The sequence below is a fragment of the Balaenoptera ricei genome, chromosome 3 (assembly GCF_028023285.1).
Source record: "Balaenoptera ricei isolate mBalRic1 chromosome 3, mBalRic1.hap2, whole genome shotgun sequence".
NCBI classification, from domain to species: Eukaryota; Metazoa; Chordata; class Mammalia; order Artiodactyla; family Balaenopteridae; genus Balaenoptera; species Balaenoptera ricei.
Genome location: NC_082641.1, coordinates 97,978,717 through 98,050,805, shown reverse-complemented (window position 1 = coordinate 98,050,805; position 72,089 = coordinate 97,978,717).

Here is a 72,089-nt window from a genome sequence, read left to right as displayed (position 1 = left end):
TGCTTTTAAGCATCTCAGAAACAGATGGGTAAAATTTGCAATGAATACAAAACAGTATAATTTGGGTATTTTTAGGAAAAAGAAGAGGTTCAGAATTATATTAGAGTCTCTGTGTTCTCCTCTAAACCAAGAACAGACTGTTGTCCTACTTCTACAGGCTGTAACTCAAGATGTTGTATTGCCTCATGCAGCGGTGCTGTGCAAATTTGAAGGTTGCGGGGCATTTCCCAATTCCACTGGCTATTACAGTGACATGGATGGCTTTGAGTGGGAGCTGGACTGTACCTCTAAATTCTTCAGCTTTCCATTGCCAGTGGGCAGTGATTACTTTTCTCTACCTCATGTCTTTTCCATGTTGCCAGTTCCATCAGGAAAGATGAAGTTATGCTACAATAATAAAACCCCAACATCTCACAGGCTTATTTTTTACTCACATAAAATCTGCTGAAGGTCAAGGCATCTCTTTGGGAGCAGTTGTCTTCTGTGTGTTGGTGGAATGATGTTCGGACTTATTTCTTTGAATATTGCTAAAACTCTATACTTTGTTCACTATTTTTGTGAGGAGACAACAAAATGACACCACTTCTTCCTTTCTGTTTCTTTTTATTCCTTTTATCTAATAGCACCTCCACATCAACATGTGCTTCCACAAACACTTTGGCAGTGGATGAGAAAGCATGGAGAATGGTGCACCAGCTCCTTAATGCTTTCATGTGGAAGCGGTGGGTGTCCTTTTGTTACTGAATCCAGTCCGATGCTCGCCGCTTACAAAATCAATACTCACAAATGGTAGAAAGGAAAGATGCCTTTAATCAGAATCCTGGAAATCTAGGGAGACGGTAGACTCAGAGCCCCCAGATTCTGCTTGGCCGTGAAAGTTTTAAAGGGAAGAAGGGAAGTAATCTCAGTTAATCATTGAGATGGGGGTGTGGTCAGAGTCGTTTCCATCCCTCACCGTGTGCAGGCTTATCGACTTCTTGTGATCCTCCTCTAGATGTTATCTTTTTTTTTTTTTTTAACATCTTTATTGGAGTATAATTGCTTTACAATGGTGTGTTAGTTTCTGCTTTATAAGAAAGTGAATCAGTTATACATATACATATGTTCTTGTTCACACAGTTTGGTCACACAGTTTGTTTGGGAGATGACTGAAGGGGAAACTAGGGAGGAGATCTGGTCGTCTGTTAATTAGTTATTCTTCATTTCTGCTTCTTTAATTTACAGAAAGAACCAGCAAGTTAGGCAAGGTATTGTGTGATTAAAAGATTTGAAAGGTGCGTTGGGCTGGAGAAGAGTAGAACATGGGGGTACCAGCCTTAAGGTTAGTGACAAGACAAAGGGGTGTCTCCTGCAGAGAACTCTTTCCTGCAAAAATCTTTTTCCTGCCAAAAGCTGCTTACACTTTCCACTCACATTTTATTGGCTAAAGCAAGTCACCCAGCCAGGCTCAAGTTTAAGGGGGCAAGGACGTGCAATCCCTCCATGTAACCAGAATGAGAGAAAATTGGAAGTCCTGGTGGGCCTCACATATGTCTATCACACTAGTTATATTCTGAAATTATTTCTTTAAATATTGCTAAAACTCTATACTTAATGTTCACCATGTTGGTGAGGAGACAAAATAAGACACCAGTTTTTTTCTTTTCTTTTTTTTTTTTTTTAATTTCTCTTAACCACAAACAGTTTTTATTTTTCCCTATACTTTGTGTATTACCACAAATATTTTGACTGCTTTAGATCAGCATTTCTCAAGTTTTAATGTGCATCCAAATCATCCAGTATCTCGTTTAAGCGCAGATTTTTGTTCAGTAGGTCATGGGTGGAGCCCCAGGTTCTGCATTTTTAATGAGCTCCTAGGTAATGCTGCTGCTGGCCTGCGGAGCACGCTTTGTATAGCAAGGCTTTGGTCTGTCACTCTACTTGGAGAGGGAGAGCCATCGTGATTTTAGTTGGATTCAAACAGAAATTTAGGCCATTAGTTTTTGTCTCTCCCCTACATCTGAATTAAGGGCAGTGTCTCATGGTGATTGTTGTCAAACGTGGGAAGACTGTCAGTGCAACTCAAAAGCCTACTTCTGAAAGATAATTGGTTTTGTGTTCATTCATATTAAAACAGGACTGCAAGGAAGAAGGGAGACCTAATTGAATGCTCAGAGCATCCCACTAAAAGGCAGCGTCTAATTATGGTGGGGCCCACACAGCAGGGACACTGAAGGGAAGAGGAGATACTAAAAACACCTTTATACTCTTTTGCTTTGAAGAGCCCTTCCTGAGATCAAATGCAATTTGAGCTAAGGAGGCAGCGACTGACAAGCTTTCCCGCCAGCAAGCATCTCAGAGGCAGGCGTTCAGAGCGTTTGTCATCATGCTTCGATTTTGCCTAATTATTAATAGAACACTTCTTTGTTTCCCCCTGATCCTTTACTGATTAAGATTCTTGCATGTTTTAAAGCATTTTACTTATCCCTCAGGATTCCAGATGAGTTGCCATTTGGCTCCACGATGCATACTGGCTTCAGAGGGCTGCATTAGAATCCTGTGGATGTGCACTTGGGTAGGAATGAGGCTGGACTGGATAAGAGCACTCATGGGCACTGCACAGTTTACCCAGAACCTGTTTTTTTCCTTTGCTCATTTGTAATGCCAGCCCATGGTGGTGGAATTGGTGTATTGCTATATATTAACAGCCATATCTCATACTTCTTATTCTGGAGGTGTAATTCAAAGAACTGTCACAAGGAATAGCAAAGCTACATATTCTTCTTTATAGTAATCGCCATAAAAAAAAAAATCCCAATTACTTTAAATTACCACAAAATGACTTCAAAATCAACCCCAGCCCTGCTGCCCTTGATTTTCTTGCAATTAGTTCAAAGGGCAAGAGATGGAGCAGTAAGTTTTGGGGTATATAATATAGCAGCTACATTTTTCATGATCAAGGAACTTTTAGTTTATAGCTTCTTTCCTTTGAACTAATTCATTGAAGGGGACAATAATTCTAGGTCCATTCCCTTATTCTGCTGACACTCAATTTCTGGGGCTTGGACATATTTCACTTCTCTTTTTATCATTAAAATATTTACAGCTCTAAAGCCTTCGCAAATGCTTGGTTTTTATGTGATAAACTGTAACTCACTGGTATTAGCCCAAGGGATTCAGCAGTGCCCAAATCCTGCCTTGGCAAAGCCACTCCTCTTCAGGTCATCCCGATGAAGATGGACTCCCATACTGGACAATTACAAAGGCAAATACTCTTTGGGTCCATGTGTCCGATCTCCCAATGCAGGAATCTTTGTTAAACCAGGCTGTAACAGAAGGCTTCTACTGGAGGATTGAGAACATTTTTCCTTAACCCTAAAATTGAACCCTAATTTTACCATCAACAAATGAGCATAGGAGGAGCACCCAAAGGAATCAGAGCATCCACCCATGTTTAGATAAATGAAGTGAGTGATGTGTCAGTGACCGCCCCAATGGGAAAGGCTCTGGCACACTTAGTCCCTACACAGAGTGGAGTGGGCGGCTCCCATGGGTTTAGGCACCTTGGAAGGTTGAATTAATTTCAATGCAATGCTTCTTCCCATTTGCTAATTGCACATAGAGATATCAAGTTCTAGTACAACTTCAGAAACTCTTTCCAGGGATCCATCTATTCTTCCACTGATCCAATGGTCCCTCCCTCCATCCATCCATCCAATCTATCAAGATAAAAAAAGTGGGAAGTGATGGTGTCTGTTTATCCTTCTCTGACTATAATAGGTGTTCTGGTGTCTTTTCCACTGTTTCCCCCAAAAGCAGTCATGTACAGCAATTGCCTTAGAAATTACAAATATATTTTTGAAAAATGTATTTTAATGGGAGGCAGAATGGATGGTGTGGTGCAAAGAGTACTAGATCAAATAAATTTACCCAAAGGCATTGTATGCCCCAACTCCAAATCACTTGATTTTCCCCTATATTTGGAGTGTCAGACATATCCATGGATGCAGTTTTTAATAGTTACTTTCATTCTTTTTTACTCTAGACCAATATGAAAAGCATATGGAAATGGTCTATCAGTTTAAGGTATTTTTCTCCCCTTAATGGAACAATTTTAGAAAATTTCAATGGATGTTTCTCCTTAGATGTTATGAAACATCTAATCTGATGCAAGTTTGTCCCAGGATAGGTGCTTTTGGCCATTTTCTAGGTACTTCCTTGGTCCTTCTGTCCACCCCTATATTTTGATGCCCCAAATCTGCTAAAAACTCCTGCTGAGAGTGTTTCTAACACTGCCATTACTTAGAGTTGACTTGCGTCAGGAAACTTTCACATTTGATTATCTCGTATCTCTGTTGCATAGCCAGCCTCTTCGTGTCAGCTGAATGCTTCTCTTTGGTCTGTATCCTGGTCTCTTGACCCCTCCCTCATTCCTGTCCAGCCACCATACTATTTTTCTTTTCCACTAGCCTATATACAGTGTCTCCTTTTCCGCACTTAACATTTAACCAGATACCCAATTTAATGTGACTCTGATCCCATTGCTTCACTGAAACAGCTCTTTCTAAAGTCACTAAGAATTTTTACATTGCTAACCCAAAGGCTGTTTTTTGGTTTTGTCATATATAACTTTTGAATTTTATTCAACACTGTTGGTCCATGCTGTCTTGAAACAATCTCTTAACTTGCTTTCCATGATATTATTTACACCTGTGCTTCTGTGTGTGTGAGTGTGTGTTTGTGTGTGTCTGTCTGTCTCCTTTTCAGGCTCCTTCTCCATGATGCTTTTCTGTGATTACAGAGCTTCTTTAAGCTTGGTCCTGGGTCTGCTCACCATCTTACTTGCTAAGCCTCTCCCTTGGCAATAGCATTTATACTTAAGGGTTCAATCGCTTCCTATAAATAAGTGACTCACAAATTTATATCTGTAAGTAAGACCTCTTCTCCTGGCTCCAGGTTATCCACTCTCCCTGCATTCTTGACCTGTCTTGTGGATAAGTTACAGATATTTCAAAATCAGTGAGATTAAAACTAAACTCTAACACTCTTACCCAGAGCCTGGCCTTCTTCTCTGGGGTTCTAGTTCTGCATGGCACCGCCATTCATCTAAGATATGCCATCTAGAATCTCAGGAATCATCCTTAACATCTCAGTTTCATCATCTTTTTATAAACTCATTCAACATTTATTCCACAAATATGTATGAAATGCTATTATGTGCCAGGCACTGTTTTTAGTGCGAGATATACATTATCAAATAAGTCCATATCCAATCCATCACCCAGTCCTGTCAGTTTTACCTCTTACGTATAACCTACTGCCTCCATTTCATCCCTTCTACTCCAAGTGGTCACCACCTCTCAGAACAGACTTTCCAAAGGCCGACCATATCACCCTAGCCTACCTCTACTTCCTGTTCTTGCTTAAATCCCCCAGTGCTCTTGGAATTAAAAAAAAAAAGTCATGAGTGTGACTTGCTGGCCATGACTGCTTCCACTTGCTCCTCCTACTCCAGCCACTTTCCATCTCTTTTGCCACACATTCTTTGAATATTGTTCCCTCCATTTTTTGTATAATTTCATAGCTCAGCACCACCCTCACTGGTATAGAGACACTTCCCCTGCCTCCCTAGACTAAATCTAATGCCATTACTCTACACTCTCGTGGAGCAAGGCCATGTCTTTATTTTCTCCCCATAGCATCTGCAATGCTTAGTACAGTGCCTGGCACATATTCGGTATTCATTAATATTTATAAATGAACAAATAATAGCTTCTTACCTCATTTTTATGAAAATAAATTACCCAGACCTTTTGCCCATTTGCTCATCATAATGGAATTCTTTGGATTGCCGGGGCCTTTGCTGACACTTTTCTTAGGCTCTACCTAGACTATTTGTCCTGAAGTGACCTTTTAACCAGTTATATGTAGGCACTGTCATATCTGATTATTTAAGATGCAGCAGAGAACATCAGACTATTAACACTAAAGCAAAGATAATCATTGGGGGATATGTAAATTAACATCAATTACTTGCATTTATCAAAATTTTCATTTAAACCCATAGTTGAGATGTACACAGTTGCATAAATTATTTTAAAAAGCGATATTCATAGGAGAAAACCTTGTAATTATGCTGGAGGTGGAAAGATGACTGACAGAGAAGAAGATGGAACTATTTATGTTTCTTAAAGTAATTTAGAAAAGTGCCCATGCAGTTTGGTTGTGGTCTTGTGACTCTGCCAAAGTCAGATGCTAAAACTTGACATGTTTGAATTCATATTTTGTCTCCTCTTCCTTATCCTGCCTGCTTCCTGCAGTGCCTTTGAGAAGTAAAGTGGAGAAAAAAGTGGGTCAAGCAAGAGTGTGGAACCTGGATAAGCCACCAAATTAAAAATGAATTCAAAGATTAATAAAAGTTAAAAAAACTCACCTGCTGTGATTATCCATAGGTGACATGCATTGGCCACATGATCTTGAGAAGACCTCTTTACTTCTTAATAAAATGGGATCAGTAATATATGGCAGGACTGTTCACAATAGCTAAAACATGGAGACAACCTAAATGTCCATCGACAGACGAATGGACAAAGAAGATGTGAAATGTATATATATACATAGGTACATATATATAATGGAATATTACTCAACCATAAAAAAGAATGAAATAATGCCATTTGCAGCAGCATGGATGAACCTAGAGATTATCATACTAAGTGAAGTAAGTCAAAAAGAGAAAGACAGATATATCACTTATATGTAGAATCTAAAAAAATGATACAAATGAACTTATTTACAAAACAGAAATAGACTCACAGACATAGGAAACAAATTTATGGTTACCAAAGTGAAAAGGGGGAGAGGGATAACTTAGAAGTTTAGGATTAACATATACACACTACTATATATAAAATAGATAACCAACAAGGACCTACTGTATAGCACAGGAACTATATACAATATCTTAAACTGTAATGGAAAAGAATCTGAAAAAGTATATGTGTGTGTATATACATATATATATATATATACACATATATATAAATGAATCACTTTGCTATACACCTGAAACATTGTAAATCAACTATACTTCAATAGAAAAATAATAATATATGGCAGGAAGGATTAAACGAGGTAATATATGTGAACGCTCTGTTGAACCTTATACCACACAGTTAGCTCATATGAAAAATGTTTTTATTATTGTAATTAACCTGGCCTCCTGACTTCTTGGGATTCCTTATGTCTAAGACTTTTTGAAATGGCCAACAGTTTTTAATGAGTTCTGTGTGCTAAACACAATTACAAGTACCTTATAAATATTAATTCATTTAATCCTTGTGTCAACTTTATCATGAAATAAATAATATTATATAACCCTCATTTATAGATTAAGAAACTGAGGTAAAAGGAAGTTAAACATCTTGCCAGAGATTAAAATCTCATAACTAGGAAGCAGTGGCTTATATTTGGAAAATAATGGCCTCATTCTAGAAAATTCCACGTCTTAGCTAAAACTCCACCTCTCTAACTTACCCTTCACCCATAAGGCATGTACTCCATGTCTGAGGTTTAACTGCTAGGAAGAAAAATTCTTTTCTCCATTTTCCATTTGAGTGTCCCACTGGTTTCACTTTGTATCTCAGGTCAGTGCTGTGATACAGGTTCTTACTTCAAGATAGGATTTACTGTTCTACTTTATTTTCCTTTCAGGATACCATGCAAGAGTGCTTTTGAAATTTTGTTATTCTCTGCATCAATGATTTGTCCTTTGAAATAGAGAAATAACATTTGTCATCCTGACATTTGGAAATCTGGATTATGCCATTTGTTCCTTTTTAGCCTTGTTTTAGGTAGTAAATCAGGCAAGCTATGGAGCTACCTTGCTTAGAGATGAGATGTTATCCCTAATAAGAGTCTCTTGGTGTTGGCATACTGTACATAGAAGATTTTTTTTCCAGAACATTCTACCTCATGCAGAAATGTTTTCCTTTTCATAGATTTTTTTTTTTCTGCCTTCTTCTTTCTTCTTACATATGACAAGGGATTCAGTTTAGCTGTTGAGACCTTAGATAGCTCTTCTGACATAATAGCCAGAGTATATTTATTAATCTCCATTATTTCCCTAAGGTGATTTTGAGGATACAAGTCTCAGAACTAATGATTTGAGCTGACTTTTAGGATGACAAGATTAAATTACCTCTGAATAATCTTTGCTGTATAGGCCAGGGAGTTGTTTCATATATATATGTGTGTCTATTTCAAATTTAGCAAATAGTTTTAAGAATTTCTCAGCCTAAATTTGAGTAGATTTTGAGTCTCAAAGCAAAATCCTACAGATGTGGTTAATAGAATGGTAAATTTTTTTTCAATGCTGATTTTGAACTATTGTAATAATCATATTTTTAGTTAAGTAGAAAAAATGTTTAAGAATGGGAAATGTTCAACTTTGTCAAATTTTCTAATTCTCTCTTGTGCTTTGGATACTCTTGAATTATGCTGTATTTGACCTGATTAAGCTGAATATAATAGAAGGTAATTCTTTCATGTTTTATATATAAAATCAGTGGGAAGCAATGAGAGGTAAATAATATCTTGCTCTTTTAGACTTTCTGAGGATGTAAACTGGGATTACCAAATAAATATAGGACACCTAGTTACATTTGAATTTCAGGTAAGCAATGAATATTTTGAAAACTATAAGTATGTACCAAATATCACATGGGATGTTTATACTTTAAAAAATGTTATTATATAGCAGGGTGCCCTGTATTTTTATTTGCTAAATTTGGCAAACCTGCCCTAGTTCCACCCTAGTTCTATTTAGAGCGAAGAATTTTATCATTTCTAAAAGTCAAATTGACCCCAAAATGGGATTTAAAGCTATTGTGAAAATAATCAGATAAATAAATACATAAAAGAGGCCCATCCAAAGGTTGTGATTAATTTAATTTTGTCCACTTAAGACCCATAAGGAAGAACAATAAAAGTCACCCCTCCCCCCCATGCTAAATCTGTTCTGGAGACAGGCTAGCGGGCTGGGAGCGGAGGCCCCTAAGCCTTATCATAGAAGCACAGCTACCCCACCAGCCCAGTTCTGCCGCTCTCAGACTGGATCAGCCTTCTTTATTGATAGCCCTGTTACACAGGATGTGAAAGCAGCCCAGACACCATATTGCTGCTGGAAAATTCTGTATCCAGTGCACTTCCTTCCCCTTGCTCCCCTGCTTTCTTCCTGTTCTGCCTTTTGTCCGTCCTTGCCCTATACAGGTAGACTCTGCAACAGCCATCAAACACTGTGGAGGAACCATGCTTACATAATCCACTCCTCAAACTCATCCCCAATACTTAGCACAATGTTTTGGAACTTGTAGATATTAAAAAATTATTACACAAATCAAAATGCTGTAATCCTATCACAGCAAGTGCCGAAAAAGTGTTTAGATTCTGTTTGGGACGTTAGATTAAAATATATATATATATAGTTGAGAAAATCCTATTTGAAAAATGTTGTTGATTGGGTTTATCATGGTATTTTCTGTAATTGCATTGACCTCTCATGGGAATGGGTCTTTGCTACGAACCCTAAATTGCCAAGCCAATCCCTTTCTAATTTATGTAAACAATAGTATTATTTTTTTTTTAATTAATTTATTTATTTATTTATTTTTGGCTGTGTTGGGTCTTCGTTTCTGTGCGAGGGCTTTCTCCAGTTGTGGCGAGCGGGGGCCTCTCTTCATCGCGGTGCGCGGGCCTCTCACTGTCGTGGCCTCTCCCGTTGCGGAGCATGAGCTCCAGACGCGCAAGCTCAGTAGTTGTGGCTCACGGGCTTAGTTGCTCCGCGGCATGTGGGACCTTCCCAGGCCAGGGCTTGAACCCGTGTCCTCTGCATTGGCAGGCAGACTCCCAACCACTGCGCCACCAGGGAAGCCCAACAATAGTATTATTAAAACCATGATAAATACACCCTTTCCCTCTTAAATACAGATTAATGAGAGTGAAAGTCCCTTCATCAGGGATAAGAATTAAGGTGAAGTCTATTTAATTTAACTATTGTTTGTTTGTTTGTTTGTTTAAATAGGATACTTTTACAAATTTTCCAAGCTTTTTCAGTTTCTCCAGTTTTGGCCTAATCTATTGAAAAAATAAACTAAAAGTAGTCTTGATATTAAAAAAAAGTATAATTTCATTTGGTGGATCTTATTTCACTCACTTTTTTGGTGATTCATAGTGTGCATCTTTCTGTGGCTAAAACGAAGTGTTGTTTGTCTGAGCTTTGATCCAGAAATGCAAATAGAGCACATAAGATGAGCACACAGACAAACACACACATACATTCTTTTCCATTATAGGTTATTACAAGCTATTTAAGATTCTTTTCCATTATAGGTTATTACAAGATATTGAATATAGTCCCCATGCTATACAATAGGTCCCTGTTGTTTATTTTATACATAGTAATGTGTGTCTGTTAATCCCAAATTCCTAATTTATCCCAATCCCCCCTTTCCCCTTTGGTAACCATAAATTTGGTTTCTATGTCTGTGAGTCTACTTCTGTTTTGTAAATAAGTTCATTTGTATCATTTTTTTAGATTCCACATATAAGAGATATCATATGATATTTGTCTTTCTCTTTCTGACCAAACTTCAGTACTCTTAATTCCATCTAGGGGGCTGGTTACCAGGCAGGCTTTTTTCTCCTGCCTTACATACTTCCCATCAAGAATATCATTGATCGAGATACTGAAATCATCTATAACTCTATGTTGAAAAATAAAACATTGTTGATGGAAGAAGAAACTTCTTAGAAAACTGAGTCTCCTTTTTGGCTCCAGAAATGGCTAACCACTTACTGAGAAAACTCGAACTAAGAAAAATATATTCAGAACACTGACAGTTCAGTCAGGGTTGTTATTCTAACAGAAAAATATTTGACCTCTAGGCAAGGGCTTTGACCCTGTGCCCTTTCCTCCAAACAGGCTGTCTGGCTGTCACTCAGATAACTTTTTCCATCCTGTGACAGCTTCTACACTGGAAGTGACAGTCTGCCTACAGTGGGACAACATGTGGCCTCTTGGTGGCGTGTAGCAGAGGGGAGACATCACTGGTTCTTTAAGGCTCTCATATGTGACTGGTTCAGTTAATAGTGAGAGTAGGGTATATACAGGCACTCCTGAGGGACCAGACAGTTCATGACCGCACACTTTTGTTCAAATCAGCCGAGGTAATGGCAAGCAGAGTATTCTTCGATTTTAGTTATTCTCAAATTCCTTCTCACAAGGTTACCTTATGCTGGACACCTGGGTGAGTAACGTTTCCATCTCATTTCCTCACATATCGAAGACCTAGGAGGTCTTCTTAATCTAGCAAGGTGAGGGAAGTAGAGGTGAGTAGCTGAAAGAAAGAGCCATTATCATGGCCAGTAGTCTATTGATTTCATCTTTGGACAGAAGTGTACCGCCATTCAAATGTTTTTGGATCCTTTCCTTCTTTAGGAAAGTATATGAATCTTTTTGCCTGGAATCATCATCCTTCTCGACATATTTATTTGAGTGATTATTTTGTGCAAACCACAATGTTAGTTCTAACCTGAATTTTCCAATTTTTACTGGCACCATCCTTAGGAAGTCCACATTCAAGCTTACCAGCTGAGTTGCCTTGCAATTGTGAGGTACAGCACAGTAAAGGACGGAACATTCACGACTGGAGACTGGGTTTCTTGTGGTAGTGCTGCCACACATTTACTCTTTATCCCTGAAGAAACTTAACTCTGAAATTTGTCATCATTAACAGACAAGAGGAGTCAACTCAATGTTCCTTAAAGGGTCCTCCAAACCAACAACTGAGAGATGTCAGGTGACCTTTTCGTCAAAGGGCTTCTCATGATCATGAGAGTTAAGTGACCTTCCCTTCAGGCCCTTGTTTTGGTTTTGCCTTGTTCTATAGGGATTGTGCTGTGTCTGCACAACATTCACTTTCAAAAGATACACTCATATAGGCCATTTTTCAGTTGAGTCTAGAGGCAGTACCTTCCAAGCATGATATCTGTGGCACTCTGTCAAGCTCTGAAGTGTCATATTACTCAGAATGGTCCACTTATAAATAGGTGGGTTCAAAACACAGACTTTTTTTTTAAGTAAGCTAAGCCTGTCTGTGGTTTCAGGCTGCTCTCAAGTGTTTGTCCATTGACTATTTTTTCCCTAGAGAATGACCTTACTCTCTTTGTCTCTGCTTTGGATAAGAACAACAATAACAAATTGATGAGAGCTTCATTTGTAAAGGGAAGGAGGGGGCAGAGAGAAGGCTAAGGATGTGTGTGGGTGTGTTTGTGTGTGTGTGGGTGTGTTTGTGTGTGCGTGGGGAGCTTCAGGGAGGAAAAGCATTTGCAAGATGTTTTCCTGGAGGAGCAGTTTCGGATTTGTTTTGGTGTAAATTGAGCCAGAAGTTTGAAAATAAGCAACTTCATAAATGCTCGCTCCCTGTATAAACACCTTGTTAAATCAATGCAGCATTTGGACCAATTTTGTTTTTCTAATTCCATGGTACACTTGGGAAAGCAGAAGGCGTTTTGCATTATGCAGAATCTGGTATTTGGTTATTTGGAGAAGGCTGCTTTACCTACTAGGTCACAGTAAATGACTACAGATGCTGAGAATATGTTGATGGTGTCAATGGTGAAATCTTTGCCACACAGACTGTGAAAAATTACAGGAGGGCAGGAAATAATTTATTTTGCTAACAGTCTATTTCCCATCTGCAGTTTGTACCTGTTGAAGCTGGAAGTCCTTGCCTCCCTCCTCAAAGTCCGTCACCTTTATTTGACAGACGTGCAACCCTTGAAGCCTTCAGCATTATTAACAGCAACGTTTAGAGTTCACCGGGGATTAATTTAATTTTTTTGGTGTGTGTTTTTACAATAGTTTCAAGATGCTGGAATGCAGATATAGTTCTTATTAAAAAAATAGTTTAGACAGGTTGATTCATTTAGCTACCCAGCGGGATCTGATTGCTTTTTCTAAACTTAAATTCTGAAGAAGAAAATCTAACAGACAACCCCATCCACATACACAAGCACATACCACACAAATATGTATACACAGTGTGGTAGTGACGTCCAGACCAAACAAGAGGTGCTTTCTTACATGGAAATTGATTGGGTTTTAATTAATTAATCATTTATTTATTTATGGCTGCATTGGGTCTTCGTTGCTGCTCCTGGGCTTTCTCTAGTTGCAGTGAGCAGTGGCTACTCTTCGTTGTGGTGCGCGGGCTTCTCATTGTGGTGGCTTCTCTTGTTGCAGAGCAAGGGCTCTGGGCGCTTGGGCTCAGGAGTTGTGGCTCGCGGGCTCTAGGGCGCAGGCTCAGTAGTTGTGGTGCACGGGTTTATTTGCTCCGTGGCATGTGGGATCTTCCCGGACCAAGGATCGAACCTGTCTCTCCTGCACTGGCAGGCGGATTCTTAACCACTGCACCACCAGGGAAATCCTAATTAATTTTTAAAAGTATATCTTAAACTTTGGTCCATTTTCACCTTGGATGAGCTATGATATGTTAAATAGATATTTCTATGACTTTGTTCTTACTGACCCTTTATTTCTCAATAATTGAACCCTCCAGATTCTAATGGAAATTAAGAGGTTGTTTATACGTTGAGGGTGGGCAGGTGTTACATTTTATTTTACATGTTGATTTGTAGCTGACACAGTTAGAAAAACCCTTTGTCCTGTTTTTTCAAGCTGCATGGGAACTCCCATTTCAATGCTGAAGAGATAGGTAGAGTTATAAGCTATATGTGTTGTAGATATGCTAATAACAAGTTATTCTTTTCTTATAGCTTTTCCAAGAAATCATTCTGGAGGAGAGGCAGCAGGAAGTCTGTCTTGCTGTTCTTGGAGCACACAGAGAGTGACATACTCAGGAAAAAATGAAAATGTTTAATTCTTATACTTTCACCTCAGTTTGAAATACAGATGAAAGTTGCATTTTTATTTATGGCTTGAAGGATAGCAAGGCCTGATAACAAATCATAAAGAAAGATGGAAGCCTCAATAGCAAATTTTATGTTGAAAATTTCATCATTTGTCACATATCAGTGGCTAAAAAAAGGAGAAAAACCTTGAATTTGTGCAATACTCCAAACTTTAAACATAGCTGAAATTGCGCTGTGCGGTGGGCCATTCAAAGAGCACATGCAAAGGCCTGGGCTCTTCTCTGGTTCAGCAATTGTTCTGTGTACACTCTGGAAGCCTAGAAACCATTCTGTGTGAGAGTTAGCTTTCCAAATGGCCTCCCTCTTTCCTGACATTGCAGTCTTAAAAGTGCCGGTGTTGTCGCAATCTTTGTAAGACATAGACAAGGAGAGACTTTGATTAGAAAGACTATTGCGATAGGGAGGTTTCTCTGATCTCAGAAATCTGCAAGCATGTCAAACTTATACAGAAAAATGTTTTTATCTGTTACAAAGTTTTTCCCTAATACCCTGTGCCTCTGGTCATGTGAGGGACCACACTTTGCACAGAAAGGCGGGGGTCAAAAAGAGAGCTAGGGATATTGAATTAGTGCGTTTGGTGGTATGGAGGTTAGAGGGTAAGCAGCGTCAAGATTTCTCACGGTCACCTAACAGCATTAATGCCCTGTAAAAATAACTCAATTTTGAGCAGCTAGACTCCAGGCATATAATGAAGTAGGGACCTTTATATGGAGCATTCCATTTTTTTTTAATATATGAAAATTTATTTATATGCATAAAAAAAGAATCTTCAAGTCTGTGTCTTTTCCTCCTTTCCTCTCAGAAATAGCATTTACTCAATAGGTGCTCTTCGCTACTTAGAAGTTTGATGTTATTTATTTATTTATTTACTTATTTTTTAACTTTTTATTTTATATTGGGTACAGTTGCTTAACAACGTTGTGTTAGTTTCAGGTGTACAGCAGCGTTGGGCCCGGTTAGTACTTGGATGGGAGCATTCCATTTTAATTCCTCATGGCTATTTTTTTTTTCCTTCCTCCAACCTCCAAATACTGTGTACATTTACCTGCCATCTGCAACACACAGAAACACAAGAAGACAGCCCTCAACCCCTATTTCTGTTTGCAGTTGGAGATCTCACCAAATTTGCTAGCTGCTGTTCATTACCTCCCTTCTCTAAAATGTTACCTGATGATAGTTAGATGTGTGACCCATTTCTCAGGGCGGCTGCCTTACACAAGCTTGTATGTCACATAAAGATGTAATAGACACTGGAGAAAATATTCTGGGCTGGGGGTCCTTTCAAATATTGTCATAAACAGGGTTATTTTCTCTATTTGAAGGAATGGCAATATTAGACAATCAAAGATGGTTAGAGATTAAAAGAAGGACACAGGATAAATAAAACATGGCTGCTTCTTAAAACAAAGAGAGACCCGAATGATTAAAAGTAAATGAAAATATTGGGTTGGCCAAAAAGTTCATTCGGGTTTTTCCGTAATATCTTATGGAAAAACCCAAATGAACTTTTTGGCCAACCCAATATTTTCAATGTTAATTTTTGTGGCTATGATGTAGTAAACTGAGAAACAGTATCTAAACATAGACATTGGAATCAGATGACCTGGGCGTTTACCCAGTCCTATCTTTTATTTGCTGGGGGATCTTGGGCAAGTCATCCAGTCTCTTTGAACGTTACCTTCTTTGATTTATAATTTAGGAATGGTTATCAGAGGATCCTAATGAGATGATGCAAGTCTATATAAACATAGAAGGTACATAAGAGTGTTGGATATCATTTATAATAGGTAGTGTCCAACCTTTTTTTGGAAACATTGCCTGCTTGCAAGTTAATTAAGAACCTATTAGCTATGATATGTGTAGCGGAAAAAAGAGTGAACAGGGAGTGGCAAAGCAGACTACTAAAAGATTGGGACAATTATGTAAATAGCTTGAATTTATTGATTTAATGCTAATTATTTTTAGCTTGAGTGAGTTTGTCAGACATATAATGGTTATATTAATATACCTTTGCTAGTTGGATTGGTTTAATTTTCCATGGAATGTTCAAGGCTGCATTGAACAGCCAATAGCTATCATATGGGATATTAGAGAACATTGCCGTTACTTTACACTAAAGAGTTGTCATTTGGGACAATGGTTTTAGAGAAAAGTGTAGCAATAAATGCACTGTTAGATTTATATTTATCCATTCCATTGGAAGAGCTTCAAAAGGAAAGAAAAGAAAATGCACGTCAACAACCCTAATGAAGTCAGTTTCATTTCAATGATTTACACATAAAACTTTCATTCTTCATACTATAATGAAGAGAGAATGGTAGTGACTCATTCTGCTAAAGAAGACTGTTGAAACTCCCTTGGTTGGAAACGGAAAAGCCACTCATCATTTATAAGGCTAGTGACCCAAATATCTTTGACCAGTATTCACGGAAACTAGTGACCAAAATTCATTGCTGGAATATGTGAATTATTAATAAACCTTCTGGAAATCTCCAGGTTTCAGGGAAGCATATGTGGCCAAGGAGAAATAAGGAGATATACAAGTAAATTATTTCTGTGACTCTTTATAAGGGGAGTTTTTAGAGAAGCCCACGGAAGGCTATAATTCATTCCGAGACACCAAGTAAGGGCACCCGGGAAATTGCTCTAGTGACCTCCAAGGAGCCGTGTTTATCTTTCTGCAGCTCCCAGTTATGTGCAATGGCATGTGGCTGGATGCTGTAGGAGAAGGTGAAAGGAGCGTTCCTTTAGTTCACAATCACAAAGTGCTAGAAATCTGAGGGCCTTTGACAACATCTGGTTTAAACTTCTCTCTTGGTGGATGAGGTGAATGAAATCAAAGTATTTGTCTGAATTCCACAAATACTTACTGCCCCAAGGAAACAGGTGGGGGTAATTAACAATTATTATATACTTGTTATTTTTCAGTATATTCTATACCACAAAGCTACATTTGGGTATTATATCTATTTCACAGATGAGAAAATTGAGGTTCAATAAAAATAAGAAACTTTCATAAAATTCACTGGCTGATAATTTGCAGAAACTGAACCCAGAATGACCTCACCTTTCCACTATGTGAGAGTATCTCCTCAGGAGCAGAATTAATTGTGATGAAGAAATTCACCTTGATTCTAAAGCATTGGTTTCCTTCTCTTTTGTACTATGATTTGCTGTGAAACTGTTGAATATGATTAGATGAGGTGGAAGAAATAATCCAAGAAGGGAGACAGGAAGAAAAAATTCTATGAAGATGAAGTAATATCAGTGCTAGGATGAAGAAACTGGTAAGTGCATGAATGTGATAAAGCAGAGTAAGAGAAGGAAAGTAAATTCACTACTTTGGGAGCTATGTAAAGATCTGAGAGCCTAGAAAATTAAGCTGTACCTTTACTGGAAAATACAGAAAACTAGACTACGTGAAATCCTGATGATGCAAGAAGCACATAGAACTACAACTCTTAAGAGTTACTAGTGGTTAGTATCTTTCAGCCGAGGACCCCAGAAAAAAGTAAATTGACATGCCTCCCCAGGTACTGAGGTATAAATCGAAGCCATAAATGAGACCTGCTTAGACTCATTGTAACCACTAAGCAATTAACTCCAGCTGGGATTGAAGGAACAAACAAAACATTTGTTTCTAAACTGTTCCAAAGGAAACTTCAATAAGAAGGGAAGAGAGGCTTTGTGCTGAAATAAGCTTAGGCAATATACTCAGTGGAATTCCCTGGTGGTCCGGTGGGTAAGATTCCACACTCCCAATTCAGAGGGTCTGGGTTCAATCCCTGGTTGGGGAGCTAGATCCCGCATGCATACTACAACTAAGAGTCCACATGCTGCAACTAAAGAGCCTGCATCAGTGGTTCCCAAACCTTCCTCTTTCATGGAAGACGATTTTTCCACGGACGGGGGGTGGGGGTAGGTTTGGTTCAGGCTGTAATGTGAGTGATGGTTCAGGTGGTAATGCAAGCGATGGAGGGGATGGTTCAGGAAGTAATGCGAGTGATGGGGAGCGGCAGCTGAAGCTTTGCTCGCTGGCCCAGCGCTCACCTCCTGCTGTGCGGCTCGGTTCCTAACAGGCCACGGACCGGTAGTGGTCCACCGCCTGGGGGTTGGGGACCCCTGTCCTGCATGCTGCAGCTAAGACCTGGCGCAGGCTAAGTAAATAAATATTAAAAAAAAAAAAATCTTTGCTCTTGGACAGTGTCAGGAAAGAAACCTGATATACTTTGTTTAGCCAGAATTTTCTGGAGAGATTTGACCATGGAACACTTTTTCAGTAACATATGTATTACTGTATGGAACAAAGTTTTTCAACATGCAGTTCTTGAATACCTGGTGATATTTGTTGGCAGTCAAGTGATTTGATAGTTACAAAGAAAAAAGTAAAGACATAATTTTGTTTACATATATTTCTGTGTTTTGAAATAGAAGATTAATCACTAGATTTTCAGAAATTCCAGTATTTTTTTTGTCTTATATGTGCTACATGTACTAAATTGATCAGTTCATCTTGATTTGAATTCAGTTTTCAGGGAATAGTTTTGGTTAAAGTATTTATACATCATTTGCTTATTGCTTAAAGTCAAGTTCACATTTTATTTTCATAGTTGTGCATTTTAGCCCCAATTCATGAAAAATTGATTAAAATGCTTTTTAAAAGCATAAATGTCATGCTAAAAATTATAAAGTAAATGTATCATCTCAAAGTTATGTGGATATAGAACATATATCTATATGTTCTCAAAAAAATTAATCAAGTGCAATAAGTTCACAGAAGCAGCCAAAAGAAAAAACTGCAGGTAAGAGATACAATGAACATTCAGATGGATATGTGAGAATATTATTTCATAGGATCTGCAACTTATTTATTGCTAGAATTCTATGAAATATCGACAAAAAGCCATATTTATTATGATGCTATTTTCAAAATGCTGGTAAATCCGTCAAATCAATCCAGATTCTTCTAGGACAAGAATAAAAGTAAAATTAAGCTTATTTGGAGAACTGCTGAGATCTCCAAGTTGTCAGAGCACAGTGATCACAGCTTTGGGGACAAGAAAAGGAAGCAAAAGGAAAGTGATGAAACTGGAAAGCTGGAGAAATTCCAAGTCCTTCGGAGCTTTAAAAAAAAGTTTACATAAGAAATTATTAAATCCTGTTATTCAATCGAAGGAGATAGTAAATTTACTGTGAGTTTTTTTTTTGTTTTAATTGAAGTATAGTTACTTTACAATATTGTGTTAGTTTCAGGTGTACAGCATAGTGATTCAGTATTTTGCAGATTATTATCCTGTTACAGGTTATTACAAGATAATGGGTATAATACCCTGTGATATATAGTAAATCCTTGTTGCTTCTCTGTTTTATATATAGTAGTTTTTATCTGTTAATTCCATACCCCTAATTTGTCCCTCTCCCCTTTGGTAACCACAAGTTTGTTTTCTATGTCTGTGAGTCTGTTTCTGTTTTGTATATACATTCATTTGAATTAGATTTAGATTCCACATATAAATGATATCATATAGTATTAGTATTTGTCTTTCTCTGTCTGACATTTCATCAAGCATAATATTGTCTAGGTCTATCCACATTACTGCAAGTGACAGTATTTCATTCTTTTTTAAAGCTGAATAATTATCCATTGTATATATATACCATTTCTGTTTTAATACAATTGTTGATGGGCGCTTGGGTTGCTTCCATGTCTTGGCTGTTGTAAATAGTGCTGAATATTGGGGTTGCATGTATCTTATTGAATTACAGATTTTGTTTTTTTCTGGATATTTACCCAGGAGTGGAATTGTTGGATCATATGGTAGTCCTATTTTTAGTTTTTTAAGAAACCTATACTGTGAGATTTTTTGATACTGCATTCCTCAAAAAAAAAAAAAAAAAAAAAAGCATGAGTCCTGATATTGCCAAAAAGATGATAAACTAGTATAATTAATGTTGAGAAAGAAATTTACAATTTCTTTCTCGCTTACAAGTTATAATTTTTAAATCAAATAACACTGTTGGATGTTGCCTAATATCAAGGGTAAATGATTTAGAAAGGCAATTATCATATGCTTACTAAATACTAAGCAATTTCAGGTAGGTAACACCAGTGATGTGCTGACCATGGATACACTCTTGGTAAATATCCAGTGAGTTTATGGAGAAAAGTACTCAGTGACACACTGTTTTGATCATCATTAAATATAATGCAACAGAAAGATATTTTAAAATTGTAAATGATTATGTATTTGAGCTATGCTGCAGAATAGTAAAAGTGTTCTGAGATTGGTATGGCAGAGTATAAGTCATTTGTACAGGAAGGAATAGCATTCCTGGGTGGGTAAAAGATTGCCTTGAACACCACAGAACAAACAGCTTTATCCACAGTAAATGTTTGGACACAATTTCTTTCTCTTCCTTCAACGAAATTAAATAGTGAAAATTATTTATACAGTGACATTATTGTCAGTGTTCATACTTCTTTTCAGTGTGTTTGAGAAGAAATGGACAGATTCTATAGGACTGGTTTTCCACTGGAGTATTCTGGCTGTCAATGGGAAACAGGTACTCCCACCAGTTTTTGAAATGAAGATGATAACAGAATATTTCTTCTTGGTATTTATTATGCCAATAATTTCAATGGCTTCTTCAAATGATGAATCTTAGTGATATATTTGAACCTTAAAGTCTAAACTCAGTGCTTAAAAACAGAAATAACGTGATTTTATTTTTTAAGTTAATGTATACCAAGATCTAAAATAAGACTAAATTATGGAGCAAATGGCTCAAACCATGAATTTGAATCTTACTAGTGCTTGATGATTTTCTACACTCATCAGAGAAAAAACGTTGATAATATAACATGATTTTATTTGACATCGATAACTAAATTCTATGACAAAATTATTTTCTAGGGCTTAATACAGTGTAGCAAATGGAAATAAATCTATTTGCTACAATCTTCCGAAGTAAAACATTTTAATGTGGTGTGGTTGCCAATTTATATTCTGAAGGAGCATTGAAAATTGTGTTTTATGTGAAATTTCTTCATAGTTTTTGGATCATTGTTTATCATTTTCCCTAGAACTATCTAAATTTTCTGCCATTCTGGATCACTTATAAGACTAAGAAAATAAATCAACCCAGTTGTGTACCTAACATATAACTAATTTTACTACTCATCACTGACATTATGCAGAGATTTGGTGAAAGATTAGAAAAAATATTTTCCCTACTGTTGATAGGAAATTAATGAAAATATTAATTTCAATATATATTTTATTTTTGTAACTTAAAATTGTAATACTGAAAGCTTACATAAAATAGTGATAGGGTTGTTTGATGAATAACTAGTACATGTTTTATAGATGAAATGTTTGAGAAACATCTATGTAGAGTATTTTAGAAAATGCTAGATGAGAAACTCAAGGGTTTGGAGGTGTGGAACGGAAAGACAATTAGCAATGGAAATACCATGGTTTCTAGTACCAAAATTGAAATAAGAAAAGGTGTGAGTTAGATGCTCAGGTAATTCTATAAAACAGAGTTCTGTTCATGAGGACACATGTGACTGAGAAAATACACTGGTGAAATACCATTGGGAATTGGGAAATAAGAAAGAATGGAGGGAGAAACACACTTTGGTGTTGATTCTTTTATTCATTCATCCAGTTATGAATAGAATATTTTCTGAAGTTGGAGAGCTTAAGTAGTTAGTTGATATAAAAATGAGTAAGGTGTCTGAGGTAAGACTAGAGCCTGTGTCTGTTTGAATCATAACCAGTGCTCTGGACCTTCGGTGACTGCCATTGACTGAATAATACAACCAGAACAAAAACCATTTTTTGGAGAAATATCATGAGTTGGATTTTGTGTGTGTAAAACCAAGGGTCCACATGATATCTGCCTGGGATATCAATTATGCAGCTGGATATAAAGGTCTGTGGTTGAGAGGAGCTGTCTGAGCTAGAGGTGACAAATGAGGTGTCACTGTATTATATGTAAATCCTGGAATCAATATGAATTTACCTAAGGAAAAAGTGGAGGGTGAAAAGAGAAGAGAGTCTAGAAAATTATACTTGATATTTAAAAGTTAGGTATAATCTTGATATTTAAAAATTAGATAGAGGAGAAGAAGTTAGAGAAGACCAAGAAAGAACAATTAGTAAGATAAGAGGAAACCTGGTAGAGTGTGGTATCACAGAATTGAAAGGAAGAGAATGTATGAGAATGGCCAAATATGTGGAATTCTGCTGAGAAGTCAAGAAAAATAAGGAGGTCAGTGTTCATAGCAGCACTGTTTTACAGTAGTCAAGATATGGAAGCAACCTCAGTATCCATCAACAGATAAATGGGTAAAGAAGATGTGGTATATATATACAATGGAATACTACTCAGCCATAAAAAAGAAGGAAATTTTTGCCATTTGCAGCAACATGGATGGACTTGGAGGGCATTATGCTAAGTGAAAATAAGTCAGACAGAGAAAGACATACTGTATGCTTTGACTTATATGTGGAATCTAAAAAATACAACAAACTAGTGAATATAACAAAAAAGAAGCAGTCACAGATATAGAGAAGAAACTAGTGATTACTAGTGGTGAGAGGGAAGGGGGAAGGGGAAATATAAGGGCAGGGGAGAAAGAGGTACAAACTATTATGTATAAAATAAACTACAAGGATATATTGTACAACATGGGGAATATAGCCAATATTTTATAATAACTATAAATGGAGTATAAACTTTAAAAATTGTGAATCACTATATTGTATAACTCTAACTTGTACATAAACTATACTTCAATAAAAAATTAAAAGAGTACTTTTACTTAAAAAAAAAAAAAGAGAAAACTGAAAAAGGAGGGAAAATTCCACATTGTTCCTCTTCCCTTTTGTTTGTTTTCACAATCTCCTCCTGAATGTCACTTTTCTCTTTAAGAGGTGTGTGTGTGTGTGTGTGTGTGTGTGTGTGTGTGTGTGTGTGTGTGTGCGTGTGTGTTTGGGTGGGCACAGTTCAAGGGCTCATGGGATAGTTTTAATATTGAAATATGGACTTAGGAAAGAAATGAAGACATGTATCCAAGTTATTCTATGGGACAGTGAAATGACATAACTGAATTCAAAAGCAAATTTTAAAGTCCTTGTCATAGATGAATAATAAGCCTGGTGATTTTACAAGGAAAGTGTTTAATTTTATTCTAAAATTATAAACAACTGCACTGAGATCTGATTTCATGAAGATGTTTATTTTTAGAAAAATACTTGCTAAAAGCCCATTCCTGCAAAAATATTACATGGAAAATAGTCAAAGAAGAACCTTCTCTTTTTTGACCATTTTCCTACCTATGTGAATAAGGATTTATTTAATATTGTGTCATATTTTAAAAAATGATATTAATATTACAAAAGAAAGAAACGGTGGGGGAAATGGACCATTCTAATTCATTAGAAAGTTTTTCTCTTCTAATTAAAAAACTTGGCCTCCTAATCAACTCTTTTTTGAAACATAAAGCTTATATCATAGAAGCAGTACCATCTAGGTATTAGAGGTACAAATTGGAAGATCATTTGTCTAGATTCTTAATTACTGAGCCTGCTCTATATGGTACCAAAATTTATAGACTTAGCCAGAGTTGTTTTGTTGTTATACCCAAGATATGTACAATTTATTTTTGATATGGTGGTTATGGTACTACATTAAATTATCTGTGTATCCATTCCCTAAAAAAGTAGAATGTAATAAACAAGTATTTTGGTTTCAAAACAAATCAGTTCTGGTTCAATTTAAATGCAAAAGGTATTTGTTCAGAAGAATTAATTCATTACTTCCCTTATTCATCAAATACGCACTGAGCACCTACCAAAGGCTAAGCTCCACTCTGGGCTTAGGAGTTAGAGCAGGGGACAAAGCAAAGTCCCACCCTCAGGAGGCTTATATTTCTACTTCAGAAGATGGACTCTAAACATGTAATATTTTGAATGTTGAAAATTGATGGAAAGAAAAATAAAGCAGGATTTGGACACTGGAATTGATGAGAAATACATGAATTAGTCTCAGAAAAACGTGAATAAGGAAGGCTTAGCAGTCATGGCCACAGCCAAAATCGTCTGGGAAAGATGCTGCTAACTCTGCCTTGGGAATTGTGAGCACTAGGACTCTGGGCATTGGCTTCTGTACCATGACCTTGCTTGTGTACCTCAGTCCAGAGTCCGAGACAGGGCAGGGACCTCTGGTGGCAGAGTGGAGGTCTTGCATCCATATTGAGCTACTCCTTGTCGCCATTTCTAGTGGAAGTCTGACTCTGTCACCCATCAATCTTGGGTTTTCCCCAAATTGGGGGATGCCAGGTAAAATACAGGATAACTAGTTAGATTTGAATTTTAGATAAATAGTTAACTTTTTGGTAGAAGTTTGTTCAAATTTAATTAAGCGTCCTTTATTTGTTTTTGCTAATTCTGACAACCCTACCCCAAAGAGGAAAGGTGTTTGGATGCCGAGCAGCCCCGAAATGACAAATGTCCATTAAAATCAGTTAAATGTGAAGATTCTAGGAAGACCATTACACAAAACCAGAATCATAGTACAGAGTACCAAGTGCTGTAAAAGGAGTGTATACAAAGATCTGTGGCAGAACATCTGAGAAAGCAATTTTTTTTTTCTGACTACAAGTTGGCTGGACATTTGGCCAAAGCTGCAGATTGGGGGTGAATTTTGAGCTGGGTCTCAAAATGAGTACAAGTTGGCCAAGTAAGAAAAAAGAAGGAGGGTGTATACCCAGAGAAAACCATAATTCGAAAAGACACATGCACCCCAATGTTCATTGCAGCACTATTTACAATAGCCAGGTCATGGAAGCAACCTAAATGCCCATCGACAGACGAATGGATAAAGAAGATGTGGTATATATATACAATGGAATATTACTCAGACATAAAAAGGAACAAAATTGGTTCATTTGTAGAGACGTGGATGGACCTAGAGATTGTCATACAGAGTGAAGTAAGTCAGAAAGAGAAAAACAAATATCGTCTATTACTGCATATATCTGGAATCTAGAAAAATGGTACAGATGAACCGGTTTGCAAGGCAGAAATAGAGACACAGATGTAGAGAACAAATGTATGGACACCAAGGGGGGAGGGGGGGCGGTGGTGGTGGTGGGATGAATTGGGAGATTGGGATTGACATGTATACACTAATATGTGTAAAATAGATAACTAATAAGAACCTGCTGTATAAAAAAATAAAATAAAATTCAAAAATCAATCAATCCATCAATAAAAGAAAAAAGAAGGAGAAAGACTTTACCAGCAGAGAGAATGATATGGACCAAGGTGCAGAGTCATAAAGTGACTGTCATGAGTTTGGAGTGGTTTGCATGAAGAAGTTATGTGTATAAGGACTGATTGGAGACAGATCTGGACAGGGAGCTTAGGATGAAGTTGGGAAGGGTTTTAAGTAGTAGAAGAAACAGGGATCCTTTGGATACGTTTGAATCAGCTGAGTTTTGAAAGCTTGCTTTAGCTATAGAACTACTATTCATGAATTTGATTATGGTTTTATATTTGTTAAAGCATCTTAAGTCTCCAAGAGAAAAAATATACCTTAAGTTGCTCGGTTCTTATTAAAAGTGCGCTTGTTGGGTGGGAAGAGACTCTCAGTGTCTGGTAGGTGGGGGCTGTGAAAGGATGACGTAAAGCCAGAATGAATAGTAAACCAGGGGGTGAATTACAATACTGGGTGTTGATACATGGTGAAACCCTGTGAGGCGACAGCAGGGCCTTTGGTACAGCTACTGAGATGGCAATTAGGCTGGGTGAAAATGAATGGAGACGAAGAGACCCGCGGAGGTGACGAGCGAGTGAAGGTGCGTTAGATGTGCAAGTTAATGACGTTATGGGTGAGTAAGTATGACTCTCCAGGACTTCTCCTTCAATGGCATGTTTACCCACTCTTCCTAAGCAACAGAGAGGAAAAGCTGAGCCCTTGAAATTGAATCATAGGTTTTATTCAAGGAGAAAGTGTGTTGTAGCAGAAGGCAGAGTAAGTGTTTTATTACTTTGAGATTTTTTATTCAGAGAACAGACTCCTGTGGACTTTGGTAAATACTTGTCTGTAGTTTTTCACGGGAAATCAGTAGGAGATGTTTGAATAGCTACGCATGACAAGACAAATTCAGTTGCCACCCGGTTGGCTGGTAGTTTGAAGACTTTAATCAAATAGAAGTGTAATGTCAAATTTGCTTTTTCATGGCTTAAAATCATTTTCATTGTATCAGTTTACACTTCATTCGTCATTTCATTGATTTTTAGATATATCTTAAGCATTTTGAGTCACATCAAGCCTGAAGACTTTGATACATCAAATGAAGTACTTTCCTAACCTCTTTAAAAAATTGTTTTGTGTGTTCTATGTCTTTGTGGTGTGTGTGTATATATATATATATATTTAATTTTACCTCTTTCTGAGTATATACACTACTGGAGGAAGAGAAGCCATAGACAAAACAATTAACAGCATAATATTTTAAATGGCTTTTTTAAAGAGCTGCTGAGAAACTGTACTTGATTACTTACATGTTTCATTATTTTTAACATCTACCTCTGCCTCTCACATTAATGCCATTATGCTGTAGAAGATGTATACAAATACATATGTACGTATTTACAAACATGAAATTCAAATGTGCATTTTTGGAATTCATATTTTGTAAAGAGCCAATAATTAATATTTGAGCACAAATAATGGGAGAATAGACTAGCTAGAACCAACTTTGCCAAAGAGTAGGAAGTGTGCTTGAGATAAGGGAGGATTAAATAGAGGTAAATGAAAAACTGAACACAGAAAGAGGAAATATTGAGAGTACTTGGTCTAATTTGATTTAGCTGAGTTTCTGGAAACATAGACTTTCTTCTAAAGGAATAACATTGGAAAACTGTGGATAACAAGGGGAAATAGAACACCATTCTGAGGGTGCCAAAGGAAGGTCAGAAAAGCAGTTTTGTCTTGATAGAATTATAGCCCTTAATGGCCAGGAACGACACTATCTTCTTTGAAAACCTGAGTTCTAGAACTTCCCTGACCACGGAGCAGAGTGTTATAGAGATTAGAAAGGAGTTAGTCTATGTTAGATAAAACTTTATCCATCTCAGTACAATTCTACAATTTCCCTGTGGAGATCCTGAATACCTTTTGGTATACTTATTCTTCAGTGCTTTGTCTTCTTTGATGCAATTGTAAAATAATATCTTTTCCTTTTAAGTTTTCTAGTTTCCTGCTCTTGTATAGACATGCGTCTGACTTTCATATATCTAGCCACCTTGTCCAAAGAGCCAATAATTTTGTGTTTTTAAAATGTAGTTGATTAAATCATTTGCAAATAATAACAGCTTTATTTCCTTAATTGTAACCTGTACATTTCTGATCTCTTTCTATTGTGCTAGTTAGGGCCTGTAATTCAGTATTGAATAGAAATAGTACTAATGAGTATTCCTGTACCATTCCTGAATTTTTAATTATTTTTAAAATTTTATTTTATTGTGGTAAGAACATTTAACCTGAGATCTACCCTCTTAGCAAATTTCCAAGTGTACAATGCAGTATTGTTAACTATGGACACAATGCTGTATAGCAGATGTCTACTACTTATTCACGTTGCTTAACTGAAACTTTATGCCCATTGATTAACAACTTCCCATTTTCTCCTCCCACTGGTCCCTGGCAACCATCATTCCACTCTCTGATTCTATGAGTTTGACTATTTTAGATACCTTATATAAATGGAATTATGCAAATATTTTTCCTTCTGTGACTGGCTCATTTCCCTAGCATAGTGTCCTGAAGTTTCATCCATTTTGTTACTTATTGCATAATTTCCTTCCTTTTGAAGACTGAATAATATTTCATTATATGTATATACCACATTTTCTTTATTCGTTTATCTCTCCATGGGCATTTAGATTGTTTTATCATTTTGGCTATTGTGAATAGTGCTGCAACAAACATGACCGTACTACCATGTCTTTGAGATCTTTATTTCAATACTTTTGAATAAGTACCCAGAAGTGGATCATATGGTAGTCCTATTTTTAATTTTCTGAGGAACCACCATACTGTTTTCCATAGCTGCTGGCTAATTTTGTATTCCTACCAGCAGTGTATAAAGGTTCCAATTTCTCCACATCCACCCCAACACTTGTTATCTGTTTGTTTTTTTTTTTAATAGTAGACATCCTAAGTGTGAGGTGAAATCTCATTGTGGTTTTGATTTGTATTTTCCTAATGATTAATGATATTGTGCATCTTTACATATACCTATTGGCCATTTGTATGACTTTTTTTGGAGAAATGTCTGCTTAAATATTCAGCCTATTCTTAAATTGGTTTTTAGTTTTTTGTTACTGAGTTATCAGAGTTCTTTATATATTTTGAAAATGAACCCCTCATCAGATACATGGTTTGCAAATATTTTCACCCATTCCATAGGTTGAATTTCACTGTTTATTGTTTCCTTTGCTGTGCAGAAGCTTTCCAGTTTGATGTAGTCCCACTTTTCTATTTTTCCTTTGTTGCTTGTGCTTTTAGTATCATATCCATGAAATCACTACCTAGACTAAAGTCCCCCTGGGACAAGCTTTCCCCTGTGTTGTCTCCTGCAAGTTTTATAGTTTCAGGTCTTCACTTAAAGTCTTTAATACATTTTAAGTTTTTAAATCTACTTTGTATATGGTGGAAGATGAGGATCCAGTTTCATTCTTTTGCATGTGGCTGTCAAGTTTTCCCAACATCATTTGTTGAAGAGACTATTTTTTTTCCCCACTGTATATTCTTGGCTACTTTGTTGAAAATTAATTGACCATATATGCATGGATTTATTTCTGGGCTCTCTATTCTGTTCCATTGAGCTGTGTTTCTGTTTTTATGCCAATATCTTACTGTTTTCATTACTATAGCTTTGTAACATATTTTGAAATCAGGAAGTGTGATGCCTTCAGCTTTGTTCTTCTTGATCAAGATTGAATTGGCTATTCAGAGTCTTTTGTGCTTCCAACTTTAGAATTGATTTTTCTATTTCTGTAAAAAATGCCAATGGGATTTTGATACAGATCACATTGAACCTGTAGATCACTTTAGGTAGTATGAACATTTTGGCAATAGTATTTCTTCCAATCCATTAACATGGAATTTTTAAAATTTGATTTTATCTTTAATTTCTTTCATCAGTGTTTTATAGTTTTCAGTGTGTAAGTATTTCATGTCCTTAGTTAAATTTATTCTTAAATGTCTTGTTCTTTTCAGTGCTATCGTAAGTGAGATTTGTTCCCTAATTTCCTTTTCAGGTTAGTGTATAGAAATGCAACTAGTTTTTGTATATTGTTTTCATATCCTGCAACTTTACTAAATTTGCTTATTATTTATAACAGTTTTTTATGGAGTCTTTATTTTCTATATGTAAGATCATGTCATATGCAAACAGGACAGTATTACTTTTCTTTTCCCATTTAGATGGCTTTTATTTCTTTTTCTTGCCTAATTTTTCTGGCCAGGACTATATTGACTAGAAGTGGTGAGAATGAGCATCCTTGCTTTATTCCTGATCTTAGAGGAAAAGCATTCAGTTTTTTTACTGTCAGCTACGATGTTGGTTGTGGCCTTCTCATATATTGCCTTTAATACGTTGAGGTGATCTCCTTCTATTCCTAGTTTGTTGAAAGCTTTTATCATGAAAGAGTGTTGAATTTGCCAAATGCTTTTTCTACCTCTTTTGAGATGATACATGATTTTTATCTTTTATTCTGTTAATGTGTATCATGCCAACTGATTTTCATATGTTCAACCATCCTTGCATCTCAAGGATAATGTGTAATAGTCTTTTAATTTGGTGTTGAATTCAGCTTCCTAGTATTTTGTTGAGGTTTTTTGCATCTATATTCATCATGGATATTGGCCAGTAGTTTTCTTTTCTTATGGTATCTTTATTGGGCTTTAGTGTCAGGGTAATTCTATTCTCATAAAATAAGTTTGGAAGCATTCCCTTTTTCTTTTCAACTTTTTGGAGGAGTTTGAGAAGTTTTGGCATTAGTTCTTTAAATGTTTGGTAAAATTCACCAGTGAAGCCATCTGGTCCTGGGCTTTGCTTTAGGGAGGTTTTTAATTACTGATTCGATCTCTTTACTAGTAATTGGTCTGTTCAGATTTTCTGTTTCTTCATGATTCGGGCTTGGTAGGTTGTATGTTTCTAAAAATTCATTTCTTTCCTCTATGTTGTATAATTTGTTGGTGCATAATTTTTCATAGTAGTCTTTGTATTTTTGTAGTATTTGTTGTAATGTCTCCTCTTTCATTTATAATTTTATTTGAGTTCTCTTTTTTCTTGGTTTAAATATAGGTAAAGATTTGTATATTTTGGTTATCTTTTTAAAAAATCAGCTCTTGGTTTCATCTTTTCTGTTGTCTTTTTAGTTTCTATTTAATTTATGTCCATTCTGATCTTTGTTATTTCCTTCCTTCTACCAACTTTGGGCTTTGTTTGTTCCTCTTTTTCTAGTTTCCTGAGGTATAAAGTTAGGTTGTCTATTTGAACCCTTTCTTTTTTCTTGATGTAGGATTTATTGCTATGGACTTCACTCTTAAAACTGCTTTTGCTGCATCCTGTAAGTTTTGGGATGTTGTGTTTCCATTTTAATTTGTCTCAAGATATTTTTAATTTCTCTTTTGATTTATTCCTTGGGCTATTATTCTTTGGTTGTTTAGTAGCATGTATAATCTCCACCTATTTGTGAATTTTCCAGTTTTCTTCTTGTAATTGGTTTCTAGTTACATATGATTGTGGTATGACTGGGAGATGGGAACTTTTCTCCATTCCCTCTGAGCTGAGCCCTGAGTGAACAGCCATGGTAGTGCTTGCATGCCTGTTAACAACTGCTTCTTTGCAGTAGTCTTGTGGTTCTGTGGACACAAGCCTCATTGGTTTTCAGAGCTAAGTGATTTAGATGCGTGTCCCTTGGGCGGGAGTCTTAAAAATGGGGGTGCTAAATGTGGAACCAAACCCTCCACTCCTCAGGAAGGAGTTAGGAGTTAACTCCTGATTGTATGGTGCTGGGCCAGGAGTGGGGTTTATGGCAAGAGTGTGTCTCAGCCTTTCCTACGTGTTTCCATATGGGTATTTTCTCATCTGCCTGATGTGTAGGAGTCTTTCAGCTAGTTTCTGGATTTCTTTCAGAGGAAATCGCTCCGTGTGTAGCTGTACATTTGGTGTGTCTGTGGGAGGAGGGGAGTTCACCTATGTGACCATCTTGGTTGACCCATATTTTAAATTGTTTTATCCTTTTGGTAAGTTGAGGCCTTTATCAGTATGTAGAGATATTCTCCATTCTTAATAGCGCTGTTTCTCTTAAAGTGTATTTTATTTGATATTAATATAGGTAGTCTGGTTTTATTTTGGTTACTATTTCCCTGATAGGTCTTTTTCTATTGTTTCCCCCCAATATTTGTATGTCCTTTTGCTTTTGGTGTGTTACTTACAAGCAGCATATATCTGTCAGTCTTCAACCTTTAATTTTCCAATTTAGTATATTTATGTTGATTATAATTGTTGATATACTTGGGCCTATTTCATCCGACTTTACCAATCTGTTATTTAAGTTTGTTCCTTTTCCTGTGTCTTTTTCACTCTTTATTACTTTTATGTTTTGAGTTGATATTTAAACCTCTCTCCAAGTAAGACAGGAGTTTAGCACTTTATCAATGGGTTTCCCACCCCTAAACCCAAATCAGTGCCACTCCTCCGCTATCTAACCCCCGCCCCAAACCTTCTACATACACACACATAAACAATAGTTAGAACTAAACTTTGTTATTCTGGAGATTTCAGGGTTTTTTTGGAATTTTCAATCTCTAGTTCTTTCAGAGTTGATGATCTTGGCCAAAGGATCCAACAGTTTTACTAGATTTACATCTTATCAGAATTGAAACCCTATTTTTTAGAGTTGGTATGTATTATATAGCTTTTTTCACTTCTAATTTGTGTACTCTTGAATAGCTGATTCCCTGAGGTTACTTATGCCACAGTTAAGTAAAATTGGAATTATAACCAGTATATTTTGTGTTTTGCTTTACATGAGGCACTTTGGATAGAGGGTACAAGTTGTCTAATTTTTTCTTCTTGTTGAGGGGGGTAGGTGTTAAACTTTAATGTAAACTTTTTTTTTAAGGTTAAAGTTTAAAATTTATTTCCTCATAATTTTTAAACTAACTGATCTTTATTTCAAATGTTGGAGAGATAGGCCAATTTGGATATAGGAATTCCTATCGGCTCTTGCCATTTGGAGAAATATTTACAGTAACTCAAGACCATTGGTATAGTTTAAATTCACAGCCCTTCTTAGGTCATTTTTGTTCACCAGTTCTGTAACACATTTAGTAAGCACTGGCATGGGCTTTTTTCAATATCATGACAATACTGAGGTGTTGACGTCCATTACTTTGTTGAATTATCCACTTTTCGTTATCTGGTACTCAACCCTGTGGATCCTAAAATATGATTTTGTCTGCCCTCTAAGACACCTTTGTCTAGAGTGAACTCATTTTATTACCTTATCTCACAACTGATATTTTAAACCACGTTTTCTGTTATGTCTGTTTATTAAGCAAATATTACCACCACAGAGACTAAGTTACCCTAAAAGTGTTTGGATTGCAGATTCTTAAAATTCTTTCAGTCAGAAAATATTTACTGAGAATATGCCATGTGTCAGACTTTGCCCTGGTAGTGGAAGATTTAATGATAAATAAGTCCAACTATTCCTGCCTTTTTAAACACATATGCCTAAGAAACAGAGTTAATACCCTATGAGATTCAGATTTTGAATTTCAACTTTTGTTAATTTAGTATGAATATTTACTACACAGGAATAAGAATTTTAAAGTCTTTAACATTCTCATATTCTCCCTCCCTGTGGGCACATCAGTGTAATCAGCAGGTAGCTGGTGTGCATGGATTCAGAAGACGGACTTTTCCAATGGATGTGTATTACAACAGGGATTGTCCTATAAATTGCTCTTTTTTCCTTTTTTGGTTTTTGAACAAGAATGTGAGAATAATCATTGTCAACTTACACCTTGATCAATCCTCTCAAATGGAGAAACTCTTTCTTTAAATATCAAATCATGTGGTAACCCAGTCTTACTGGCTTTGGGACCAATTTTCTTCATTAGATAAATTTGTATCTGATTTTGTTTTGATCTTTTTGTTATTAGTTGGTTTTAAACAGAAGTTGAACTCTCAGTAGGGCATGCTCATTCCTATTTTCTAGGGTTTTGTTTATTTTTTTTTTGAGGGGGGGAGGGAACCTGACTATACATACCAAGTACAGATAATAAACTTTAATTTTTTTTGTATTATTTCAAAAGTGCTAGTAATTTTATACTTAATTCACAATAAATCTCTTTCAAATAGAATTGTAATTTTAATTTATTTTGAATTACTTTGGTATTTATAATTTAGTTTTGTCTTTGAATTTTAGATAAACTGATAGAATGCTCCCTGTAGTGAACTTCAGGTATGCAAGTGTTCTGATAAAGTATTTGCAAATGCAACATTTTAATACATGGATTATAATTCATAGTTTATTCCTTTCTATACATTCATTCCAGAAACTACATATATCTATAGGATATTTGGGTTTTTAAAAATTTTTATTGAAATATAGTTGATTTATAATGTTGTGTTAGTTTCAGGTGTACAGCAAAGTGAATATATATATATGTAAATAAATATATATATATATATATATAAATAATATATATCTATTACAGATTCTTTTCCATTATAGGTTATTACAAGATATTGAATACAGGTCTCTGGGTTATACAGTATCCCCCTGTTGGTTATCTATTTTATATATAGTAGTGTGTATATATTAATCCCAAACTCCCAATTTATTGCTCCCCATCCCTTTCCCCTTTGGTGACCATAAGTTTGTTTTTTATGTCTGTGTAGATTTTTGATATGACCAGGCTCTTGCCTATAGGACAGATGTAATGCAAATTGTTGTATGAATATCCTGGCTAGTGTTAGAACCTGGAAATAAATATTAACTTAAGAAAATTCACATTAACTAAGGCTTGGAGAACTGCAGTGAAAATCAATCTTAGGAACATTCTGTCATTATTTCAGTTTTTTGTGCTCAATCTTTATTTCACTGTTCCTTACCTCAACAGTGCTATATTTGTGTTCCTTAGGTTTGTGTCATTTTAGAAAAATAGGTGGACCAGAACACAAGGACATAAAATTGGATTGTGACCATAACATGATATTTCTGTCATATTATCTGATGGAGTTCAGTTAACAATCCATATGAACACCTTTGGTATAGAAAAAATGATCTTTTGTTTTACTCTGCTGAAATCAAGGGCTGAACTGTTCAGGAAGACAGAGGTGGTGGTATTGTCAGAGGCTGCTCTGTGTGGATGAAAAGCCTGATTTATTAACTGAAATTAAGTCCTAAAGAACACATGAAAGCAGATATAGTGGAACCAAAACCTATCAAGATTTAATGGCTAAGCTCATGAGTTTCCAAAGTAACCTGTGGATAAAAGTTTAATTTTTTTTTCAAAAAATGGACTTATTGTGTACATCTAACTTTAGTAGTGGATCAAAAGGAAAAATGTTTTTTCTCTGCATGAGTGAAATGGATAAAAGCAAGTTATGGAATTTGGTATAATGAAAAATTTTATGAAAGGAATGAAATTGAGATTGGTATCCCTCATTGGCAGTTTTCAGAGAGTTTGTACAGGAGAGAAAGAAAGCAGAATGAAAGAAAGCAGTAGAGTTCTCCTTAGACACATCAGAATGGTAAAGAAGCAAAACAGTGTGGACAATGCTAGGAAGCTGACAGAACTTCTGCATCTTTTTCTGCATGCTAATGCAAGCTAGACTTTCAGAGCCTCAGTTTTTACCTACCTTTTCTACTGATGTTTTATTGGTAAACCATGTTCTTTAAATTCAGTTTAAATATATCTCTTGGTCAAAACCTGTAACCAGAACAGAGATTGATGCCATGAAATGCAGAGATGGATTGGGAGAAAACCTATCACAAATTGCAGGCCTGTTTTTCAATCCAGATAGTCTAAGGGTGGAGTGAATTCTAAAGTTGGCACTTGCAAGATCAAGATGGCTGAGACTTGAATAGCAAACATCCTCCCCATTTGCCTTTATCTGCTTTATGTGAAAATACCCAAATTGACAGTGAAATGACTATCCTGAGAAACATACTGCGTGTGTGTGTGTGTGTGTGTGTGTGTGTGTGTGTGTGTTTGTGTGCGCTGTGATAGATTGGCGAAAATAAAATTGAGAAAGAGGGAAAGAGCTTAAATGTTTATCTTTTGATACATACCTGCCTATTTTCAGGAAGAATACAGTGTATGTCCCATTTAAATGCTAGCGAGACTGAGGTTGTGTGATTAGGGTTTACACAGAGAGATTTGTATGTGAAAGCTTTGCACTGTGAAAAGAATCTACAAGATTCTTCAATTAAAATAGCCCCTTAGGGGGAGACCTTCAAGATGGTGGAGGAGTAGGACATGGAGATCACCTTCCTTCCCATAGAAACATCAGAAATACATCTACACGTGGAACTGCTCCTACAGAACACCCACTGAACGCTGGCAGAAGACCTCAGACCTCCCAAAAGGCAAGAAACTCCCCACGTACATGGGTAGGGCAAAAGAGAAAAGAAAAAACAGAGACAAAGAATAGGGACGGGACGTGCACCAGTGGGAGGGAGCTGTGAAGGAGGAAAGGTTTCCACGCACTAGGAAGCCCCTTCGTGGGTGGAGACTGCGGGTGGCGGAAGGGGGAAGCTTCGGAGCCACGGAGGAGAGCGCAGCCACAGGGGTGCGGAGGGCAAAGCGGAGAGATTCCCACACAGAGGATCGGCGCCGACCAGCACTCACCAGCCCGAGAGGCTTGTCTGCTCCCCCGCCGGGGCGGGCGGGGACTGGGAGCTGAGGCTCAGGCTTCGGAGGTCAGATCCCAGGGAGAGGACTGGGGTTGGCGGCGTGAACACAGCCTGAAGGGGGCTAGTGCGCCACAGCTAGCCGGGAGGGAGTCCGGGAAAAAGTCTGCAGCTGCCGAAGAGGCAAGAGACCATTGTTCCCTGGTGCGCAAGGAGAGGGGATTCAGAGCACCGCCTAACCAAGCTCCAGAGGTGGGCGCGAGCTATGGCTCTCAGCGCGGACCCCAGAGACGGGCATGGGACGCTAAGGCTGCTGCTGCAGCCACCAAGAAGCCTGTGTGCAAGCACAGGTCACTCTCCACACCTCCCCTCCTGGGAGCCTGTGCAGCCCGCCACTGCCAGGGTCCCGTGATCCAGGGACTACTTCCCCGGGAGAACACACGGTGCGCCTCAGGCTGTTGCAACGTCACTCCGGCCTCTGACGCTGCAGGCTCGCCCTGCATTCCTTACCCGGCCCTCCCCCACACCTGAGTGAGCCAGAGCCCCCAAATCAGCTGCTCCTTTAACCCCATCCTGTCTGGGTGGGGAACAGACGCCCTCAGGCAACCTACATGCAGAAGCGGGGCCAATCCAAAGCTGAACCCCAGGAGTTGTGCAAACAAAGAAGAGAAAGGGAAATTTCTCCCAGCATCCTCAGGAGCAGCGGATTAAATCTCCACAATCAACTTGATGTCCCCTGCATCTGTGGAATACCTGAATAGACAACGAATCATCCCAAAATTGAGGTGGTGGACTTTGGGAGCAGCTGTAGACTTGGGGTTTGCTGTATGCGACTGACTGGTTTCTGGTTTATCTTAGTTTAGTATTTAGAGTTTATTATCATTGCTAGATTTGTTTATTGATTTGGTTGCTCTCTTCCTTTTTTTATGTATAGATATATATTTCTTTTCCTTTTTCTCTTTTTGTGAGTGTATATGTGTATGCTTCTTTGTGTGATTTTGTCTGTATAGCTTTGCTTTTACCATTTGTCCTAGGGTTCTGTCCGTTTTTTTCTTTTTTTAATATAGTTTTTAGCACTTGTTATCATTTGTGCATTTATTTTTTGGTTTGGTTGCTCTCTTCTTTCTTTCTTTTTTTAAATTATTTTTTATTTTTAATTTAAAAATTTTTTATTTTAATAACTTTCTCTCTTTCTCTCTTTCTCTTTCTCTCTTTCTCTCTTTCTCTGTTTCCCTCTCTCTCTCTCTCTCTTTCTCTCTCTCTCTCCCTTTTCTTCTGAGCAGTGGGGCTGACAGTGTTGTGGTGCTCCGGCCAGGTGTCAGGCCTGTGCCTCTGAGGTAGGAGAAACAAGTTCAGGACATTGGTCCACCAGACACCTCCCAGTTCCACATAATATGAAAAGGCAAAAACTCTCCCAGACATCTCCATCTCAAGGCTAAGACCCAGCTCCACTCAACAACCAGCAAGCTATAGTGCTGGAAACCCTATGCCAAACAACCAGCAAGACAGGAACATAACCCCACCCATTAGCAGTGAGGCTGCCTAAAATCATAATAAGGTCACAGACACCCCAAAACACACCACCGGACGTGACCTGCCCACCAGAAAGACAAGATCCAGGCTCATCCACCAGAACACAGGCACTAGTCCCCTCCACCAGGAAGCCTACACAACCCACTGAAACAACCTTAGCCACTGGGGGCAGACACCAAAAACAATGGGAACTACGAACCTGCAGCCTGCGAAAAGGAGACCCCAAACACAGTAAGCTAAGCAAAATGAGAAGACAGAGAAAAACACAGCAGATGAAGGAGCAAGGTAAAAACCCACCAGACTAAACAAATGAAGGGGAAATAAGCAGTCTACCTGAAAAAGAATTCAGAGTAATGATGGTAAAGATGATCCAAAATCTTGGAATTAGAATGGAGATACAAGAGACGTTTAACAAAGACCTTGAAGAACTAAAGAGCAAACAAACAATGATAAGCAACACAATAAATGAAATTAAAAATCCTCTAGAAGGAATCGATAGCAGAATAACTGAGGTAGAAGAACGGATAACTGAACCTGGAAGATAAAATAGTGGAAATAACTACTTCAGAGCAGAATAAAGTAAAAAGAATGCAAAGAATTGAAGACAGTCTCAGAGACCTCTGGGACAACATTAAATGCACCAACATTCGAATTACAGAGATCCCAGAAGAAGAAGAGAAAAAGAAAGGGACTGAGAAAATATTTGAAGAGATTATAGTTGAAAACTTCCCTAATATGGGAAAGGAAATAGTTAATCAAGTCCAGGAAGTGCAGAGAGTCCCATACAGTATAAATCCAAGGAGAAACACGCCAATACACATACTAATCAAACTATCAAAAATCAAATACAAAGGAAAAATATTAAAAGCAGCAAGGGGAAAACAACAAATAACATACAAGGGAATCCCCAAAAGGTTAACAGTTGATCTTTCAGCAGAAACTCTGCAAGCCAGAAGGGAGTGGCAAGACATATTTAAAGTGATGAAAGGGAAAAAATTACAACCACGATTACTCTACCCAGCAAGGATCTCATACAGATACGACAGAGAAATTAAAACCTTTATAGACAAACAAAAGCTAAGAGAATTCAGCAACACCAAACCAGCTTTACAACAAATGCTAAAGGAACTTCTCTAGGCTGGAAACACAAGAGAAGGAAAAGACCTACAATAAACAAACCCAAAACAATGAAGAAAATGGTAATAGGAACATACATATCAATAGTTACCTTAAATGTAAATGGATTAAATGCTCCCGCCAAAAGACATAGACTGGCTGAATGGATACAAAAACAAGACCCATATATATGCTGTCTACAAGAGACCCACTTCAGATGTAGGGACGCATACAGACTGAAAGTGTCGGGATCCAAAAACATATGCTATGCAAATGGAAATCAAAAGAAAGCTGGAGTAGCAATTCTCCTATCAGACAAAATAGACTTTAAAATAAAGACTATTACAAGAGACAAAGAAGGACACTACATAATGATCAAGGGATCAATCCAAGAAGAAGATATAACAATTGTAAATATTTATGCACCCAGCATAGGAGCACCTCAATACATAGGCAAATGCTAACAGCCATAATAGAAGAAATCAAGAGTAACACAATCGTAGGGGACTATAACACCCCACTTTCACCAATGCACAGATTATCCAAATTGAAAATAAATAAGGAAACACAAGCTATAAATGATACATTAAACAAGATGGACTTAATTGATATTTATAGGACATTCCATCCAAAAACAACAGAATACACTTTCTTCTCAAGTGCTCATGGAACATTCTCCAAGATAGATCATATCTTGGGTCACAAATGAAACCTTGGTAAATTTAAGAAAATTGAAATTGTATCAAGTATCTTTTCCAATCACAATGCTATGAGACTAGATATCAATTACAGGAAAAAATCTGTAAAAAATACAAACACATGGAGGCTACACAATACACTACTTAATAACCAAGAGATCACTGAAGGAATCAAAGCAGAAATCAAAAAATACCTACAAGCAAATGACAATGAAAACAGGACAACCCAAAACCTATGGGATGCAGCAAAAGCAGATCTAAGAGGGAAGTTTACAGCAGTACAATCCTACCTCAAGAAACAAGAAACATCTCAAATAAACAACCTAACCTTACACCTAAAGCAATTAGAGAAAGAAGAACAAAAAACCCTCAAAGTTAGCAGAAGGAAAGAAATCATAAAGATCAGATCAGAAACAAATGAAAAAGCAATGAAGGAAATGATAGCAAAGATCAATAAAACTAAAACCTGGTTCTTTGAGATGATAAAAAAAAATCATAAACAATTAGCCAGACTCATCCAGAAAAACAGGGAGAAGACTCAGATCAACAGAATTAGAAATGAAAAAGGAGAAGTAACAACTGACACTGCAGAACTACAAAGGATCATGAGAGATTACTACAAGCAACTATATGTCAATAAAATGGACGACCTGGAAGAAATGGACAAATTCTTAGAAAAGCACAACCTTCCAAGACTGAACCAGGAAGAAATAGAAAATATGAACAGACCAATCACAAGCACTGAAATTGAGACTGTGATTAAAAATCTTCCAACAAACAAAAGCCCAGGAGCAGATGGCTTCACAGGCGAATTCTGCCAAACATTTAGAGAAGAGCTAACACCTATCCTTCTCACACTCTTCCAAAATATAGCAGAGGGAGGAACACTCCCAAACTCATTCTATGAGGTCACCATGACCCTGATACCAAAACCAGCAAATACGTCACAAAGAAAGAAAACTACAGGCCAACATCACTGATGAACATAGATGCAAAAATCCTCAACAAAATACTAGCAAACAAAATCCAAGAGCACATTAAAAGGATCATGCACCATGATCAGTGGGGTTTATCCCAGGAATGCAAGGATTCTTCAATATACGCAAATCAATCAATGTGATAAACCATATTAACAAATTGAAGGATAAAACCATATGATCATCTCAATAGATGCAGAAAAATTTTTCAACAAAATTCAACACCCATTTATGATAAAAACCCTCCAGAAAGTAAGCATAGTGGGAACTTACATCAACAAAATAGAGGCCATATATGCCAAACCCACAGCCAACATCATTCTCAATGGTGAATAATTGAAACCATTTCCTCTAAGATCAGGAGCAAGACAAGGTTGTCCACTCTCACCACTATTACTCAACATAATTGTGGAAGTTTTAGCCACAGCAATCAGAGAAGAAAAAGAAATAAAAGGAATCCAAATCTGAAAAACAGAAGTAAAGCTGTCAGTGTTTGCTGATGACATGATACTCTACATAGAGAATCCTAAAGATGCTACCAGAAAACTACTAGAGCTAATCAATGAATTTGGTAAAGTAGCAGGATACAAAATTAATGCACAGAAATCCTTTGCATTCCTATACACTAATGATGAAAAATCTGGAAGAGAAATTAAGGAGACACTCCCATTTACCACTGCAACAAAAAGAATAAAATACCTAGGAATAAACCTACCTAAGGAGATGAAAGACCTGTATGCAGAAAACTATAAGACACTGATGAAAGAAATTAAAGATGGTAAAAACAGATGGAGAGATATACCATGTTCTTGGATTGGAAGAAGCAACATTGTGAAAATGACTATACTACCCAAAGCCATCTACAGACTCAGTGCAGTCCCTATCAAACTACCAATGGCATTTTTAACAGAACTAGAACAAAAAATTTCACAATTTGTGTGGAAACACAAAAGACCCCAAATAGCCAAAGTAATCTTGAGAAAGAAAAACAGAGCTGGAGGCATCAGGTGCCCAGACTTCAGACTATACTACAAAGCTACAGTAATGAAGACAGTATGGTACTGGCACAAAAACAGAAATATAGATTAATGGAACAGGATAGAAAGCCCAGAGATTACCCCACACACATATGGTCACCTTATTTTTGATAAAGGAGGCAAGAACATACAGTGGAGAAAAGACAGCCTCTTCAATAAGTGGTGCTGGGAAAACTGGACAGCTACATGTAAAAGAATGAAATTAGAACACTCCCTAACACCATACACAAAAATAAACTCAAAATGGATTAAAGACTTAAATGTAAGATCAGACACTATAAAACTCTTAGAGGAAAACATAGGCAGAACACTCTATGACATAAATCACAGCAAGGTCCTTTTTGACCCACCTCCAAGACAAATGGAAATAAAAACAAAAATAAACAAATGGGACCTAATGAAACTTAAAAGCTTTTGCACAGCAGAGGAAGCCATAAACAATATGAAAAGACAACCCTCAAAATGGGAGAAAACATTTGCAAATGAAGCAACTGACAAAATATTAATCTCCAAAATGTACAAGCACCTCATGCAGCTCAATATCTAAAAAACAAACAACCCAATCCAAAAATGGGCAGAAGACCTAAATAGACATTTCTCCAAAGAAGATATACAGATTGCCAACAAACACATGAAAGAGTGCTCAACATCACTAATCATTAGGGAAATGCAAATCAAAACTACAATAAAGTATCACCTCACACCGATCAGAATGGCCATCATCAAAAAATCTACAAACAATAAATGCTGGAGAGGGTGTGGAGAAAAGGGAACCCTCTTGCACCGTTGGTGCGAATATAAATTGATACAGCCACTATGGAGAACAGTATGGAGGTTCCTTAAAAAACTAAAAATAGAACTACCATACGACCCAGCAATCCCACTACTGGGCATATACCCTGAGAAAACCATAATTCAAAAACAGTCATGTACCACAATGTTCTTTTCAGCTCTATTTACAATAGCCAGGACATGGAAGCATCCTAAGTGTCCATTGACAGATGAATGAATAAAGAGGATGTGGCACAAATATACAATGGAATATTACTCAGCCATAAAACGAAACAAAACTGAGTTATTTGTAGTGAGTTGGATGGACCTAGAGACTGTCATACAGAGTGAAGTAAGTCAGAAAGAGAAAAATAAATGGCGTATGCTAACACATATATATGGAATCTAAAAAAAAAAAGGGGAGGTTCTTAAGAACCTAGGGGCAGGACAGGAATTAAGACACAGACGTAGAGAATGGACTTGAAGACACGGGGAGGGGGAAAGTGTTAGCAGGGATGAAGTGAGAGCGTGGCATGGACTTACATATACTACCAAATGTAAAATAGATAGCTAGCGGAAAACAGCCGCATAGCGCAGGGAGATCATCTTGGTGCTTTGTGACCACATAGAGAGGTGGGATAGAGAGGGTGGGAGGGAGACGCAAGAGGGAGGAGATATGGGGATATATGTATACATATAGCTGATTCACTTTGTTAAAAAGCAGAAACTAACACACCACTGTAAAGCAATTATACTCCAATAAAGATGTTAAGAAAAAAATAACCCCTTAGTCACTTTGATTCCGAGTTTTCTTGCCTTCAGCCAAATAATTTCCTTGATTAAGTCTCCAGGAAGAGCTGACACATTCTAAGTGCATGGCTCTGTCTGTAGGCCCATCTTTCCACAAAGTCATAAGTGTTTTCTGTAATCCTGGAAGGAAGCCCCTCCCCTCCCTTTTCACACACACAGTTCTCTTGACATCTTCCAGTTCAGAGACTTCAGGCACAATTGTCAGATATGGAAACTAGCCAAATCATCAAAACTCCATTCACTGTGGGCAACTAGAGGACAGAATATCCATGAGAAACATCTGATAGCAAAGATGAACACCGCTTGTTGTAAATGTCTACAATTTCAGGAGGTGCTGAGATTGGAAGAGGATAAGGAGAACTATAGAGAAAAACCTCAGAAGTTAGTGAATATATTGGAAGGAAAGAGGTGTCCAAGAATATATTGATTTTGGAGATGGAGAAAACTGTAACGAGTTAAGCAAGGAGACAGGATCTGTGAGATGATGGAGCCAATGCACGTGAAAGTGTGTCATGTTGGAAAGATGGAAGAAACCTGGCTTAGCAGGTTTGGGATTGTGGAGGATGTGGCCAAACTGAGAGAGCGAGGCAAGTTCCTCCTCCCACTAGAAGGCTCCCAACACTCCTTACAGAACCAGTGGAATGATGAAAATGGTTCATGATTGCTTTAGGATGTGACAGCTGAGTTACGGCTGCTTCCTTGTAAGAGTGCAGGTACCACCGGCTGACAGATACCAGGTGGCCGGTGTTAGGGAGATGCTGGGAGCATTTAAAAGGATCTAATTCTAGGATATGGAATAGGTATGAAACTCTCTTATAGCTTGGTTCTCTTATTCTTATATGTGATAGGACTTTCGGACCTAATTGAAATCTAATGAGCAGAACCAGTAGGTTTCATTCAGATAGAGCATTTTAACTTTGACCAGAAGGCATTTTCATTTATTTTTAAAGACTTTATTGTAGTTTTGTGTTTTTAATACTGAATTTAAGACAAATTCTTCCACAAAAGCTGGCTGACATGTTTGTTGAATCATTTTTTTGTATTCACATGAATTCTCATTGAATATTCTATAACCACATATTGATATAATGCCATTTTTTGGTCTAGTTATTACCTATCTCCTATTGTACTAAGTGAATCAAGATGATGTGATCAATTATGTCTTTTTCTATAAATAATCAGTTAGAGCTTCTAATGTGAAACATAAATTTTTCTAACAAAAGTGTATTTCTGCGAGGAAAGGGTGGTGGATTCTGTGGGGTGATAGAAAGGGGGTTTTCACCTTCTGCCAGGTGGTTTCCTGTACTTGCTGATCATCACTGGTTCCCTGGGATACTGCCCAGTCATTCAAATGCAAGTCTCCCAATCCCTCTTGTAGTTTAGTGTATTGAGGGTGGAGGAGGTAACTTGAGAGCCATTGGCATCTAACCAGTCAGTCAGGTGGATGCCGGTGGGCTTCTCTTATTCCTGTATATCCCACTGCAAGCATGTATGATCCCCATCTTTTCCAGCAGAAAGACTTGCATACTCTTTGAGTTGTGGTTCCCTATTTCGTATGTTAGCTAGTTTTCAGGGATTCCTCAACATTTTGAGGTCCCTCTGACACTTCTTGATTTAGGGGGGCTGTTATAGACTTAATTTATGTATAATTTAATGTCATTTCTAGAGAATCTGGTGAGAAGGAGAAAAACATGAATGTGCTCAGTCCATTACTTTACTCCTCTCCTGCAGATAAGATGGATTTTGTTTCTCTGGATGGAAATAATTTGGGCATAAAAATAGGTTTCTATTTCCAATAGTATGCAAGTGCTCTCATATACACAACTGCTATTATTGTCTTATTTTATTTTGTATATATTTGGCATCTTTCTCCAGTCTGATTAGAAGAAGAATTATCCACATTATTTTCACTTCTCTAAGGAAGAGGTGGTCCAGTAAAAAAATAAAACTGAGGGAGAGACCAGGTGGCCAATTGTCTTCTGAGTCACTTGCATTCTGTTTATTTCTCCTTTTTATGAATTTCTCTGAGTATACATCACGCTGAATTGGCATGTCATCAGGTAAACAGCCACAGAAATACAGATGCCGTTTCCATTTTGGGTCAGCAGAAATACACATTCTAAGTCAGCAGTCAGCAATCAGCGTGGAGTCAAAAAGTGTGGTATTTTGTTAGGGTTGATTTAGTAGTCTTTAAATAAAAAAAAAAAAAACCCATTGTATGTTGAACTTAAATTATTGTAGAATTCATCCTATTTAATCCTATTTAATATTCTATTTAGGCCTTTTTTGGGGTGAGGTGTTCCTTACCAACCAACCCTGTTTGCCCATGATTAAGTATTCTGTGTCCTGACAATCTGTTCAGTGTATCCAGTGATAACTAGCATTTTTAATTTACCTGAGACCTAGCTACTTTGTTTTCAGTCTTTCACTAGATCTGTGAAAATGTGTTTTCTATAATCTAATTCCTTAACATATATCAAGTAGCAATAGAGAAATAGCTATAGAAACATAAGGCTGAATTATCCATTGGTTTGGAATGTTCAGATTTTCTCTTTTTTGTTGTATATCAGATTGCAAGAAGTGAAATAGATGAACAATGAAATTTTTATTTCTATATTTCTGAGAAAACAATACTGTAAGATTAGCTATCACTTTAGAATTTGTCTTTTTAATCATAATATGAAACTTTTTATTTTAATTTGTTTTCTCTTCTCTGATTTTCAGTATTAGAAAATATTGCATCAGGATGAGTCTGTACGCTTCAGATATGTGCTTTTCTGTATGTTCATCTTTTATTGCTTATTATCTTTTAACTATGTATTTGAAAACTTATAAAGAAATTCTGCCAAAGAATTAATATGGGGCTTCCCTGGTGGTGCAGTGGTTGAGAATCCGCCTGCCAATGCAGGGGACATGGGTTCGAGCCCTGGTCTGGGAAGATCCCACATGCCGCGGAGCAACTGGGCCCGTGAGCCACAACTACTGAGCCTGCGCATCTGGAGCCTGTGCTCCACAACAAGAGAGGCCGCGACAGTGAGAGGCCCGCGCACCGCGATGAAGAGTGCCCCCCGCTCGCCGCAACTAGAGAAAGCCCTCGCACAGAAACGAAGACCCAACCCAGCCAAAAATAAATAATAAATAAAAAATTTTAAAAAAAAGTATATCATCTTAAAAAAAAAAAAAAGAATTAATATGTGAAGGGAGTTCATACTCAATGATATTATAGAAAAATATATTGGAGTACTGGAAAAGAAAAATGTAATATTCTTATAAACAAATATTTGTTGGGTGTGTCCTTTGGGCAAGGCCCTATTGTAGGAGTTAAAAACAAAGATATTAAAAAACAAACCTGTGCCTTTATGGGCTAACATTCTATAGAGAATAAATGAAACATATACACATACAAAGTGAGATGACAAAAATGAAGTTGCTAATAACATAAAGCAAATAAATAAATAAATCTATATACAAGTAAATTTTCTAACTTCACTAAGCTGAGGATAATTTTTACTTTATTTCTGTCTCTAGGAAATTTCTTCTATATCCGAATTCTGTAGATGTCTAAAAGGGTTTGCGCACTACTGACATCTTTTTGGGGGGTAAAACATATTTTCTGAGTAAAAGTGTATCAAGAAAAGCTTTATAAATTCTTAAACTATGTTGAAATGGTATTATGCTTTGTCAGTCTCCAAATTTTTTTATCTTGATATCTCACTTTTTAACCCTCTTTGAACCATCTAACCTTTTAGGAGTAGCTCTCCCTTTATTATATTTAATATTTGTTTAGTGCTTACTATAAGGCACATGTGCTTTATGTACTTAATCACTTTTAATCCTTGTGCATGATCACACGAAAAGGATGGATACAGTTGGGAATTTAAGCACTGAAGATTGCTGTTGATTCAACAGTATGATGTGTCACCCTAACAATGAATCAAATGATATTTTAGTTGAATATTTTGCATATAACATGTGGATGTCCAGTACACACTTGATGATTGACAAACCTGTGGCTGGTGATGACACAGAAAGTCCAATGCAATGTTTATGTCATCTCTGTTCCATTTTTAACACTTCATCTGTGTTCATTTTAGCACAAGAAATCTAATAAGTCTTGCTGACTAGCCTTGGCAGACCCTGAGAATCAAATTGGAGAGCAGGCTTGGGAGATATAAGTTTCAGGGTTTGGGAGCTATGTAAAAATGATCAAAAGAGATGCCTTTCCTTATTTCTAATATCCTACTTCCCTCTTGAAATTTCCCTAATGCTTATTTCAGGATATGTGACCTCTTAACTGGTAATCGATTCGTTCTTCTGTATTAACCGATCTGTCTTGACAGTTCAGTTAATAGTTCAATCAGCTAGTAATGGATTTTTGATTGATAATCTGTGGGTTAGGTCAGAGTAGTAAAGATGGCTGTACAGTTAGTAAACTATCATTTTGAGTACACATTCATGTGATCTTTCATGTGAGTCATGGGCTTCTCCTTAAACTCTAACTCTGATCCTAGCACACCTTGTCTCTTGTGTAATTAAAAGTGAAAAATCACTAGATTCCTCAAGTGATTTAATTTATCCCATACAGTACAAGTCTTTTTCCCCACAGATGTTTAGAGACACAGCAGGAAAGATGCATATTCATAATAGCATGAAAGTGGAGATCCTGGCTAAATATTATCAACATGGAGTATTTCTTCTGGCCCATGTTTTACCATTTGTCTTGAATTGCTAAACATACAAGACAGCATGTGAAGTATATTTATGCAGCTGTAATTGTGATGATGATTATTTTTTTCCCCAAGTCCTGCTGGGCAGTCGATCTTTCTAGAAGAAATAAAATCATCTCCTGTTTCTGGTTAGTATTCTGCATAATCTGATTTCAAGTTAACAAAGAAGATATACTGATTCAGTTTAGCCACGTTGGAATATGGTCCTGTGGATTTAATGAAGATGCTTTCAGAGTTAAAAATAATCTGAAAATAAAGATGGAAGTCATGACATATTTTAAAACTAAAGAGATCTCTTCATGAAAGCTGGCCAGTTCAATTTCTGTCAAGCCTAACCACAAGCTATCGTGATATTAAATCAAAAAACAAGCACATTTCAGTGACACAGATAATAGAAAATGACAAGGTTCGGATGCACTTTTGCTTATGTGTTGTGTTATCTGGATAATTTCTAAATTTTTCCAAACAGACATCAAGATAGATAAAAGTCTGACTTGATTTTTAAAAATCATATTTAGTAGATCTAAGGCAGTTTGAAGACAAATGGAATCTTTGAATTTCTGGCAGGCAATTGCTACCAAAGACTTCACATTTTCAATACAAATTGAATTATATGAATAAGTAGTAGCTCAACAAGCTACAGAAATAATATAGCAAACATGCACACACACATCGAATCCTCCCTTACCTCCCCTATCATCAGAAATGGAGTTATTTGAATTGAAATTATGTTATTATTGGATATCTTGTGGTGTTGAAGAGTTTCTTCCCATGGAAACTGAGGATATTGCTTCTTTTAATATTGACAAAATTAATTTTATTAGGCTGTGGAATTCGACGAATTTGGGGTTGACTTAGAAGCTAGTATCCCCTGTTATACTTCAATCCCTATCATATAGTGGTATATACAATAGCCATATTGTATTAAGATAAATATTATCTAGAGCAGATCATTCATTTGATTTACATTTCTATTTTCTTATCTGGAAAATGGGGATAATAATACTTAGCTTATAGTGTTGTTAAGAGGATTTAAAAAGTTAAATTTAATAAAGTGCTTAGCAGAAGGTAAGTTTGGTTAGTCTTATTTCTGTGGTCTCAATTGCCTATTTAGGGAAGCTCTTTCTGTCACTTTTAGGCCCTTAGTTGACTACTGTATTGAACTCATACCGAAGAGTTCATTAAAAGAGATCTCAGATCTGCTTAGATACATTATCTCATTTAGTCCTAGATCCCGTTACAGAGAACACACGCAATATGAACACTGGGTCATGAATTTATCTGGTTGGGGTAAAATACCAAAGAAACAAGGTTAAGGATTTAACTTCTCTTTGAACTGGTCACCCATGAGGGCACAATTAAAATTTATCAATCAATTATCTATTATATGCCAGTCATTGCCTAAGGTATTTTATTTTTGTAAATTATCTCAGGAGAGCCTCACCTTATGACTGTTTTGCAAGGTGAAAATCTGAACCTCAAAATGTGAAGTAACCTCTACTAAGTCAGAAAGTAAGCAGTGAAGCCTAAATTCAAACATGGATTTTACTACATTTGTAGTTTAGTCCCCTGACTCTATGACATTGGACTGAAATTACAAATCCTGCACACTGTGTTACAAATGCAAGTTAGTTATTTAGCACAAAGGCAACTATGCGACTATGTGAAAGGACCTGAATAGATATTTAGAGCCAATTGCAAATCTTAGACAAGAAAGTTCTATCAATTTGTTCTCTGATTCTCTTCCCTTCTCTATCAGAGAATTCATTGTTGGGTTTGCTGGTAATAACCCATATTACAAGTCTCAAAAGGAATCTGAAATAATTCTAAATTGAATCATTTAAACAATCCATTCAAATTACAAAATTCTTAGTTATGTTTTTGTTTTTACTTTTATTTATTTATTTATTTATTTTAATCTTTATTGGAGTATAATTGCTTTACAATGGTGTGTTAGTTTCTGCTTTATAACAAAGTGAATCAGTTATACATATACATATGTTCCCATATCTCTTCCCTCTTGCGTCTCCCTCCCTCCCACCTCCACTAGTTTTTGAAGTGCTAAAGTTGCCTGGTCTCAGGTTCTGGTTCCCTCATAGGTCTGCTTAAACTCCTTGGTGAGGGGTAGGGGAAGAAAGATAGTGCTGTCTAGCCTCCGAAGGGGCTCTTAACAGCAAGGAGAAAACCAAAGGGACAAACATCTGTTTCCAGCTAGCTGGGATAGAGAGTATGGCCTGTTCAGAAAACCATTACTTAGACTAGAAGGTTTTCATAATTTGGGGATGGGTGATGGTGGAGATAAAGATTTTTATGCCTGAAAAACGAAAAACTATCCCATTAGGGATAGGATAGTCTTTTAACTCTGCACATTGATCTTTTTTTTCTTGAAGCAATTGACATTTAACAAGGAAGAAAACAACATTTTGAAGGTTGTATTTATTTGTTTAATAGTGTCACTGACCTAGTGTTTGGAAGAGAATGTTTTTATGTGCGGTTTAAAAAAATGTTTAATATTGAGTCCTAAATAGATCCATTTCATTAAATTCTCAAGACTTTGATTTTCACCCCATTAAGTTCCATTATTAAAATTACGAGGCGATATCTGAAAAGTTATGTCTCTAATAATTGCACAGGTCTCTTCCTCCTTTTTAAATGTAAAATGCTATTTTAAATGAATCATAGCATGTATTTAGCTGCCAATTTGAATCCCCACATCTGGGAATCGTCCCAAGATTACGCACTTTCTGTCTGGAGGAGGTCGCATTCTCGGTATGAGCCTCAACAGCAATGATTTGATGCAGCAGTAAAAAGAGACACCCCAAGTGAATCCATGTGATAAAATATGGGAAAGGGGTATGGATGTCTTGGGTCCTCAATGTATGATGATAATTAAACCTCCAAATTTGAATTTCTCCTCTTTTTTTATAACTATGCCTACCCTAAAAAAAAAAAAAAGATTTGAAATATGGGCAGAGGGGTGTGGTGCCATATGGCAGCACAAACAAAATTACCCAAACACTTCAGAAACAAGCAGGGTACATTTCTCCCTCCATTCAGTAACCATATGTGAACTCAACACGTGAGAAGCTCCCTTCAAGTTGATTCAAACAAGCTCTTTGTCTTTTGGCCTCCAGTGTGTTTCCTTGAAACAAAAACCAGGGTACTTTGGAGAGGAGTTACAGTGAGGTCCCTGCAGGGTCTGAATCCAATATTGCAAAGGTTGTAGAACTACTTTTTAAGTGAAAGAATTTTCTGAAGAAGCAAGAAGATGTATAACAAAAGAATCATTGTCACCAACAGGCAGCAAGCCTGCTTTTGGCACTGAACTGTTTTGTGAGTTGTTTATAGAAAATTAAAGAGAACTATTCCTGCCCTAATGGGGTTTATCATTGGAGAAGGACAGTTTTGTTTTATGATAAACAATGGGCACACAGACATTTTTATAAAGTCCTGAGAATAAATTGATAACTAAAGAAGCAGAGTGAAATATCCAGGAAATATTAGTAAAATGTGGATATAGGTTATTGGTGGATCCTTGATTCCTAACCTCTGAACCCAACCTTTCCGTTCCTTCTTGCATGGCCTATAGTTGCACATGTTTTCTTGCTGATATCCGTCACAACAGCTCCTTTGATTTTTTTCTTTGAAGTTACCGTTTGGCTTATTTAAAACATACAGACTGCCTAAGGACCAGGAAACCTTGTGCCATCTATGGGATTGCATACACAATATATAAACTAAACACCTAAAATTGAATTGAGACTATAGTATAAATCATAGGAAAGAAAATCCCAAGAAGTATTTACCAGAAGAAATTAGAGCAAAAAAAAGAGATTTCCAGAGGTCTAGAAATGTATCTGACAAAGCTGAGATGGAGACAAAGTTTAGACATTTAAAAGGATCCTGTATTAGTTCTAGATCCAGTTTAAGTGCTCATTCGGAGACCACTGATTTTCAGTTAAAGTAACTATGTTGATTTGAGTAGTTGGTGAAAGCTTTAAAAGGTAAAGTTAATGAATGAATAATTAATTTAATAAATACTTTTGAATACATGTTAGGAAACCAGTTTAGTCAACATTTTAAGTGGCCTCACTACAGGACAATTGGAACAGAATAAAAGCACGAGTTACTTCATTTTTGTTAGCTACACAGTTTCCAAGGTATTTAATCATTTTTGGAGTTTTTATTAGACAAGTTTTAATATTCAGACATTTTTTGAACTTTGGACACCACTGATTAATTTTAGTTCTTTATTTAGCATATATAGCATCATGCTAGTTACCAAAATAATAATTGAGTTACTGTAACAGTTCATTATTGAAAAGTCAGACTCTTGACAGCCTCAAATCTATTAAGATTTGCAATAGGTTGAATTTTTTTTCCTTTCCATTATGGTTTATTACAGGATATTGAATATAATTCCCTGTGCTATACAATAGGACCTTGTTGTTTATCCCTTCTTTATATAATAGTTTGCATATGCTAGTCCTAAACTCACAATCCAACCCTCCCCTGTCCCTCCTCCCCCTTGGCAATCACAAGTCTGTTCTCTATGTCTGTGAGTCTGTTTCTGCTTCATAGATAAGTTCATTTGTGTTATATTTTAGATTCCACATGTAAGTGATATCATATGGTATTTGTCTTTCTCTTTCTGACTTACTTTACTTAGTATAATAATCTCTAGGTCCATCCATGTTACTGCAAATGGCATTATTTCATTCTTTTTCAGGACTAATATTCTATTGTATATATTATATATGCCACATCATCTTGATCCATTCATCTGTCCATGGACATTTAGGTTGTTTCCATGTCTTGGCTATTGTAAATAGTACTGCTATGAACACTGGGGTGCATGTATCTTTTTGAATTATAGTTTTGTCATATATGCCCAGAAGTGGGATTGCTGGATCATATGGCAACGCTATTTTTAGTTTTTTGATGAAACACCATACTGTTTTCCGTAGTGGCTGCACCAATTTACATTCCTGCAAACAGTGTAGGAGGGTTTCCTTTCACCACACCCTCTCCAGCGTTTGTTACTTGTATACTTTCTAATGATGGCCATTCTGACCAGTGTGAGGTGGTACCTCATTGTAGTTTTGATTTGCAACTCTTTAATAATTAGTGATGATGAGTATCTTTTCATGTGCCTGTTGGTTATCTGTAGGTCTTCTTTGGAGAAATGTGTATTTAGGTCTTCTGCCCATTTTTTGAATCAGTTGTTTGCTTTTTTGTTATTGAGTTGTATAAGCTGTTTGTATATTTTGGAAATGAAGCCTTTGTCAGTCGCATCATTTGCAAATATTTTCTCCCAGCCCGTTGGTTGTCTTTTCATTTTGTTTATGGCTTCCTTTGCTGTGCAAAAGTTTATAAGTTTAATTAGGTCCCATGTAATCGGTTGAATTTTTAAATGTATTCACGCATAAAACGCTGCACACACACTTGGGTCTAAATATCCATTCACATGTGTTTGAATATTACCTTATTAACAGCTTGAAGATGACTTTATTTAAAAGTTAAGAACAAAGAGGGCTTTGAAATATCTGCTAGTCCAGAATACTAATAACTAAATACCCATCTTCTTTTCCACATTTCTTCCATCATCCCTGATAAGCTTATGAATGTCCTGGCTTCTGTAGCATAACCTAACCCTAAACTTGCTGGAAACACAGAGTTAAGCCATCTGTGTTGCCAGAGAAGCAAGTGTGACTCTGGGCCACTGAAGTGCAGTCTCAGAGTCCAGAAGCAGGCCTTTCTTCCCTTGCCTGTTTATTTTTAAACTCTTTTTTGAAAAATCAAAGTTTGCAATTACCAAAGCGGTTCAACAGCTAACTAATCCATAGCTCATTTCAATTGCTCTTTAAAGTTCACAAAGATACACTTTTCTAAGTGGCTGGCCCCTATATACATGTCAACACAAATCAGTGTAGATCACACAAGTGACTCAGAGCTCTGAAGGAAAAGCTCTGTGTTGGCCACCTAAAAAGTTATTGGAACAGACTTGCCCTTTGGTAGAAACACATTGGGATGGAATAACGTCTCTTGTGCCTGAAGGCAAACAATCAAGTGATGTCATTCATGCTTGAAGAGGGCATCAAAGCATCTTCAATTTAAACAAATGGAGCAACAGATTATAATAGAAAAACAAAGTTACTTTCTATGACTCCAATGTGCTTTATTGATGGAAGTTCTATAGTTTGCTTCCCTTAAGATTGTTTACTAAAACAACTTTCAATATGACTTGAAAATGTTCCATATTTATAAACTGATTTTTTTAATTATGCAATTTTCATATCAATTTTAGTTTGGAAAAAGCAATATAAAACATAAAAACTCATTACATTCTCCAACTCTAAAGGGTCTGTAGCAAAAAAATGCTAAATGCTATTTCTAAGCCATAGACTTAAGGGACAACACATTGGGGAATAATAATGATGATGAGTTCTATATGATATAGTGTAAGGATTACCTAAACTGATAAAGTAGTGATGTACAGCTTAACTACAAGTTAAGATCTGTATCACTTGATCTTAAAATTGTTTACTTGAAAATCAACTTTATTGCTAAGGTAGTCAAAAGAAGTATATGCATTTCTCAGGCATTAGCCATATATTGAGAACTTTGATTGTGGACACAAATTAACTATTGGAGGCTTCTCCTTTTTAAAATTATGCTTAATTTTGCTATCTTTATCTAGGTTTTTATCATCTTGGTTAGAGTTTAAGGAAAATATATTTTATTGTATTTTAGTTACCACATGAATGCATAAAAGCTAAAAAATCGTCAAAAAAAGGATAAAAATAAAGGTGTTAGAAATGATATATGATGAAAGAGTGGAAACCTCATTGAGACCCCTTTATTTGTTATCTGCCATTGTTCCTTTATGGTTTATTGCTTTAATGCTGGGTTTTACACCTATAGGTCTTTGTGACTGCTTTCTTGAAATCAGTTTATTATGTACTTAATTGGCCTGACTCTACGATTTGTACTTGTATATTTATACAGGTGGTAGACCACAACTTAGAAGTGTCTACACATCAAGAATCTTAGACTTACTGTGAATTTACTTTGAATTCTTAAAATAAATGAGTTTTCTGCTTTCCTTTTTTTCCAACAATCAACGTTTCTCAGTGGAAAGGCAAAGAGGCATAACCAGGGCTTGAATGCTAGTTTTCCCTATTAACATAGTTAAAGAAAGTGGTTAGTAACTCCCCTCTCCCAAGATTGCTGAGTGGGGAATGTGAAGGGAAAAATTATGCTGTTTAATAAGTAGTTAATGAAGCAGTGATTGTCTTGGATGAAATTGCTATCTTTCATTCTGATCCTTTTGCCATTTGTGTGGGGGATCTGTTACAAAATTATTCAATGTGTATTAAACTCTTGATATTTCCCGTGTATCTCATCCTCCTCCCAGCTTCCTTGCTTGAATAAATATAACTTCTTTTGACCCAGCTGTACAAGCCAGAAACATGGGAGTGATCCTGGACTCTCCCAGCCCCAATATACATATTGAATCCATCTACTTCTCTTCATCTTCGCTGTACCCCTAATCCAAGCCACAGTCACTTTTATTTAGACTATTTCAGTAGCCTTGTAACTGGTCCCTCCATCTTGCTCTTAATTTCTTCCAATTCATTTGTTATGAAGCAGCCAGGATAGTTTTTGTTTTGGGGTTTTTTTTTTAAACAATAAAAAAGCTTAAAATGCCCCAATGACTTTCTGGTGTATTTGAGATACATAAAGTAGAATATCCTTAAGAGAGTTTTATAGGCTCTGTGCAATCTGGTCCCTATCTACTGTTCTGTGTTCATCTTGAGCCATTCTCTCCTTTGATTCATTGCTATTTCAAATACACTGGCCTTAATTTAGTTTTCCAAAGGGACAAAGCTCTTTCCCATCTGAGAACTTTCAGACTTGATGCTCCCTCTGGTTGAAACATTTCTTCCACTACTTTGTGCCTACTCATTCTTCAAGTCTGAGATTAAATGCTACTTCCTCATAGAGGGGATCCCTGGAAGACCAATTTAAACTAGATATACCCTGTTATTCTCTTTCATAGTGTGCTGTAAAGTGTGAATTCTGCAAGCCAGGGTGCTAAAACCCTGCACATTCCAAAGAAAGGTCTGTTATAGGACTGTCTCATAAAAGATGAATACTAGGCCTTTGGGGATATTCTTCCTGATAAGAAATTTTTGTATGCTTGAGACCTTAAACTTACACAGTGCCATTTTGGTTAGATAGCTTATCTTAACAATGTGATTGATAATGAATGTCTGCTTTTGCCATGGGGAATAAAATCTGAGTAGATGAGGTCAGTCATACAGGAGTTACATATCTGTGTGAATGGATCTCAATTAAAACCCTGAATATCAATGCTCAGTGAGTTTCCCTGGTTGGCAGTGCTTCAAATGTGTTGTGTCACATTGTTGCTGGAAGAGTGAAGTGCATCCCCATGCAACTACACTGGGAGGGAACTCCTGGGAGCTTGCACCTGGTTTCTCCTAGATTTTTCCCCATCTGCCTTTTCCCTTTGCTGATTTTAATTGTGTTCTTTCTCTGTAATAAACTGTAACTGTGAGCATAACTGCTCTCCTGAGTACTTTGAGTTTTTCTAGAGAATCATCAGGACTGAGAATAATAGGAACTCAATATCTTGGTTTTTTTCCTTCAAAACAATGATCTCCATTTATCATTATAAATAATTGTTTATTTAATTTTTTTGCTTGATTTCTACACATTCTACTGGAAATTAGGAAGTGCATTGTTTTCTTTCTTTCAGTTTACCTTATTCTTGGCATAGTATGGTAGGTACTAAACAAATATCTGTGGAATTCAAAGTAAATTTATAGTATTGGGTGAAAACTAAATTTTAAATAGCTCCAAAGAAGTTTAAATAAGATATGATAATATTGTCCTTCAATTGGATTTTAGCCTTTAAATATTATGATTTAGATTTACTACCCCAATAATTAGTATATAATTGGAAACAGAAAGTCACCAAAAAGGCCACAACTAGAAAAAAGAAATTTACAAAGGAAAAAAATCTCATTGGTAAAGGCAAATACACAGTAAATGTAATAGATCAACTCTTTGTAAAACTAGTAGGAAGGTTAAAACACAAAAGTAGCAAATCACCTATATCCACAATAAGTAGTTAAGGGATACACACAACAAAAAGATGTAAAATATGATGTCAGAACAATAAATGTGGGGAGGCAGTAAAAATGCATGGTTGTTAAAAGGTGTTTGAAATGAAAAGATCCGCAACTTAAAATAATCATGTGTATATGTGTATATCTACTTACCTCATGGTACCACAAACCAAAAATATATAAAAGATACACAAAAAAGAGAAAGGAATCCAAACATAACATTAGATAGTCATCAAATCACAAGGGAAGAGAACAATAGAAGAATAAAGGAACAAAAAAGAGCTACAAAAACACCACCAAAACAATTAACAAAATGACAATAAGTACATGGAATTTCTTTAGCTGTAAATGGACTAAATGCTCCAATCAAAAGACATAGAGTGGCTGAATGGATCCAAAAATAAGACCCCTATATATGCTACCTACAAGAGACTCACTTCTGATCCAAAGATGCACAGAGACTAAAAGTGAGGGGCTAGAGAAAGGTATTCCATGTAAATGGAAACAAAAAGAAAGCTGGAGTAGTAATACTCATATCAGACAAAATAGACTTTAGAACAAAGATTGCAATAAGAGACAAAGAAGGACATTACATAATGATCAAGGGATCAATCAAAGAAGAAGATATAACCAATGTAAATATGTATGCACGCAACATAGGAGCACCTAAACACATAAAGCAACTATTAAAAAACGTAAAGGAAGAAATTGACAGTAAAACAATAATAGGGGACTTTAACACCCCACTTATATCAGTGGACAGATTATCCAGACAGGAAATCAATAAGGAAACAGTGGCCTTAAGTAACACATTAGACCAGAGGGACCTAACTGATACCTATAGAGCATTCCATCTGAATGCAGCAGATACACATTGTTTTCAAGCGCACATGGAACATTGTCTAGGAGAGATCACATGCTGGGCCACAAAATAAGTCTCAGTAAATTTAAGAAGATTGAAATAATATCAAGCAACATTTCTGATCACAACAGTATGAGACTAGGAATCAGCTACAAGAAAAAAGTGCAAAAAACACAAACATGTGGAGACTAAACAGTAGGCTACTAAACAACCAGTGAGTCACTAAAGAAATGAAAAAAGAAATCAAATAATACCTGGAGACAAATGAAAATGAAAGCAAAATGATCCAAAATCTATGGTATACAGCAAAAGAAGTTCTAAGAGGGAAGTATATAATGGTACAAGCTTACCTCAGGAAACAAGAAAAATCTCAAATAAGCAGCCCAACCTTACACCTAAAGGAACTAGAGAAAGAACAAACCCAAAGTTAGTAAAAGGAAAGAAATCATAAATATCAGAGCAGAACTAAATGAAATAGAGATAAAAAAAAGACACTAGAAAAGGTCAATGCTAATAAGAGCTGGTTCTTTGAAAAGATAAACAAATTGATAAACCGTTAGCCAGACTCATCAAAAAACAAAGAGAGCCCAAATCCATAAAACAGAAATGAAAAATAAATTATAACTGACACCACAGAAATACAAATGATTGTAAGAGATTACTATGAACAATTATACACCAATAAAATAGACAACCTAGAAGAAATGGGAAAATTTCTAGAAATGTACAATCTCCCAAGACTGAATTAGGAAGAAATAGAAAATAGAAACAAATTACCAGTAACAAAATTGAATAAGTAATAGAAGAAAATCTACCAACAAACAAAAGTCCAGGACCGATGGTTTCTCACAATTCTACCAAACGTTTAGAGCAGAGTTAACACCAATTGTTCTCAAACGTTTCCAAAAAAATGTGGAGGAGGGAACACTTCCAAACTCATTCTACAAGGCCAGTATCACCCTGATACCAAAACCAGACAAAGATATTCCAAAAAAATAGAAATTAAGAAAACAATCCCCTTTACAATCACATCAAAAACAATAAAATACCTAGGAATAAATCTAATTAAGGAGGTAAAAGACCTGTACTTGTAAAACTATAAGACACTGATGAAAGAAATTGAAGATGAGAGATTGGTTCAAGATGGTGGAGTAGAAGGACGTGTGCTCACTCCCTCTTGCTAGAGTACTGGAATCACAACTAACTGCTGAGCAATCATCGACAGGAGGGCACTGGAACTCACCAAAAAAGATGCCCCACATCCAAAAACAGGGGAGAAGCCACAGTGAGACAGTAGGAGGGGTGCAATCACAATAAAATCAAATCCCATGGCTGCTGGGTGGGTGACTCACAAACTGGAGAACACTTATACCACAGAGGTTGACCCACTGGAGTAAAGGTTCTGAGCCCATGTCAGGCTTCCCAACCTCAGGGTCTGGCAACGGGAGGAGGAATTCCTAGAGAATCAGACTTTGAAGGCTTGCGGGATTTGATTGTGGGACTTCGACAGGACTGGGGGAAGCAGAGACTCCACTCTTGGCGGGCACGCACAAAGTAGTGTGTGCATCAGGACCCAGGGGAGGGATTGGTGACCCCATGGGAGACTGAACCAGACTTACCTGCTAGTGTTGGAGGGTCTCCTGCACAGATGGGGGGCAGTTGTGTCTCACCACGGGCACAAGGACACTGAGAGCAGAAGTTCTGGGAAGTACTCTTTGGCGTGAGCCCTCCCAGAGTCCACCATTAGCCCCACCAAAGAGCCAGGTAGGCTCCAGTGCTGGGTTGCCTCAGACCAAACAACCAACAGGGAAGGAACCAAGCCCCACCCATCAGCAGACAAGCAGATTAAAGTTTTACTGAGCTCTGCCCACCAGAGCAACACCCAGCTCTACCCACCACCAGTCCCTCCCATCAGGAAGTTTGCACAGCCTCTTAGATAGCCTCATCCACGAGAGGGCAGACAGCAGAAGCAAGAAGAATGACAATCCTGCAGACTGTGGAACGAAAAGCACATTCACAGAAAGATAGACAAAATGAAAAGGCAGAGGACTATGTACCAGATGAAGGAACAAGATGAAACCCGAGAAAAACAACAAAATGAAGTGGAGATAGGCAACCTTCCAGAAAAAGAATTCAGAATAATGGTAGTGAAGATGATCCAAGACCTCAGAAAAAGAAAGGAGGCAAAGTTCGGTAAGATGCAAGAAATGTTTAATAAAGACCTAGAAGAATTAAAGAACAAACAGAGATGAACAATACAATAACTGAAATGAAAAATACACTAGGAGGAATCAATAGCAGAATAACTGAGGCAGAAGAACGGATAAGTGACCCGGAAGACAGAATGGTGGAATTCACTACCACGGAACAGAATAAAGAAAAAAGAATGAAAAGAAATGAATACAGCCTAAGAGACCTCTGGGACAACATTAAATGCACTAACATTTGCCTTATAGGGGTCCCAGAAGGAGAAGAGAGAGAGAAACCTGAGAAAATATTTGAAGAGATTATAGTCGAAAACTTCCCTAACGTGGGAAAGGAAATAGCCACCCAAGTCCAGGAAGCATAGAGAGTCTCAGGCAGGATAAACCCAAGGAGAAACATGCCGAGACACATAGTAATCAAACTGACAAAAATTAAAGACAAAGAAAAATTATTAAAAGCAACAAGGAAAAAAAGACAAATAACATACAAGGGAACTCCCATAAGGTTAACAGCTGACTTCTCAGCAGAAACTATATAAGGCAGAAGGGAGTGGCATGATATATTTAAAGTGATGAAAGGGAAGAACCTACAACCAAGATTACTCTACACGGCAAGGATCTCATTCAGATTTGATGGAGAAATCAAAAGCATTATAGAAAAGCAAAGCTAAGAGAATTGAGCACCACCAAACCAGCTCTCCAACAAATGCTAAAGGAACTTCTCTAAGTGGGAAACACAAGAGAAGAAAAGGACCTACAAAAACAAACCCAAAATAATTAAGAAAATGGTAATAGGGTCATACACATCAATAATTACCTTAAATATGAATGGATTAAATGCTCCAACCAAGAGACACAGGCTTGCTGGATGGATACAAAAACAAGACCTATATATATGCTGTCTACAAGAAACCCACATTACACCTAAGGACACATACATACTGAAAGTGAGTGGATGGAAAAAGATATTCCATGAAAAAGGAAATCAAAAGAAAGCTGCAGTAGCAATACTAGTATCAGATAAAATAGAATTTAAAATAAAGAATGTTACAAGTGAAAAGGAAGGACACTACATAATGATCAAGGGATCAATCCAAGAAGATATAACAATTATAAATATATGTGCACCCAGCATAGGACCACCTCAATATGTAAGGCAAATGCTAACAGCTATAAAAGAGGAAATCAACAGTAACACAATAAGAGTGGGGGATTTTAACACCTCACTTACACCAATGGACAGATCATCCAGACAGAAAATTAATAAGGAAACACAAGCTTTAAATGACACAATAGACCAGATAGATTAAATTGATATTTATAGGACATTCCATGCAAAACTGGCAGATTACACTTTCTTCTCAAGTGCTCATGGAACATCCTCCAGGATAGATGACATATTGGGTCACAAATCAAGCCTTGGTAAATTTAAGAAAATTGAAATCATATCAAGGATGTTTTCCAACTGCAACACTGTGAGGTTAGAAATAAATTCCAGAGGAAAAAAATGTAAAAAACACAAACACGTGTAGGCTAAACAATACATTACTAACTAACAAAGAGATCACTGAAGAAATCAAAGAGGAAATCAAAAAATACCTAGAGATAAATGACAACAACAACCCAATGATCCAAAACCTATGGGATGTAGCAAAAGCAGTTCTTAGAGGGAAGTTTACAGCAATACATTCCTATCTCAAGAAGCAAGATAAATCTCAAATAAACAATCTAACCTTACACATAAAGCAACTAGAGAAAAGAGAAGAAGGAAAATCCAAAGTTAGTAGAAGGAAAGAAATCATAAAATCAGAGCAGAAATAAATGAAATAAAAACAAAGAAAACAATAGCAAAGATCAATAAAACTAAAAGGTGGTTCTTTCAGAAGATAAACAAAATTGATAAACCTTTAGCTAAACTCATCAAGAAAAAGAGGGAGAGGACTCAAATCAATAAAATTAGAAATGAAAAAGGAGAAGTTACAATGGACACTCCAGAAATACAAAGCATCCTAAGAGACTACTACAAGCAACTCTATGCCAATAAAATGGACAACCTGGAAGAAATGGACAAACTTTTAGAAAGGTATAACCTTCCAAGACTGAACCAGGAAGAAATAGAAAATATGAACAGACCAATCACAAGTAATGAACTTGAAACTGTGATTAAAAATCTTCCAACAAACAAAAGCCCAGGAACAGATGGCTTCACAGGTGAATTCTATCAAAAATTTAGAGAGGAGCTAACACCCATCCTTCTCAAACTCTTCCAAAAAATTGCAGAGGAAGGAACACTCCCAAACTCATTCTATGAAGCCAGAATCAACCTGATACCAAAACCAGACAGAGATACTACAAAAAAAGAAAATTTCAGACCAATATCACTGATGAATATAGATGCAAAAATCCTCAACAAAATACTAGCAAACAGAATCTAACAACACATTAAAAGGATCATACACCATGATGAAGTGGGATTTATCCCAGGGATGCAAGGATTCTTCAATATATGCAAATCAATCAATGTGCTACACCATACTAACAAATTGAAGAATAAAAATAATATGATCATCTCAATAGATTCAGAAAAAGCTTTTGACAAAATTCAACACCAATATATGATAAAAACTCCCCAGAAAGTGGGCATAGAGGGAACCTACCTCAACATAATAAAGGCTATATATGACAAACCCACAACAACCATCATTCTCAATGGTGAAAAACTGAAAGCATTTCCTCTAAGATCAGGAAAAAGGCAAGGAAGTCCACTCTGCCACTATTATTCGACATAGTTTTTGCAGTCCTAGCCACAGCAATCAGAGAAGAAAAAGAAATAAAAGGAATCCAAATCAGAAAAGAAGAAGTAAAGCTGTCAGTGTTTGCAGATGACATGATACTATATATGTATGCTACCAGAAAACTACTAGAGCTAATCAATGAATTTGGTAAAGTTGCAGGATACAAAATTAATGCACAGAAATCTCTTGCATTCCTATACACTAACGATGAAAGATCAGAAGGAGAAATTAAGGAAACACTCCCATTTCCCATTGCAACAGAAAGAATAAAATGCCTAGGAATAAACCTACCTAAGGAGGCAAAAGACCTGTACTCAGAAAACGATAAGACACTGATGAAAGAAATCAAAAATGACATAAACAAGTGGAGAGATATACCATGTTCTTGGCTTGGAAGAATCAATATTGTGAAAATGACTATACTACCCAAATCAATCTACAGATTCAAAGCAATCCCTATCAAATTACCAATGGTACTTTTTACAGAACTAGAAGAAAATATCTTAAAATCTGTATGGAGACACAAAAGACCCTGAATAGCCAAAGCAATCTTGAGGGAAAAAAATGGAGCTGGAGGGATCAGACTCCCTGTCTTCAGACTATACTACAAAGCTACAGTCATCAAGACAATATGGTACTTGCACAAAAATAGAAATATATTTCAGTGGAACAGGTTAGAAAGCCCAGAGATAAACCCACACACCTGTGGTCAACTAATCTGTGGCAAAAGAGGCAAGGGTATACAATGGAGGAAAGACAGTCTCTTCAATAAGTGGTGATAGGAAAACTGAACAGCTACATGTAAAAGAATGAAATTAGATCCATCCCTAACATCATACACAAAAATAAACTCAAAATGGATTAAAGACCTAAATGTAAGACTGGACACTATAAAACTCTTAGAGGAAAACATAGGAAGAACACTCTTTGACATAAATCACAGCAAGATCTTTTTTGACCCACCTCCTAGAGTAATGGAAATCAAAACAAAAATAAACAAATGGGACCTAATGAAACTTAAATGCTTTTGCACAGCAAAGGAAACTATAAACAAGACGAAAAGACAACCCTCAGAATGGAAGAAAATATTTGCAAACAAATTGACAGACAAAGGAGTATTCTCCAAAATATATAAACAGCTCATGCAGCTCAATATTAAAAAAAAAAAAACAACCCAATCAAAGTATGGGCAGAAGACCTAAATAGACATCTATGCAAAAAAGACATACAGATGACCAGGAGACACATGAAAAGTTGCTCAGCATCACTAATTATTAGAGAAATGCAAATCAAAACTACAGTGAGGTATCACCTCACACCAGTTAGAATGGGCATCATCAGAAAATCCACAAACAACATATGCTAGAGAGGGTGTGGAGAAAAGGGAACCGTCTTGCACTGTTGGTGCGAATGTAAATTGATTCAGCCACTATGGAGGTTCCTTAAAAAACTAAAAATAGAATAACCATATGACACAGCAATCCCACTACTGAAAATATACCCTGAGAAAACCACAATTCAAAAAGACACATGCACCCCAATGTTCATTGCAGCACTATTTACAATAGTCAGGTCATGGAATCCACCTAAATGCCCATTGACAGATGAATGGATAAAGAAGTTGTGGTACATATATACAATAGAGTATTACTCAGCCATAAAAAGGAACGAAATTGGGTCATTTGTAGAGATGTGGGTGGATCTAGAGACTGTCATAGAGAGTGAAGTAAGTCAGAAAGAGAAAAACAAATTTCGTATATTAACGCATATATGTGGAATCTAGAAATATGGTACAGATGAACCGGTTTGCAAGGCAGAAGTAGAGATACAGATGTAGAGAACAAACGTATACAGATGTAGAGAACAAACACCAAGGGGGGATAGTGGGGGAGCGGGCATGGCTGTGGGATGAACTGGGAAGTTGAGATTGACATATATACACTAATATGTATAAAATAGATAACTAATAAGAGCCTGCTGTATAAAAAGTAAATAAAATTCAAAAAAAAGTTGAAGATGATACAAACGGATGGAAAGATATGCTGTGCTCATTGACTGGAGAATAGTATTGTTAAAATTACCATACTACTTAAAATAATCTACAGATTCAATACAATCCCTATCAAAATACCATTGGAATTTTTCACAGAACTAGAGCTAATAGTTCTAAAATTTGTGTGGAAACACAAAAGACCTCAAAGAGCCAAAAAAATCTTAAGAACAAAGTTGGAGGTATCATGCTCCCTGATTTCAAATTATACTACAAAGCTACAGTCATCAAAACAGTATGCTACATGTACAGAAACAGGCACATATATCAGTGGAACAGAATAGAGAGACCAGCAATGAACCCACACTTATATCAGCATTTAATTTATGACAAAGAAGGCAAGAAAATACAATGGGAAAAGACAGTCTGTTCAATAAATGGTTTGGGAAAACTGGACAGCTATATACAAAAGAATCAAATGAACTACCTTCTCATACTGTATACAAAAATAAACCCAGAATGGTTTAAAGACTTAAATGGAAAACCTGAGATCATGAAACTTCTAGAAGAAAATATAGGCAGTATGCTCTTTCATATTAGTCTTAGCAATATTTTTTGCATATGCCTCCTCAGGCAAGGGAAACAAAAGTAACAATAAACAAACAAAACTACATCAAAGTAAAAAGTTTTCGTACAGCAAAGGAAGCTATCAACAAAATGAAAAGGCCACTTATTGGGAGAAGATATTTGCAAATGATATATCTGACAAGGGGTTAGTATCCAAAATATACAAAAAACTCATACAACTCAACAGAAAAAAAAAATTCAATTGAAAAATGGACAGAGGACCTGAATAGACATTTTTCCAAAGAAGACATAAAGATGGCCAACAGGCACATGAAAAGATGCTCAACATCACTAATCATCAGGGAACTGCAAATCAAAACCACAAGGAGATGTCAACTCACACGTTTCTGAATGGCTATTATCAAAAAGAATAGAAATAAGTTTTGGCAAGGATGAGGAGATAAGGGATTCCTCATGCACTGTTGGGGGGAATGTAATTTGGTGCAGTCTTTATGGACAGCAGTATGGAGATTCCTCAAAAAATCTTAAAATAGAACTACCATACAAATCCAGCAATTCCACTGCTTGATATCTATCTGAAGAAAATGAAAACACTAATTCATAAAGATATATGCACTCTTATGTTAATTATAGAATTATTTACAATAGCCAAATTATGGAAGAAACCTAAGTGCCCATCAGTAGATGAATGGATATAGAGGATATGATACACACACACACAAACACACACTAGAATATTACTTAGCCTTAAAAAGTAAAATCTTGCCATTTGCAAATACATGGATGGACCTAGAGCATTTTAGGCTAAGTGAAATAAGTCAGGCAGAGAAAGACAGATACTGTATGATTTCACTTATATGTGGAATCTACAAAACAAAACAAAGTAACAAACACAGTAAAACAGAAACAGAGTCATAGATACAGAGAACAAACAGGTTGTTGCCAGAGGGGGAGGGGTGGGGGAGGAGAGAAATAGGAGGTGAGGGAGTTTAAGAGGTACAAACTTGCAGTTACAAAATAAATGAGTCATGAAATGTACAGTGTGCGGAATATAGACAATAATTATGTAATATCTTTGTATGGTGAAAGATAATAATTAGACTTATCATGATATCATTTTCAAATGTATAGAAACGTAGAATCACTATGTTGTGTACCAGGAAGTAACATAGAGTTGTAGATCAATTATACTTGAAAAACAAACAAACTCATAGCAAAAGGGACCAGATTTGTGCTTCCCAGAGGCGAAAGGTGGAGGGAACGGGGAGTTGGATGTAGGTAGTCAAAATGTACAAACTTCCAGTTACAAGTAAGTACGTACTAGGGATGTAATGTACAACATGATAAATGTAATTAACACTGCTGTACGTTATATGTGAAAGTTATTGAGTAAATCCTGAGAGTTCTCATCACAAGGAAAAAGTATTTTTTTCTGTTTCTTTTGTTTTGTATCTATATGGGATGATGGATGTTCACAAACTTATTGTGGTAATCATTTCATGATGTTTGTGAGTCAAGTCATGATGCTGTACACCTTAAACTTATACAGTGTTCCATGTCAATTATAGCTCAGTAAAACTGGAGGGAAAAAAAGACATTCAAAAACTGCAAAGAGTCACCAAGATTTCACCTGGCTTTACAGATTTGTGGTAATATCTAGTAATTCTAATAACTGTTTTCACTCAGTTCTCTGAGTTAATATTTGCTTGTCACATTTTTATAGAATTCCTACAATAATGGTTAAGTTTAATATAGAGAATTTTGGGGCTATAAGGGAGAGACAAAACAATGCAATTTTTCAGGTTGGCTTATGAAAACAAAGTGACAGTATTGTATATTAGATGTCTAGGACTTATTCATCAGGCATAACTGAAACTTTATACCCTTTGACCAATATCTCCCCATTTCACTCTGCCCCCAGTCCCTTTTAACCACTGTTCTGCACTCTGCTTCTGAGTTTGACTATTTTAGATTCTATATATAAGCAAGATCATGCAGTATTTATCTTTCTGTGTTCTGCTTATTTCATTTGGCATAAAGTCCTCCAGATTCATCCATGCTGTTGCATTGGCAGGGTTTCTTTCTTTTTTAAAGCTGAATATATTTTATTCTATATGCATAGCTATGTCAATCTCTATCTATCTGTATAGCTATGTACCTATGTGTCTGTCTACCTATTATCTATCTCACATTTTCTTTATTTGTCTGTCAGTGGACACTTAGGTTGTTTCTTTATCTTGAATTTTGTGAATAATGCTGCAATGAACATGGGAGTGTTATTATCTTTTTAGGATCCTGATTTCAATACTTTTGGATAATACCCATAAGTAGGATTGCTGGATCATATGGTAGTTTTATTTTTAATTTTTTGAGAAAACTCCATATTGTTTTCCATAATAGCTATACCAGTTACATCCCCACCAACAGTGTACAGTGTTCCCTTTTTTCCACATTTTCCCCAGCATTTGTTATCTCTTATCTTTTTGATGGTAGCCATTCTAACCAATGTGAGGTGATATCTCACTGTGATTTTGCTTTGCATTTCTCCAATAATTAGTGAAAATTAGTGATACTGAACATCTTTTCATATACTTGTTGGTGATTTGTATGTCTTCTTTTGAGAAATGTCTGTTTAGGTCCTTTGCCTATTTAAAAAATTGGGTTATTTGTTTTTTTGGTTTTTTGCTCTCAAGTTGTATAAATTTCCTATATATTTTAGAAATTAACCCCATGTCAGATAGATGGTTTGCAAAATTTTATCTCATTGTTTAGGTTGCCTTTTCACTCTGATGATTGTTTTCTTTGCTGTGCAGAAGCTTTTTAGTTTGATGGAATACCACTTTTCTATTTTTGCTTTTGTTGCCTGTGCTTTTGGTGTCATATTCAAAAAATTATTGTCTAGACCAATGTCAAGAAGCTTTATATCTGTGTTTCATACTAGTAGTTTTACAGTTTCAACTCATATGTTTAAGTCTAATACATTTTGAGATGATGTTTTATATATGGTTTAAAATGAGTTCAATCTCATTCTTCTGGATGTGGATATCATTTCCCCAAGAACATTTATTGAAGATACTATCCTTTCTCCATTGTGTGTTCTTGGCACCCTTTTCAAAGATCAGTTGACTGTAGATGTGTGGGTTTATTTCTGGGTTTTGTATTCTGTTTCATTGGTATATATGTCTGCTTTTGTTCTTGTATCATACTCTTTTGATTACTGTAGTTTTGTAATATATTTTGAAATGAGGTAGTGCGATGCCTCCAGCTTTGATGTTCTTGCTCAAGAGTGCTTTGACTGTTTGGGGTCTTTTATTGTTCTATACGGATTTTAGGATTTTTTTTTCTATTTCTATAAAAATTTGGGATTTTGATAGAGATTGCCTTGAAGAAAACAATGTTCTGGAGATCTACTATACAATATTGTGACTATGGTTAGCAATAATGTGTTGTATACCTTATAGTGGTTAATAGGGTAGATATTACATATTTTCACCACCATCATAACAAAAATAGGATGATAAATAAGTGAGGCCATGGATATGTTAATTAGCTTGATTATGATGATTATTTCACAGTGGATACATATGATAAATCATCAAGTTGTACACCTTCAATATATAATATTTTTAATTGTCAATTATACCTCAGCAAAGCTGGGGGGAATAAAGAAAATAAAATGAGGAAGTAAGTGATGAGCTGTCACTGGAAGGAGAATTCTAAAGCTGTGAAGAGGGTAATTAATTAAAGAATTTTGTAACTTTCTCTTGACCCACATTTTAAATTGCAGAGTTAGTAAACCAGGACTAGAATTCTCCAAAGAATGAAGTGGAATAGACACAAGCTTGACTTATAAATAGAGAGAATAGGGGTAATGAAAATTAATTTAGGAGGTAAAACTAATATCTATTGTAGTAACTGATAAGAAGTATCTACTGTTTTTCTGCATGTCCTTGAATTTGTCTCTGTGTTCTGAGCAACTTGCAGTTATTCTTCCATTGTCCTACAACACTGTCTGATGTTGGTGGAAACTGACATGGGAGGGAGTAGAGGGAAGAAGTCAGGAGGTTCTCAAAAAACCAGTCATGATATGGGTCTGGTAACTGAAAGTGAGTACCCATTTCCAAAGATTCTAGACCTGATGCTCCTAATACATCTTGTAATATTAATGTCAATATCACTAATTTTCCTAAATCAGACAGCCTTTGTTGCATGTGTTGAAATGCTCATTTTCTCTCTGTAAAGTAGGGGGTACTGAAGTGGTCTTGTTTGGTTTTTGTCTGCATGGCATTCGTTCCTCTTCTTGTAAAGCACCTAGATTTCCCATTAAGGATCTGTCTTTCCCTGGCCATGGCCTGGGCCTGTGACATTTGCTGTTGCAATCAGATTTACCCCTGGGACCTTAAATCTAGAGTAGAAATATCAGCCAGGAACTGGTTTTCCCAGCTGCTAAGCCCTGAAGAAACAGTCACTAATTTTCCTATCTGTGTTCTCAGAAGTGTCCTAGATCTTCATTTTTCTGAGGCAAAATACATGTGTTGAGTCCATGAGATACCAAATCCAGGCAGAGCTGGAGCCTCAAGGTTGAGGAGTATTAATCTCTTGCTGCCAGGAAGTCCACCTAGTGAAGTGAGGTGTGGCTTGGCAATGTGTTTGTGGGCTGATGGAGATGTGTACAATCAGATGTGTTTATAGGACCTGACGATGTCCCTTATGGAAATAGTGCTTTTATTCTAATTTGTTAATACATGGTCTATCACTGAAGTAAATGCTTCTTAGTATACTTTTAACTGAAAAACTGGATCTGGTTACTGTTGCTCCACAGTAGAGTGAATTTAGTGAAAGAAGCTTCTGGATTTTGGCTACTGAACTACTCTTTTTTTTTCTATTCACTCATTGTCATTCAATAAACATTTAAAGAGTATATACTATATATAACACACTGTGCTATGGCCTAATGGAGCTTCATTCCAGCACATTTTTGTATGACCAAAATGATTAGCTTTGCTAGAGAGAAGCTTAAAAGACTTGAGGGAAAATGCCATTTCAGACAGATAGGGATCCATGAAGTTTTAAAGACTTTTAAGAGATTGTGGTTCTGCAAAACAAATGCCCTTGTTAACAGTTCCCAAATATAGTCTAGTATTTAACTTCATAAGATTTAAAAAGATTCTCTTACTAACTAACCTTAATTCTTCTCCTAAAATCCATTTCTGCCCTCTCCCCCATCATTGCATCTATAGAATAGCTGATTCCTTACGATAATCCTTCATTTAGTTGATAGTGTTAATGAAAAATCCTTTATATAGTTAAGGCAGTTACTGAGTCACTTTTCAGCCTTTTTCCTCTTCAGGCTAAGTAATCTAATTATGTCAACCTTTATATCATAATTAAACTAAAGATTGCTTTAGAATAGTTTAATCACATTAGTGAAATATCCTCCAGTCAAACCAGGTGTCTGGCCGAGGAGAACTGTAGTTAGTGGCCTTGTAAAGCTAAAGAGGTTTCCAATTATGTGCTATTCTGTGCTGTAAACTTCCATCTGGCAAAGACCTGGGGGAAACAAACAAACAAACAAAAATCAGTCACAACTGTTGGCTCTCAGTGGGGCTTGACACTTGAGTAAACTACCTAAAACAGGTCTGAATCATGCCCCATTGATTAAAAAGGTCCCAAGTACAGGATACTCAGTGTTTTTGCAATAATATGCTAGAAAATCAGCTTTCAAATTAAACAAGTTTGAATCTGATATCTGCCCAATGAAAGTGTAGAACCACCTTAGAATTATCAGGCTAAGTGATGATTCTAGATAATTTCGAGGTAATATAATATGCCTTCTGCCCTCTGCTGGGGACAATAGTGGGGCATTGCTGGATGACCTTGCCATCTTGCCATGAATCAAGGTATGTTTTTGCCATTAGTACAGTTGTCCCCCCTTATTCTTGGGGGATACACTTCAAGTTTCCCAGGGGATGCCTGAAATCCCTGTGGATAGTACCCTGTATATGCTATATTTTTTCCTGTACATATATACCTATGATAAAGTTTAATTTATAAATGAGACTCAGTAAGAAATTAACAAGAATAGCTAATAATAAAATAGAATGATTATTACAATATACTAAAATAAAGGTTATGTGAATGTGGTCTTTGTCTCTCTTACAGTATCCTATTGCACAAAGTTAATGTCTTTTCCATCTTAACTAAGCACTTATCATGCACTGTGGCCATAACTTTTGCAGTTTGAGGCGTGACAGGAAAACTAGCACATATTTCTTTTTCCTTTTTCACAATTTCATGGATAGAAGATTTGTTCTTACTGTAGATCTTAGCAACGTCAGCATACAATTTTTTTCTTATTAAGTTGAGAACTTTCATCTTTTCACTTAAAGGAAGTATAGCTTTAAGTGTACAGCTTCTCTGGCAGATTCAAATTGCCAGCATCACTACTCTTGCACTTTAAAGAGGGCTATTATTAAGTAAAGTAAGAGTTACTTGAACACAAGCACTGCGATACTGTGACGGTCCGTTAGATAACTGAGAGGACTACTAAGTTACTAAGGGGTGGGATACCCTGGACAAAGGGATGATTCATGTCCTGGTGAGACAGAGCCGGTTGGCTTGAGATTTCATCACGCTACTCAAAACAGTGCAAAATTTCAAACTTATGAATTGTGTATTTCTGGAATTTTCCATGTAGTATTTTCAGACTGAAGTTGACCACGGGTAACTGAAACTGTGGACAGTGAAATCGTGGATAAAGGGGGACTACAGTGACTCTTTGGCCATAATTGTTCTGCACTTTTTTTTTTTAAACTACCCATTTCTTACCTTTAACATAGATAGATTTTAACATATTCTCTACATATCTTAGACAAAATGTATGCTCCAAATAACTT